At 49.5% G+C, this 70741-nt stretch overlaps 2 protein-coding genes across 9 annotated transcripts; one reads left to right on the top strand and one right to left on the bottom strand.

The window, feature by feature from the left end:
• Positions 1-29199: 29199 nt before the first annotated feature.
• CXCR5 (C-X-C motif chemokine receptor 5) lies at positions 29200-40911 on the top strand. Its single transcript, XM_019716300.3, has 2 exons — positions 29200-29377; positions 38152-40911. Exons 1-2 carry the CDS (start codon positions 29321-29323, stop codon positions 39211-39213), a joined length of 1119 nt encoding a protein of 372 aa, XP_019571859.2. The 5' UTR covers positions 29200-29320; the 3' UTR covers positions 39214-40911.
• On the bottom strand, positions 40784-69626 carry BCL9L (BCL9 like). Of its 8 annotated transcripts, XM_019716294.3 has the most exons (10): positions 68792-69626; positions 62521-62579; positions 53577-53678; positions 51934-52319; positions 51136-51255; positions 48000-48210; positions 47654-47738; positions 45259-47551; positions 44537-44818; positions 40784-44101 (listed from the first exon to the last, which is right to left on the bottom strand). In XM_019716294.3, the coding sequence occupies exons 3-10, from the start codon at positions 53600-53602 to the stop codon at positions 43008-43010; spliced, it is 4497 nt and encodes a 1498-aa protein (XP_019571853.1). In that variant the 5' UTR covers positions 53603-53678; positions 62521-62579; positions 68792-69626; the 3' UTR covers positions 40784-43007. The 8 variants fall into 8 exon arrangements, with proteins under 8 accessions (XP_019571853.1, XP_019571852.1, XP_074191450.1 ...); XM_019716293.3 differs by lacking the exon at positions 62521-62579; XM_074335349.2 differs by lacking the exons at positions 62521-62579; positions 68792-69626 and adding an exon at positions 68675-68705.
• Between the last annotated feature and the right edge of the window lie 1115 nt (positions 69627-70741).

Here is a 70741-nt window from a genome sequence, read left to right as displayed (position 1 = left end):
GGTGAAATAACTGGCAGAATCCATTTGTTGGTAGTCCCCTCATGAAGTCACCGATTTTGCGACATACCAATCCTGACACAGATTCAGAATTTCCATGCATTGCCAAAGACTCCACTCTGAGCAAGGTAAAATGAGTAGGAGATTTCATAGGCAACATGGAGGAGGGTTTTTATGATATAATTACCAACACACACATATAGACCGCCACTCAATTTTTTTTCTCCCTCTGAGAAATCTTGCTCCCAGAGAAACCAAGAGTCTTTCTTACTAAGATTTTACCCACTGGGGCTCTGCCCCATCACACCTCCTCCCTCTCTCCTTCCTTTGTTAAGTAGAAGAGTTTCCCTCTTTCTCTTGCTGTCTTCCTAAGCATCATTTCTCCCTCAGAAGGACGCACCAAGATCTCTTCTCCCAATGTCCTGCCATTCTGCTCCCAGCTGCTAAGAAAATGGATTTGTCCCTCTATATTATGCCATTAATCAGGCAGGAAGACCATTCACTTAGGGACATATGAGCAGTAAGGATGGAAAGTCATGTTTTGGCTAAAAGGTGGGGGGTTCTTGGAGTTTAAACACTACTACAGACCATTTAGAAATGGCATGATGAAAAGAGTATTATATGAAAATTAATCCATAATCCAGATGGAAATGAACTAACAAAATAAAACAAAAACAAACTCATAGATACAGCCAACAGAATTGGGGAAGGAAGGGAAAAGAAAGTAGGGGAGGGGAACTGGGTAAAGGTGTAATGGAAGGAAACTAGACTTTGCAGGGGGTGAGCACTCGACAGAGTGTACAAATATTGAATTATAATGTCGTACACCTGAAATTTATATAATGTTATTAACCAATGTTACCTCAATAAATTAAATAAATTAAAAAAAATAATAAAAAAAATAAACATAGGGCCCCTCTTGGACATTTAGCATGTTTCCCCCAAAATAAGACCTCGCCAGACAATCAGTTCTAATGAATCTTTTGGAGCAAAAATTAACATAACTGGGTATAATATAATACCGGGTCTTATATTAATTTTTGCTCCAAAAGACACATTAGAGCTGATTATCTGGCTAGGTCTTATTTTGGGGGAAACACAGTACAAATACTTAATTATAGTTTATATTATCGTTTATTTTAACTATTAATGTCAATATTATTTATTTATATCTAATTATGTATTAATATTATTATTTTATAATTCAATATGTCCGCCGTGTGTTGCAATGGACATACTAAATGCGTCCATCTGGCTGACGATCTTAACTGGGGCTTATTTTTGGAGTAGGGCTTATGTTAGGAGCATCCTGAAAAATCATGCTAGGGCTTATTTTCTGGTTTGGTCTTATTTTGGGGGAAATACAGTAGTTAGGGTGGCTAAGGACTCTCAAAATGGGAGGTGGGGTGGGGGTGGGGGGTGGGGCATTGGGATACTGCAGGGCAAAACAGGCTTGTTTTTGTGCTTGAGAATTGGATCGGAAAGTGAAAGCAGTAGGGATGCCAATTAATGTGACCCACAGACCTCGAAACATTAGTCTTTGGGTAGGATATCATCAACACTTGCTTGGGTAACTTTCTGTTGTCACTGGGAAACCTGTGGGACTTTCTCTTGCAGATGAGCCAGGCCCATACACTTGCCACCTTCACTTGTCCCATGTGGCTGTTGCTGTGCGCATCTGCACTTGGCAGCTGCACGGCTCTCCCGTGGTGCTAATTTAGTGGGAAGGTAGCAGTGCACACACTCTCACATGTGTTATTGGCTCAATTCAGTTTCACACTTGGATCATCCTCTTTTATGTTCTCTGTTTTGTTCCTTGAATAAGGCAAGTCGTTGTAAGCGAGATATTGGTAATTTACCAGTTTACACTGACTTTGTACCCTTCAAAGCTCAGCTATTCTTACTCCTTTGATTATTGGAGTTGCCAAATCCCTTTTTGTCTAGGCTACTGGTTTCATGTAGAAACTGCTCCTCTCTCTACTTGCTCACCCAGATGTGGTAGTTAAGTAAATAAATGCACATCTGAACAATGAATTATTTTGTAGCCTATGTAAAGAATGACGTAGATCTATTTATACACTGATACAGAAAACTCCATAATATATTATTAGGTTAAAAGAAAAGTAAGTCACCAAACTTACTTGTGTGTGTTTGTGTGTGTGTGTGTGTGTGTGTGTGTGTGTGTGTGTGTGTATTTATAATTGCATAGAAATAGTTCTGGAAGGATACATTCTAAACTCTTGACTCTAGTTTTTGGAGTACATATATGACGGGAAAAAATAATTTCATTTTTCACTTTGATTATTATTTTCATTTACGTGTATTACTTTTGTAATTTGAAACAAAAATTTTAAAATCCCAAAGCCTTGCTTTCCGTATATTCACTTAAACCCTAATTTGGTGATATCCCTGAAGAAAATTCCTCAATTAGACTTCTTTCTGTTCTTGACTAAACAAGGGTTGATAGAACAACTATTCTGTGTCAGGTACAAGAATAAGCACTGGAGAATTAAAGATGAGAAGCACCTGTGTCCTTTTAAAGATGTCAAAGTTTAGAGGAGGAGAGAGACCAGAAAACAAGAAATTAAAGTACAGTGTGATAGATGCCTCAGAGCTACACTTGGGTGCTTGGAGAATAAAACGATGAACATAACCAACTTAGAGGAGGACAGAGGAGGAAGGCAGGAAAGACTTCCAGGGGAGGTAATAATCATGAACAGTCTTTTATTTTCACTATTATTTTATTATTAAAAATTTCAAACATACAGAAAAGTTGAAATATCTGCAGACCCACCATCTAGATTCAATAATTGTTAACATTTTACCATATTCACTGAATAAGTAATAAAAATAAATAAATGTTAAACCATTTGAAACCTCACCCCTAAATATCTAAGCACCTAACTCCTAAGAATGACATTCTCTTACATAACCACAATGCCATTATCAAGCATAAAAATTAACACTAATTTCCTTTAATATCTGATTAAAGTTCATATAAAAATCATTTCAGTTTCTCCAAAATGTCTCTCATGGGTTGTTTTCTCCTGATCCAGGATACACTCCAGTTTCACACATTGTGCATTACTGTGGTGGTTTGTACTATGAGAACTTGGTTAAGTTTGCCAAAATCCCCTTCCCTGGATGTTTTCAGGTTAGAGTTAGTCAAAAGAGGAATGTGCATGAGATTTGGAAGGCAGAAATGAAGCAGTAAGGATTATTCTCTGAAGGTCCTTGTGGTTGAGGTGGTGACAAATGGAGACAGAAGTGTTAGTGAGCTCAAGCTTGTTTTGCTTTGCTCTGATCAGTGTCCAGAAATTCTTCCCAATTTCTGATCCTGTTGACCAACAGCAGCCCCAAGCCTACCTCCAGACACTTGGTGGTGGACTCACAGAGGTGGCAGCTCCTCGAGCTTTCCCATCACTGTCCCATGTTAGCTAGGTGTGTTTGACTTCTCACATTGGTGACTCCTTTTTCTGAGTTCTCTGCTGATACCTCAGTTCCCCAGCTCCTTCCCAAACTGTAAGATCTCGTTCCTATAGTAAACTCCTTATTTTGTAATTAATAATGGTTCTGCTTCCCTGACTGCTACACTTATTGGTACTGGCTGTGGTCTCAGGGAAATAGAATCTTAAGGATGGAACTCTGGAATTAGTGCTCTGATCTGATTAAATTTAAATGCATTAATGATTATTGACAGTGGTAAAGGGGACACTGGTATTCCATGGCATGCAGTGACAAAACAGTCACTTAAATTCTCACTTGTAGTCACCGGTGATAAATGTTTATAGAAGGCAAGCCTTTGTGTAACCAAATATTTGCTGCCATAGAACATTTTAGTAGAAAAAGGAGTACAATGAGCTTCGTTGGTTGCGTCTAAGTACACTGGAGAGTATAGAGAAAGAAAATGATGAGCTTAGGGTTTTAAATTCCCAGCTCAAGATCTGGGAAAGAGACCAAAAAATTCCTATGACTGACCTAAAAGAAACTCTTATCTCAGGGTTAAGATTGTTGATAGCCAAACCCAAAATTTGTACTTGCATGGAATTAAATTTCAACATAAGTTGAATTCATAACTTAGCAGGGTCTCAGGTTAAAAAATAAGACATTGATTGGGAAGGAGTGAAACCCTGAATCTTAGGATGGGAACGTATAGACAAATTCTAATGAAGCTGAAGATCTTAAACTCTAAACTCTGCTAACCCTCCTTTAGCAGTAAAAGCAAAGTTAATCTTCCCTTACCTGAAGAACCTGTAGTGGCCTCCCTGAAGTAGTTGCCTTGCAGGTGACTGCTTATCTTCCTAGGTACCTAACCCTACCACCTCTTTTAGATCTATTACTAGATTCAAGTAATAGCAGGCCCCAATGTGACCCATGAGGAAGTACCACACACACCAAAAGAATATTGAGAGTTTGTCAATTTATATATTGTTTCACTTTTTGTTTGGACATAGCTTCAACCTTACTGAAAGTTACAAGAATAGTACAAAATAGTACAAAAATGATTCTCTTTACCTTTCATCAAGACCCCTTAAATGTCAGTGCATATTGACAGAAACCCAGAAAATATGTATGAGAAAAGATCCAAAATTTGTTGGCTCAGGATGGAAGGAATAAAATTTTGGATTGGGCTGAATGTATTAATCTCTGCACTAAGAGATTCTGGATTTAATGTGTTTGCTCGAATTGATTGGGAATATCACTAATAGTTTGCTCTTAAACCCAAAGATGTCTTGCACTGAATGAAGCTATGTCAAAACTTCCAGTACTGAAGAGGAAGGTTTCCAGAATGCTAGAGTGGATTTATAATGCAAACCGGCTAATGATATTTCTTGGTAGGATCCAGAGGACATTCCCTTTACCAAGGTTTTAAGAAATGCATTGGTGAGAAGAACACCAGCATCCCTGAAGAACTCTGTTGTAGCTATTCTCTAAAGGCAAGACAGAATAGTGGGAAAGGCAGTCATCAGAATGGGCTCCCTTAATAAATGCAATGGGAATGGTGGGCTATCAAAGTGTCAGGAGCCAAGTGGCAGCATTTAGTAACCAAGACAAAGTTAATGTAGTGACTGTAATGGGCAGAGCCAAAAGAGGCATCAAAGTGGTTTGTCCCATATAACTTTGGCATTAGCTAACAGAGCATAGTGTCTCTAGGATAGAAATGAATAGGCAGCCTACTAAAGCCTTACTTGGTTTGTGTAGGTAGAAAAACTCTTGTTGTGGTGAACAGAAAGAAGTATGACTTCTGACAATATATAAAGAGCCCTTTGACCAACTCTTAGATTGGAGCCAGTTCATAAACCCAATCCCCTGGAATGAAGGGAAGACTGGGACCACTTGAGGAAGAAAAATGCCAAAAAGTCACACTGTTAATCTTCCTCTTACCTTTCCCCCAAATGGACCTGCATCCATTTACCAGGGTGACTATGCATTTACCAGGGTAACTATACCTAGTATGCATTACTAGGATGGGGAAATATCAGATTTGGGGGGAATTACTGAACCTTTGCTCTGAACTTATACTAATCCCTGGAGACTCAAAATAACACTATGGTCCACTGTCAGAGCAGGGCTGTGGAAGTCAGATGATCTGTGGAGTTTTGGCTTGGTTCCAATTCTCAGCAAGCCTAGTGGTTCCCAGAAACCATCCCATTATTATTTCCTCAGCTCCAGAATGCACAGGTGGACATTGCAGTTTATATAGACTCAGTAGGTATCTGAGTAGATATACTCAGCAATTGGTAGACTCCCCACATTGGTTCTCTGACCCATGGTGTAAAGGCTATCATGATAGAAAAGGCCAAGTGGAAGTTACTAGAACTGTGTCTACATACTAAAATAGTAAACCAAAAGCAGGACCACATTTCTGGAAGGATTGAAGAGATTAATGCCACCAACAAAGTCTTGAAAGATACAGTGGTGGTGATTCCTACCATATCCCTGCTCAAATCACCTATTTGTCCAAAGACTGATGGGCCATGGAGAGTGAATGACAATGGATTATCCAAACCTTAGTGACTCCATTTGCAGCTGCTCTCCCGGGCATGATTTCTTTGCTAAAGCAAATCAACATATCCCATGGCACTTGGTTTGTTACTGATCTAGCTAGTGCTTTCTACCTTTTAGAAAAGAATATCAGATGCAGCTTTCTTTTAGTTCACAGGGCCTTCAATACATCTTCACTGCTCTAGTGACTCCTATGTTGTATCAATTCTCCAGCCTTTGTCATAATCTAATCTGCAAGGCCCTTTGATTCTCTTTGCATTCCATATAAATGTAAGTTTGTGCTGCTTGTTGGTAGGATACCTTAGTTCCTCAACACATGTGACTCCCCACAGGGATGCTGCATGTCCCCAAAATATTGTGGCTGGCTTTCCCAGAGCAATCTAAGAAAGAGCAAGGTAGAGGCTGCAATGTTTTATGCATTGCTTGGTGTGTTTTTTTGTTTGTTTGTTTTTAAGGAGGTTACAGCTCACAGTTGCCCATGTGGGGATCGAACCAGCAACCTACCTTGGGGCTACCAGCACCACGCTCTAACCAACTGAGCTAACCAGCCACCCCTATAAAGCTGCAATGTTATTTATGACATAGTCTCAAAGTCATACACTATCACTTTAACATACTGACTAATATCCTACTGTCACACAGGTCAGTACTTTTGAATGTTGGTAGGAACTGTCCAAGGCCATGAATACCAGGAGGCAAGGATTATTGGGGGCCATCTTGGAGGCTGGCTACCATAGTCATGAAAATTATGAAAGCTCTTTATTCTGTCTGTTCAACTTTTTGAAATTTGAAGTTGTTTTAAAATATGAATTTATTTCTTTAAATGCTATGTACATGCAAATACTATTATTAGGATTAATATTATCCATTGAGTGGATCAAGTCTTAAACCAGAAGACAAGGACCCTGGCTTTAGTTCCTACATCTAATGCTGACTTCGAACATGTCCTTGAGCATTTATTTCTCTTTACATCTTTAGAACTTAAATTCCCTGTTAGTAAATGAAGAACAAATTCTTGCCCCTTCCTCCCACTGCACCCCCAAATATGTTTGTAAAAATGATTTTAGTTCTTTAAAATCTGAATATTTACCTTAGAGGTCAATCCTATAAAGCCCTTAATTTTACAAATATGGAGACTGGTCTCTTGAGAAGTGAAGAGGTTTACCTAGGATCACACAGCTATTGTTAGTGACAGAGACAGGATTAGAACCTCGGTCTCTTACATCTCCTGTCTGTCCTGCTACCGTGTTTCCCTGAAAATAAGACCTAGCCGCCCATCAGCTCAAATGTGTCTTTTGGAGCAAAAATTAATATAAGACCCGGTATTATATTATATTATATTAGACCCAATCCTTTATATTATATTATATTATACCCAGTATTATATTATATTATATTATATTATATTATATTATATTATATTATATTATATTATATTATATTATATTATATTATATTATACCTAGTCTTATATTATACTAAAATAAGACTGTGTCTTATATTAAGTTTTGCTCCAAAAGATGCATTAGAGCTGATTGTCCGGCTAGGTCTTATTTTCGGGGAAACATGGTATATACAGCCTCTACCTTAAAAGAAAAGTTCTAGAGAAATTCTGAAAAGACTTTCCACATTATTTATGGTAACTCATAGGTTAAGATTAGATGTCAGCCTGGAGGAATATCGCTAATGTTGTGGTTCTTAAACTTTGTGGCCTCAGGATCCCTTGTACTCTCAAGAACTTTTGTTTATATAGGTTGTATCTATTAATATTTATTGTATTAGAAATTAAAATTAATAAAAATGTTAAATGTTTTATTTATTAACTGCCTTTAAAATAATAATAATAAACCTATTGCATGTTAATATGACCTTTTATGAAAAATAACTAAACTTTCCAAAAGGAAAAAAATGGTGAGAAAAGAGTGGATTTGTTTTATATTTTTGCAAATCTCTTTAATGTCTGGCTCATAGAAGACAGCTAGATTCTCATAACTGCTTCTGCTATTTCAACATCACATGTCATATAGCCTCTGGATAACTCCATAGTTCATTTATGATAGAATGAGAGCGAAAGAGACATTTTAGCACTATTATGAAAATAGTTTTGATCTCACAAACCCTCTGAAAGGGTGTCAGGGAACTCCAGGATTCCCAGACCACACTTTGAGAACCTCTGTGGTAATATTATGCCACAAGACCCCGTTTTGTCCTATTTCACATTTTCATTAATTACTAATGAATGTTTTGTAATTTTCATTAACTACAAAGTAATTAATGCTCATCAGTTTTGCAGGTGACACAAGCTGGAAAGGGGATTTTTAGAAAAGGTGACAATAAAAAATTTACATTATTTCAGCAGACAAGAGAATCAACCAAAATTAAATGTGGAATGTCTTGCATTTACATTTTGATATATTTATTTAGTTAGTTAGTTAGTTAGTTTGTCTATTTAAAGATTTTTACTGGGGAAGGGGAACAGGACTTTATTGGGGAACAGTGTGTACTTCCAGGATTTTTTCCAAGTCAAGTTGTTGTCCTTTCAATCGTAGTTGTGGAGGGCGCAGCTCAGCTCCAGGTCAAGTTGCCCATTGTTTGTTGCAGGGGGCGCAGCCCACCATCCCTTGCGGGAGTCGAACCAGCAACCTTGTAGTTGAGAGCCCACTGGCCCACGGGAGAATCAAACCGGGACCCTTGGGCATTAGGAGCACGGAGCTCCAACTGCCTGAGCCACCGGGCCAGCCCCCTACATTTTGATATATTTTTAATCAGTTGTATATGTACCAGAAGCATAGGCTGGGGAAAACTGGCCTGACAGCAGTTTTTATGAAAAAGATCTGGCAGTTTAGGTCAACCACAAGCTAAATATGAATCCAACAGCTTTTAACAACGTTAAGAAACATTGGTATACGTTTCACCATTGAGCTGGGGCAGACAGGCAGGGCACTTGGAGGAGGCGGGAGAAGACAGAGTTGTTACGCTTTCTTTGCTCCAGCCCCCTCCAGGCTTCTCAGAAAACTCAAGGGGAGTGGATAAGAGGCATGAAGTATTTGCTCTCTGCTAACAATGTGGTTTGAAAAGTTTAAGTGAAAGAAAACTAAATCCACAAAGTTCCCTCAAATCCTAGGCTTTCGTAGCCAAAAAGATAAGGACATCCTGTATGCTAGATCTGCAGGTTTCCACCAGTGTCCATCCCTCAGTCTGCACCAGGGAGGGCAGCCCTGTCCAGGATGTAGCTCCAGGCTGCCAGTAGGGGCTGTTCTCAGATTTCTTCTGGCCCTTCCAGCATAGCTCACCCCAGTTCACTCTGGCCGGAGGGCGCTGTCCAGTGTCCGCTTTCCAGTGCCCACTTTCTTCTGGACATACTCTGATGATCTCGGCATCACCTTGCCATCTTCCTCAACATTACCCTTCTGAACTTGTCTTGGTCACCTGGAGTTCACCTCTTCCTGGACTGGCCCAAAGGGAGATAGGGACTTGGCTCCTTCCTGCCTGTTGCATCTTCATGCCCTTGTTACGGAGTTGTTCTACCCTTCCCCTACTGGGTCAAGAAACAAGTTCTTCCAAAAGTTGGCAAGGATGGCCCTGATTGACACACATTTCACAGGCAATGGTGGCTTCTCCTACTCTGCTCGTCTGATTCAGTCTGGAGACCAGCCTCCTAGTTTGGGCGCTCCATCTTAGCGGATCATTAATGACCAGGAACAATTCCACAGGAAATGAGATGGATACAAAAGGCTCTGGAATCAGATGTAGGTTCAAACCCAGCTCTGCCACTTGCTAACTGCATGACCTCTGCCTAAGTTACTTAAACTCTGTGAACCTCAGTTTCCCCATTTATAAAATGAAAATTATAATATTGGGTATTATGAAGACTGAATGGAATAATCTATGTAAAGAGCTTCTTATATAGCATTTGGCACATGATAATCATTCATTAAATATTATTGTATACATTGTATTTTATATAAGTTTTTTTTTTAAAAGGGAGACAGGTTCTGAAGAGATGCCTTTCTGCCTACAACACAGGCCACTTTCATTACTTGACTAGAGAAGTAGTGTTCCTGGGCCCTAGGACTCCCTTGCAGAAGAGGAGCTGTGCTCTGCATTTGCATAATTAGAAGTCCCCTTAAGGGGTTTCCTTAGAATGAAAATAGATTAAGGTCAGCTCCTCCCCATTCCTGTAAAGGCTTCAAAGATTTTAGTGGGAACTTGATCAAGTTTTAGTAGGAACGTGAGCTCCAAGGGTCTGTGTCCCCACACCCTATCCATAGGAGGGAGAGTTCAACCCAGGAAGTTCATGTCCATCCATTCAGCCAGGCCTACCCCTGATCTAGCCAGGCCCAGGGCAAGAGTGCAGATGGAGGCCTGTAGACCATATATCTAATATTTAAAAGTTATAAGTCAAGATAAGACATTATGAGATAAAATAGGGTTTATCCTCCTACCATGACAACCACACCTTCGGAACAATCAGGAAGACCTACCTCTAATTTAAAATTCTTGCTTGGACTCCTCAGATTTTCTCCCCAGAATTTGGAGATGCAGTGAAGGCTGGCCTGTCCCTTTTTAAATCCCACACTTCCACCTCACAGGCAAACATGTGGACACCTCAATTAATACACCCAAGTTCCACCACACTAACCTTCAGTCAACTTGCCCACCTTTTAGGCCTAGGGATACACACATGTGCAGCCCAGTCTGTCCTTGGGGTGATGGGCCCAGGGAAGAGACCCATACAGGCCATACAGAAGAGAGCTGAGGGCAGTAAGGAAAGGAATTCCAGGATCTCAGGTTGGGGGTAGGGGGCTCTTTGTGGGGAGGAGCAGAGAGATGGGAGGACCACAACAGGGTCCTCTAAAGCACAGGCCCAAAGTAGGAGCCCCTCTTGCTCTGATCTTAGGATGTATTACAGTCAACAGGTATTTACCGAGCACTTACTATGTGCTGGACACTGTGCTAAGTGAATACTGAGGATGCTGCAGTCAAAAAGTCTGACAGGGGGTGGCCAGTTAGCTCAGTTGGTTAGAGCGTGGTGCTAATAATACCAAGGTTGCCGGTTCAATCCCCACCTGGGCCACTGTGAGCTGTGCCCTCCTTAAATAAAATATAAATAAATAAATAAAAGACTGACAGGTCCCTGCCCTTAAGGAATGTACAGTCTATTGCATGGAGTTGAACAATAAAGAAAAGGGCAAATATTTATACATTTTGACAAAATGCTATGAAAGGGGAACCTACTTTAGTTTGAGTTGAGGTAACTCTAAGGCTGAGTTATGGTGGAGGAGAAGAAACCAGAGAAGCAGAGAGTGGGAAAAGTGTTGCATATAGATGGTACTGGGAGAAGGCCAGTGGAAGAAGAGTGGGGGGTAACTGAGGATGAGATCAGAGGTGGGCAGGGGCCAAGCTGGGTAGGGCTTTGAGGCCACATCCAAGAATTTGGATTGTGTGTAAAGAGTGTTAAGAAGGGAGTGATTTAATTTGCACTTTGGAAACATCACTCTTGGTGCTGTAAGGAAAAAAGACTGTGGGGTGCAGAAGTGGAAGCTGGGAGACCAGTTAGGAGGTGGTGGTGGCAGTTCAGGTGAGAGTTAATGATGGCCTGGACAAAGACTGGGGCTGGGAGAGAAGTGCACAAACGGAGGCTACATCCACAGGACTTGCTGATGGGTTAAATGTGGGTGGGTGTGAGAAAGAAAGAAGTGTCCACAATAACTAGCTTCTTCCCCTCCCATCATGGCGGTGGAATGGGTAGCGTCCTCCTGTCCTGCACAGCGGAGCGCTGGAGTGGGGCTGGAGGTGGTCTGGGTCACTATACTGTACCACCCTGCTCCACCCTCCTCTGCAATTCTCTGTGCTCTGTGTCCACAGAAGAAAGAGACAGGAAAATGATGTGACATCAGATAAAAACCCCAGGCACGATTCAGAGAAACTGGATATTCCGTTGGCTCCATAAGTACCTACGGATTATGGCAGGAAAAGTGAAGTGGGTCCCTAATATCAAGAAGCCAGTGCTATCAAATATATGCTGATGGAAAGAGAACTGACTCTGGGTGGTGAACACACAATGGGATTTATAGATGATGTCATACAGAATTGTACACCTGAAATCTATGTAATTTCACTAACAATTGTCACCCCAATAAATTTTAAAAAAAAAGCCAGTGCTGATGAATAACTTTGAAAAGAGAAGATGGGTCCAAGTGAAGAAAGCATTGGCATTTTTGCTGAGTGAGGAACTTGCCTGGCTCATCTCAGCATCCCCAGAGCCTGCTCTTCCATATGCAATTCCTAGAACAGATATTTAAAATGGTTATGTAGTCAAATCTGTTGACATTTGCCTCTGCTACTTTTTCCCCCTTTTTTTTAATCTCAAGATCTTTCTTATCTCAAGACTTCATTATTATTTAGCTATTATTTCTTTTTCTTTTTACATGAGAGATTAATTTTGGTATAAGGTAGTACTCTTCAAACTGCTGGTAGCTACTCATTAGTAAGTTGTAAGATTAATTTACTGGGTAGAGACCAGAATTTTCTTTTTTTTATAGGACAGGATAGGAATGGAATCGAATCGAATCGAATCAAATCGAATCGAATGGATCAGAGTCTATCTGGCATAATAAGGATAAATATTGTTTTATGAACTTTTGCTTTCATTATAAATTTAGATTTATGAGTGCATTTACTGCGCTGAGATGTCTCATATTTCTTCCTTGGGTTATGGCCAAAAAAAGTTTGAAAACCCATGTATAAGATAAAATCTAATTTATCGAAGATCAGCAATTTTCCCAGCATCGTTCAAAGAATAGTGTGTTTTTTTCACCACTGACTAATGAGTCCTTCTTTAGCATCTATTACATTCTAATTCGGCAGTCAACAAATATTTTTAAGCATCTACTATATGCCATACATATGCTACATCTGGGAAATGTGAATAAAAACATAGTTCCTCTCCTCACCCCTGGAGCTTATACAAATGCGGAGGTATGTTTCTGGTTGTCTGTTACATTTCATTGCTCTTTCTCTGAATTTGTGCCCAATGCCCAATTGTTATGATTGTACTTGCCATTTACTGAGCAGCTGCTAAGGCTAGGTATTGTGCTAAGTGCTTTACATATAGTATTTCATTTAATAGTAGTAACAATGCTACACAAGGTATGATCAAAATATATGGTGAATGTTTAAATTTTTAAAAATATATTACAGTAAGACACATTGCTGTTAATCCCCCTCAAAATGCTCCCCCTCACTTCGAACATACTTATCCCATCATTCTTGTCAGTCTCTGAAGCAGTTCTGGAAGTCCTCTTTTGTGTCTTTAGTTGCACTGTCATGGCTGCCTCGATGTCCTGAATTGATTCAAAATGTTTTCCTTCCATGGTCATTTTGACTTTGGGGAAGAGCCAGAAGTCGCACGGTGCCAGATCCGGTGAATAAGGTGGATGAGGACACACCATAATGTTTTTATTTGACAGAATTTGCCATGTACCAGAAGCGATGTGTGACACAGAGCACTGGCATGATGGAGGATGAAGTAAAGACACTCACAAAAGAGGACTTCCAGAACTGCTTCAGGTGGCAAGAAAAACGGGATAAGTGTGTTTGAAGCGAGGGGGAGTATTGTGAGGGGGATTAATGGCAATGTGTCTTTTACTGCAAACATTTTTTTTTTAATTTAAACATTCACTATATCTTTTGATCACACCTTGTGTGTGGTATTCTTAGTCCCACGCTACTGGATGTGGAAACTGAGGCTATGAGATGTTAGGAATCTTTCCCAAAGTGGCTATATTAGCCCACTCAGGCTGCTATAACAAAATACCACAGACTGTGTGGATTAAACAATAGAAATTTATTTTCTCACAGTTCTGGAGCCTGGAAAGCCCAAGATCAAGTTTCTGCCAGGGAGCCTGGGTAAAAATGGTGAAGAGATTAAGAAGTACAAATTGGTAGTTACAAAATAGTCACAGGGATTTAAAGTGCAGTATGGGAAATATAGTCAGTAATATTGTAATAACTATGTATAGTGCCAGTTGGGAACTAGACTTATGGATAAATTATCACTGCATAAATTATATAAATGTCTAACCACTATGCTGTACACCTGAAATTAATATAAAATAATAGTGAATGTCAACTATAATTCAAAAATAATAATAACATTAAAAAAATAAAATGACAGAATTCTAAAAAAAAAAAAGAACGTTTCCACCAGAGTTTGTTTTTTGGTGAGAGCTTTCTCCCTGGCTTATAGATGACCACTTTTTTGCTGTGTACTCATATGGCCTTTCCTCAGTGCTCACCATGGGGCAAAGCGGGGAGAGAGATTGAATGCCAAGTATGGTCACATTAAAGGTTAAGACTTCAACGTGTGAATTTTGGAAGGACACAATTTAGTCGATAACAGTGACATGTCCAGGAAGTGGTGGAACCAGATTCAAACCGAGGTCTGCTTCTTCCAGAAACTGAATTCTTAACACTATGTTTGTCTGATAGGGCAAATCCCATCTCATTATTTTTATTTTCTTTTTTTAAAAAAAGCTATTCTTGGGGCTGGCCCGGTGGCTCAGGTGGTTAGAGCTCCATGCTCCTAACTTCGAAGGCTGCCGGTTCGATTCCCACATGGGCCAGTGGGCTCTCAACCACAAGGCTGCCAGTTCAATTCCTCAAGTCCCACAAGAGGTGGTGGGCAGCGCCCCCTGCAACTAAGATTGAACATGGCACCTTGAGCTGAGCTGCCGCTGAGCTCCTGGATGGCTCAGTTGGTTGGAATGCGTCCTCTCAACCACAAGGTTGCCGGTTCGACTCCGGCACAAGGGATGGTGGGCTGTGTCCCCTGCAACTAGAAAATGGCAACGGACCTGGAGCTGAGCTGCGCCCTCCACAACTAAGACTGAAAGGACAACTTGAAGCTGAACGGCACACTCCACAACTGAGATTGAAAGAACAACTTGACTTGGAAAAAAGGCCTGGAAGTACACACTGTTCCCCAATAAAGTCCTGTTCCCCTTCCCCAATAAAATCTTTAAAAAAAAAAGCTATTCTTGTCCATTTATTCTTTCAGAGAATGTCACAAGTCACTTCGGCACATTCCATGCTGGTAAAAATTGACATCTTCGCACCACTGAGTTGCCCCATCCAGGAACATGCTATGTGAGTATGCTGTCTCTCCAGGAAGTTGCATGCTTTTCCACATATAGGTCTCACACACGTTTCTTGTCAAAGGTTTTCCGAGGTGATTTTTTTTTTTTTTTTTTTTTTTTTAGTTAGTGCTTTGTACACTTTAACGTGCATATAGTCATCTGGGGATCTTCTTAAAAAGCAGCAGCAGGCCTGGGGTGGAGCCCAGGATTCTGCATTGCTAACGAGCTCTCAGGTGACGCTGCTGTGGTGCTAGGGACCACACTTTGAACAGTAAGTTTTTAATTGTGCTAATTTGAATGGGATCATGTAGTGTAATATTTTAGAACTGGTTATTGTGATTATCTAGAAAACCTAGTGATTTTTATTTGACCAGTTTTGCATATCATTCCCTTGCTGAACCCAGCAGGTTTGCTTGTTGCTGTGGAGACCAGCTGGAACTGCCAGGGTTTGTGGAGAGGGGCCCATCATTCTGGTGCTAAAAACGGACCTGTGACATCCATGCCAGGACCAGGACCAGTTGCCTGGTAGCAGCCCACCTCCCACCCTCACCTCTTACAGTGTTCCTCTTCTGCATGATTTAGAAGCAGACCAGTGAATCATAGAGCTTGGCATAGAGTAGGTGCTTAATAAATACTTGCTGGGTGAATGATTCTAGGGCAACTCCCCCCAACAAACTCTTCTTGCAGATGAGGAAACTGAGGTCCAGAGAGAGGAAACAACTTACTAGAGCAGAGTTGTGGGCGTGGCTGGAATGAGAACTCACGTCTCCTGCCTTCTACTCAGAGTTCCACCTTGCCCTGGGCCCTGAGAGAAACATAAGAGAAGCGCAGTTAAACAAGGCCCCAGAACCACAGCATGTAAAACTGAGAGAGGACCTTCAAGGTCATCTTACCCAGGGCTTCTTAACCAGGAGTGTGTCAGAAGTAGGCCTGACCCTACCCCTGAAAAGTGATAGGTCTGATGTTGGCACTACAATTTTAATCCCCAGGAGGTTGATTCATTTACGCAGCCACCTTTGGGAACCACTGTCCTGACCCAATCCCCTTGTTTTACTGAAGAGGAAACTGAGGCTGGGAAGAGAAGCAACTTGCTGATGACCACACAGAACCATTCCACAGGACTACCTTAAGATCTGAGCTTCTAGAAGTCAGTCCAACCATGGGCTTCCTGACCAGGAGAGGGTGAAGGAGAAGGGTAGCAGGTGCTGAGATTGCCTTGGCAACTAGACTTGGCATCCCATTTCTCCAAGCATGGTGACAAGCCAAGAAAGTCTAGTGTGTAAGAAAAGCAATTATATAAGGGATGTAATTTGACAGATGCAGAAATCATTCACCCCATCTTTAAAAAAGTTGTGCAGGTCATATGGCAGAATGATTTAAAAAGCAGAGAGTTGGTGAGAGAGTTTATACTCAGCTCTGCCACCAGTATTAGCAAATTACTTAACCTAAAACTCAGTTTCCTTACCTGTAAAATGTGGGCATTAACAGAACCCACTCATATAACCTAGAGGCTGTGTATGATACTTGGAGCCACACTGGTTTGTTCAAATCCCAGTTTTGCTGCTTATTGGAGATGTGACTTTTGACAAGTTATTTAACGTCTTTATGCCTCAGTTTTACCACTTGTCAAATGATGACAATAATAGTAATTTCCTCAGAGGGTTGTGAGGATTAAATGAATGAATACATTTCCCTAACCTCTGAACTCTAGTGTGCCTTAGGCCACAGGCCTTCATCTCTTCTCTGCTTACACTCATTTACTTGGCTTTAAATACTATCTGGCTAGTTCCAAATCTACATCCTCAGCTCCTTCCTCTCCTCTGAGCTCTACTTTGAGTATCCAAGTGTCTGATAGACAACTCCTCTTGGACATCTAATAGCTATCTTAAGCCTCACATGGCCCAAACAGAACTCTTCATCTCCATCCCTAAAGCTGCTCTTTCCAAGGTCTTCTATATCTCAGTTCATGGCAACTTCATCCTTCTAGCTTCTCAGGCCAAAGTCCTTGGAGTCAGTCATCCATTAGTAAATTATGTTGTCTCTACCTTCAAAGTATACCTGGAATCTGATCACTTCTCACCACGTCCACTGTAACTACACTGGTCCACATCACCGTCATCTCCTACCTGGACTAATGAAATAGCTTCTTGATTTCCCTGATTTCAATTTTATTCCCCTATAATCTTTTCTTGAGGGCGCAGCTCACAGTGGCCCATGCGGGGATCGAACCGGCAACCCTAGTGTTATTAGCACCACGCTCTAACCAACTGAGCCAACCGACCACCCCATCCCTATAGTCTTTTCTTAGTGCAGCATCCAGAGTGAGCCTACTTAAACAAAGGTCATATCATGACACTCCTCTGCCCCAAACCCCCTAATACGTCCCATTTTAGAGTAAAAGCCAGAGTTCCTACTGGGGCCTCTGAGGCCTTATACAATCTGGTCCCACCACCTCTTTGCTGTCATCTTCTTTACACAGTGCTTTCCCCACTGTACTGCAGCCAGACTGGCCTCCATGCCTGTCACCATACTTCTGAATTTTTGTACTTCTAGCTGCTTCTAGCTGCCTGGAACAGTTATCCTCATGGCTCGCTCTCTTAACACCTATAAATCTTCCCCCCAAAGTCCCCTTCTAAATGTCAGACCTTTCCTGACAGCTCCAGCCTTCCCTATCCTCCTTCCTGCTTTGCCTTCTTTAATAGCACATATGCCCTTCTCATATACTATTTATTAATACCTAATTTACTATTTAATTTGCTTATTAATTTTGTTTATTATATGTCTTTCCCCTTTAAAAAGTAAGCTCCGTGAAAACTTGAGGACAGGGGTCTTTGTCTATTTTGTTATATCCTCAGAACCTAGAACAAAACCTGGCACATAGTAGGTTCCTAATAATAATGTTGAATAAATTTAATAAATATCTGTTAGCTCTAATTATTCTTTTAGCATTTTGGAAACAGTAAGAGTCAGAAAAAGAGCAACTTTAAGCATTGGCATTTCATGCTGAAAACCTCCAAACAATGTGTATGAGTTCATGCTAAATGAAAATCACACGTATACTATGATTACAAATTTTCAAGATGTGTATAAGAGAAAAGACGGTGCACAGATTTATATTAGCTCTTATTATGACATTATTGTTGATTTTTCCTGCTATTTTTCAATGCTATGTAATGTTGATTCTAAAAGAAAATAAGATTTGGGACGGCTGGTTAGCTCAGTTGGTCAGAGCGCGGTGCTCTTAACAAGGTTGCCGATTTGATCCCCACATGGGCCACTGTGAGCTGCGCCCTCCACAGCTAGATTGAAACAACTACTTGACTTGGAGCTGATGGGTCCTGGAAAAACACACTTAAAACAAATAAAAGTTAAAAAATATAAGATTTTAACTTCCTGAAATATGAGCAATATGACATCCTTATATAAAAATGAAGCAAACTATAAATGCTTAACCCCTATGCTGTACACTTGAAACCACTATGAAATAGTATTGAATGTCAACTCTAATTGAAAATTTTAAAAAGGGGGGAAAAGATCAATAATATTGTGATAGCGTCAGATGGTTGCTGGACTTATGGTGATCACTTAAAATCAATAATGTGGTAATAACACTATATAGAGCTAGGTGGGTACCGTTGAATAACTGTGATGTACACCTGAAACTCATATAATATTGTATGTCAGCTGTATTTTAATTAAAATCTTTAAAAAAAAAATGAAGCAAAACAATACCTTATCTTTTCTGTGGTGCCTGGACAGGTGTGGAGAGTTAGTACACTGACCTTGCTGCTGTGGTTACTCCTGAGGAGAAGGGGGAGCACATTGTCAGTATTGCTCACAGGTTGTTTGTTTGTTTGTTTGTTTGGTAGTGTTTAAATCATTTACAAAAATAATGTGTTCTTATATTGTACAATTAGATTTAAAGAAAAAAAAAAAGACAGAAAAAACACTTAAAAATCGTTAAAGGAAACGAAGTGTGGTCTGTAACTAAAGACTCCCCAAACCAACAAAACTCTTCCTGCCCACACTTCAGTTGCTTCTCTCTAAACACAGATGATGGAGCTGGAGAGTAACCTGGAGAGCTCCGCTGCCCCCTACGGATATGGCTCCAGGTGACACACCCTAAAGTCCTCAGCCAGTTTTGAGGTAGATGGGGGTAAGGAACACCCTCTCTCCTTTTCCTTGCTTCTAGCAGGGCTGTAAAAAAAACCTCATATCAGAGACCCCCAGCACAGGGAGGAAAGAGTGGATGGACCCTCTGAAAGCAGGTTCCACACAGATTTAGTCTGCCTGGCTGGAGAGAGACTATGGCCTCCCAAGGGTCCTCCGACTGCAAATTCCTCCAGCTCAGTGACCTCTGGGCAACAGCAAAGCCAGCCAGTTTCTCTCAAGGGCATCCCACACATGCCATGTCACTGTCAGCTAGCCTCAGATTACAGACAAGAGCCCTCATATGCCTTTTGTGCCACTTGTTCTGACAACGTCTCTCTGATGTGTTCCAAACTGCTCACCTCATGGGAGAAATTGGGTGTACAGAAAGTTGTTGAGGCCAATTTCCTATCCCTAAGCACCTCCCCAACGCCTCTTCTTTCTCCAATGGCCCAGCCTAAGGAGTCCTTTCTTTGCAGCTGACCAGGACTCAGTCTCCCAAACCAGTCTCCAGGACAGTGAGTTCCACAGCCATAAAGCCTGGGCAGATGTCCATTTTCTACACACTTGGCTGGTTTGTAGGGCTCAGTGTATTGTGGCTTTCTCCTCCCCACCCCAGGTCTGCCAAGGGCAAAAAGCACTAATTTGTTTCTGGGTCACCATTAAGCAAAGGGTGACTTGATTGCCCTCATGGACAAGCCAAGCCTCTCTCCTAGCTCTGCTTCCATGGCAAACTTTTAGCACCCTGACAGGGCTTTGGGGGATCAAGGGTAGATCACCCACCCAGAGGACAAGAATTCCTCTGCCTGAGGCAGAACATCAGGAACAGGGCCAGCTTACGTTCATTTGGTTTCCAGAACAGCTTGCTTAACTCTAAGTAGGACTTTAGACTCCAGAGGCTGTTGATTCAGTTTTCATGCACATGTTTATCCATCCATTCATCAAACCTCTGTGGACTGCTGCCCTGTGTGGCTGTACTGTGCTAGATTCTAATCTAGTAGGAAAGAATCATCAAGTACACAGATGTCTCCACCGCAAAGAGGAGTAAGGCAAATGCCCACCCCACCGCCATCGCCCACCTGAAAAAAGAGGCTAAAAAAAAGTACTCTCACTTGGATAACTGGTCAACAAACTTTATTGAGCACTTACTAGGTATTGGGTGTTTTCATTTATTGATCATATATTGATCCTCACAACAATCTTTTGAAGAAGGTTTTATATCATTTACACATGAGGGAAAAGACAGAGACTTGTCCAACGTCACACAGTTACTGAGTACTAAAGCTGAGGTTCAAAGTCCACAGGAAGCCACCAGGGAAAGCCAAACTCCCCTGGGTCCTATCCTTTACTTCCCACCACCCCTCCACTGGCCTCACCCTCATTCCCTCTTCATTCATTCCTTCAGTCAGTCAAAGACAATTATTGAGCATCTACTAGGTGCAAAGTTCTTGAAGACAGGGGAGAAAGGATGAATCATGAATGACTTTGTCACCGAAGACTCTCATAGCCTAGTAGGAGAGTATAGAACATAAATAACCACAATGCAGGGTGAAATGTAAGAAATATAGGTAAAGTGCTAGGTCAAGTTTACGGGAAGAAAAAATCAATTTAGGAAAATCTTTGTGGAGGACGGGGCGCTGAAATAGGCATGGAGGCTATCACAGCAGAAATTAGAGAGACGAGCTGCCAAGATTCAGGCAACACGTTAAGCAAAGGTGTGGAAGCAGGAAGGGGTAGAGGGAGCAGGAAGGTAGAAGAGTATAGGAGTTGGGGGCGGGGGGTTGTCACTGTGTGAGGGATATAAATGAGAAATGTCTAACTATTACATTGTTTTGTGCACCTGAAAATAATAAAATGTTTTAAAAAAAGAGTATAGGAGTTGGTATGCTTGGAGGATAGTGCACATGAAGGGGAGTAACAAGATGTAAGTTTGGAAAAACACAGTAGACAAGCTATAAATATTTAGTCCCTGAAAAACAAAAAACAGTACATTGGGACCAGATTACGGGGACCTAAAATGCCAAACTACAGAGTCTGGCACTTGTTTCCTTGCTAACAGGAAACCATTGATGGGCTTTCCCAATGTCCTCCTTTGCCGGGTAAGGCTAGGCGTCTGCTCCGTCTCATCTGCTCCCTGCCTCCTCTCCAACGCCGATCCCACACTGTCAGCAACCCTATCCCCCACTGCTGTGTCATCATTTACTCTCTTTCAAGTGCCTGGCCCACACCCAGCAGCCCCCATACTGCAGCCCAGAAAGCTTCCTTCCTGGGGCAGCAGGGCTAGTCATTTGGAAACCTCTCTCTGTTGAGCTCGGTGATCAAGGTGCTGATACGGCAGGTGGGCCAGCCTTACCATGTCCCCAAGCAAGGAGGTGAATGCAGTGGTGTGTTTCGTTGGGCTATCACCTCTGCCTTGGGTCTAGTTCACTTTCACTGCCAGAGGCGGTACAAATGCCTTTGACAACGCCATTGCACAACCCAACTGCAGACAGCTTCCTGCCTTTGCCTCTCAAGGTTGCTCTGGGCCACCAAGGCCAGGCCTCTCATCCACAGGTCCTCACTCTACCCTCACTTAGAGGCTCTGAGGAAGTAGACATGGGGAAGATTAACTTTTTGCCACTTTAAATCTCTAGAACAAACCAGCTATCTGTCCCCCTGGGGGGCATTTCTCTTGCTCTTTGGAGAGCAGAGCACTGCGTCCAGGGTCTGAAGATCTGGCTGGGCTTCCTTTCCAACTGGATAGACTTATGCAACTCATGAGAGTTGCTGGAACCTTGGTTTTCTAAGAACTCCTGGCTGGCGCCCTCCACAGACTTCAGATAACGCCCTCCTGAGACAAAGAATGTGAAAGGGCTTCATAAACTGTCAATTAATCTGGGACTATTACAGTTGTAGTTACTAGTTTGTGAAGATTGAGTTCATGTTATTATTCGCTCTCTTTTCTTTTCTCTTTTCTTTCTTCTCTTTTCTCCCTGTTCTTTTCTTTCATAGCACTTACAAGTTTTTATAATTGTATTAAAGTTATTATTACTAAACAAATAGTTTATGTGTTTAATGCCTCCTCCTCTCCAGAGTATAAGCTACGACAGGGCAGGAGTTATGTTTAGTTTTGTTTCTCGTTACTTTCCCAGCATCTAGTTCAGTGCCTGGAATGTAATGGAGGCTTAAGGAATAATTGACTGATAAGTTATTTGAGGACCTACCACCCATCCTCACTAGAGACATTTACTGCGCTAGTCTGTCTTGTTCACTGCTAAATCTTGGAACATAGTAGGCAATTAATAAATGTTTTTTGGCAGTTGAAATGAACAACCCTTCTTAATTCCAGCTTCGTTGTGTAGTCCTGTTGCTGAATAATCTGCCACACTTCCCAGTTGCCCTGTCTACAATCCAAATGCCCAGACAGGCTCTCTGTGCCAATCAGTACATTTTCCTTGCTTTGTCCTTCTTCCACATCTTCCTCTGCTTGAATCCAGACAAACTGCCCACCATCTTCTCCCCAAGATACGCTTGTACCACCTGCAGACCTCTGCTAGGGCTGAGGCATTCCCTATTCCTTCCCTCAAAATCCTGCCTAAACTTTCTTCCTTTCCAAGCCCCTTTAAAAAAAAGTGTGTGTGTGTGTGTGTGTGTGTGTGTGTGTGTGTGTGTGTGTGTTTTATAGCACTTCGTACCTATGGAGGATTTCTATTTGAGAAAAGGATTTTTACATGCATGATAGTATTTAAGACAAACAATAGCAAGATTGGCAGTTACAAGCATTTCATAACTGTACAGATTCAAAAACTAAAGCTTAGAGATGTTATATTTGTAACTTATATACCCAGGGATTGTGAATTATTTGTGGATTCACAAAAGTAAGAGAGAGAGAGAGAGAGAGAGAGAGAGAGAGAGAGAGAGAGAGAGAGAAGAGAAGAGAAGAGAAGAGAAGAGAAGAGAAGAGAAGAGAAGAGAAGAGAAGAGAAGAGAAGAGAAGAGAAGAGAAGAGAAGAGAAGAGAAGAGAGAAGAAGAGAGAAGGAGGAAAAGGAGAAGGAGAAGAAAGATAGAGGACTGAGAGAGGAAGGAAGGGAGGGAGAGAGGAAGGAAGGGTAGAAAGTATGAGTGTATCACACATACTGAGAATAAGTATTGGGGCCGCCAGTTGGCTTAGTGGTTAGAGCGTAGTTCTCATAACACCAAGGTTGCTGGTTTGATTCCCACATGGGCCAGTGAGCTGCGCCCCCCACAACTAGATTGAAAGCAATGACTTGACATGGAGCTGATGAGTCCTGGAAAAACACACTGTTCCCCAATATTTCCCAATTAAAAAAAAAAGAATAACTATTATTTGTGAAATTTGGTGTGTGTGTGTGTGTGTGTGTGTGTGTGCACGCACATGCCAACTAGGTTGTAATGCAAAACATATTTCTTAATTGAGCCATGGATGGTCAAAGTGATTGGGTTACATGGCATGCTGAAGTTTAACTAGCAGAGTTTAAATGCCACCAATTAGAATGGAGGCTGAGTTGGTCAGAGAGTTGCCAGAGATGGGAGCTAGCCCGAGTCTGGGGAGGCATGATCTAAATCTTAGCTACGCCAGTTTGGACCCCAGGGAAGCTGGATATTCTGGGGAAAACCAACTGTGGGTTGTGGTGCCGGTTATGTGAGGTGCTATCAGTTGTTCCAGAGAGGCATGGCAGTATTTGTGTGGAGGGGCTGAAAGAAGAGCTGGGTTGGGCTGGGAGCTCCCGTTTGGGATCCCAGCTGTGTCATGGCAAGCCATCTCCGTGTACCAATCCTGTGTAGCCTAAAGCAGTGGTTCTCGAAGTGTGGCTCCCAGGCTAGCAATGTTAGCATCACCTGGACGCTTACTCGTACTAGCAGTGCTGATCCTCATGTCCCACCCCAGACTTCTGAGGGAGGGTCTAGCAATCTGTGTTTAATAAGCCCTCCAGCTGATTCTGAGGCATAAAGTTTGAGAACCACTTTCTTCATGTTCCGTGTTTGGTGTGTTTCACAACGTCTACACAGGGTCTGGTTTAAAAGCAGCCTTATTGGAAAATGGAAGTGCTGGGCCTCTAATCCGGGCATTTTGATATAAAATCCAGCATTCTTTCCACAGGTTCCCCAGGATATTCACGCACAGCACTTACGTGTGAAGGACAGCGGGGTTTATCCTTCTTGCTCTGTGTGCCTTCTGCACTGCTGAGCTCAGTCCACACTGGGTTCATTGACACAGTACATTCATAATACTGCTTCAAAATGTTCCCAAGTTGCATGTGTATATGAGTGTGCAGTCTTGCCTACATGTGTCTGTTTTTCCTCCTCTGCCAGACAAAGTGATCCCTGGACAGAGCCTAAATCCCTTGATCGTCACATCTCCCCTCCAGCTGGGACACAGCTATACTCAGTACACAAGCATTTGATTCAAGCACTTCACTCACTCTCTGACCTTGGCCACATAGCCGATCCCCAGGCCGAGGTTCTCAGACACTCATGGCCCCTATAACCTTGAGGCGACCTTGATGAGCCTACCCAGCACCTGCAGCCCATTTCCTCCCCGCAGGACTCCTACCTGTTACCTAATGAGAGAGGAGCTATGCGTGGGTGGGCGCTGGCTTCCAGCACTGAGAACTTTTACCACCCCACTTCCTGTGTTGATTTGTATTGTGCTTCTGGGTCTCTGGTGTCTGAGTGAGCTGTTAACATTCACAACTACTTCCCACTACTGCTCAGTTTCCACATGTGTGATAATGTGATAAAAATAACACTTAAAGACTGTTCAGAGGATGAAAGGAAATCGTGTGTGTGAAGTTCATGGCACATAGGAAATACCTGATAAACAGCCCTTAAAGGGTTTAAGCAGTTTTCCTCTTAGATACCCAGGTTAAGTGCCTGTCCCTTGCAAAACTAAATCTCTGGAGAAGGTTGTGTGATCTAGTGGAGAAAGCCCCAGGTTTGGTGTCCACAGAGATGGCTCCAGACCCTGACTCTGCTGATTGCTTTCCTTGTAAACATGAGCGATGAACTGAACCTGTTTCTTCATCCCCTCAAAAATATGGCCGGGGATAATGCCAATACCTCCTGCACAAGACATTTGAGGATTAAATATAAATAAATGTGAAATTATCTTAAATATGAAGATTAGATAAAACCAAGTTTAAAAATTGTAGGCTTTGTAGATTGGTAAATAGCATGTAAATATTATTGTTATTCACTTTGGGTGCCTAGAGGAATGTCCAACACTTTCTCAGGCGGACTAGCTCACTAGGTGGGGACCTGTGCAGCTTTGTTCTGAACGGTTGTGAAAGACCCAGAGAAAGAAGAGAACTAGATCTCTGCCCAGGTCAGAAAAGGTTCCACTCTGTGGAACAACTTGATTTTTCTGTACAATGTGGGAAATGAACTTCAAGACAAGGGATTTTATCTAGTATCTGGACTAAATAGGAACTGTTAAATAAAATTACTGAGAAAAAGCTGCTTGAACCAATGCTAAGCAGCCATCCACCTAACACAAACCCACTCTTGGGAGAACCACCAGTGGTCATTTTGATGAGAAGCCTGGAAAACAATTCAGCCTCAGGGGGCTGTCTGGAGTGGGTATTGGGATCCCACATAGTAGAAATATAAGCAGGTTGCATATTGAAATAAAATTTGTGCTGCGTCACCTGGAAGCATCCTCTCCATCTGATTGTCACACCGGTGGGACCCCTGCTTTCTCATCTTTCAAGTCCAGGGATCACAGCCTAGGCATTGCCCCCTCTATCCTGGGGGCTAGTCTGGCTTTTGGGTTTGACGATCATAAAACATCTTTTCTTTTTTTTATTTTTATTTTTCATTTACAGTTGACATTCAATATTATATTAGTTTCAGGTGTACAGTATGGTGGGTACAGAGGCAATTATTCTCTGAACCTTCCAAAGCAACATTAGAATTCATGGTCAAAAGGTATTTATCCACTTAGGGCAAACTGACTTAACCATCTAAGGTCAGTGCCTGGGTCAAGTGGGTCTTGGGAACCTATAGCATGTCCCAGCATTTAGAGAGACAGGAAGGGATATCTGAATATGTCCATGGTACAAGACGCACCCAGAAGTCAAAAGACTGGGGAGCAGTTCAAGTGGCAGTCACAAGTATTTTTGCTTCGTAAAACCCAAGTCAGCCACTGAGAAGCAGTAGATGCCTCGCTGCCCCACACCATCATAGCTGAAACGACTGTCATCTCCTGCTGCTGCACTGGAGAAGTAGTCCTGAGCCTCCTGCCAAACCCCTCTTATAGAAGAGGGGTCTGCAACACAGCAACGGCAATGGACAACTGTGGGAAGAATAGGAGAGGAGAAAGCTGCAAGAGCAATTCCCACCTTGTCCAGTACACACACCAACCTCCTCCTGCTGCCCCCCAACATCATCATCATCATCAATACCATAACCACACACCCCCACATCTTGAGTATTCTTTCCACATATTTTCTCACAGTCCTCATCATCTCCCATGCCCCCTACCATGCACCTTCCCCTCCAGACACTTCAGGTCTTCACTCTATCCAAACCTTCAATGTCCAGCTCATATCCTACTTCTTCCATGATGTCTTGCCCGACCTTTGAGAATAGTAGGTCTCTAATGGCATGAGCAGGGTTCTGTTTTTGGCATTGTTCTGTCAATATTTTCCATTGGATAGACCCAAGGATGGCATGCTTATCTAAGTTGTCATCACACCACCAGATGACTGACTTAGGATTTCCAAAGTTTCCTTTTATAAGCTGAGATGATGGATTAGAACAGCCAAAATGAAGTTTGCTAGGCATGTTATGAAGGAAAGTGGGAGCCCGTGGGAAAAACCATTTTAATTGCAGTTATATAAGTATGGAGTCTTGAACAGGAAATTCTTATCTTCCTATATTTTGTCCCAGTCAGATAATATGTAGACCATTAACCAGAAATCACCCAAAGGTCAAAGAACAGGATGACAAGAGACCCAGGAGCCATGTCCTTTGAAGACTGACTTAAGACATCGGGAATGTGTGTTTTGGAGAAGAGAAGACTAATAAGGATGTGATATCTGTCTTCAGAGGGTGATTTCGGAAGAGAAGCTAGACAGCCTAGACAGAAGGCAGAGCCAGGACCTCTGGAGATGAGTTACAGGGAAACATATTTTTGACTCAGAATGAGGGATAAATTTCTAATAATTAAATCACCCTATGTGAAAACACAATCTCTTGAAAGGAATAAGTTTCTCACCCTTGGTGCTCTATGTCCAATACTGGGCCACCATCTAATAAGAATGTAGTGACAAGAATCCTGCATTTGCTGGGGGCAAGAGAGGGGGTATGAGGATAGATTGGTTTACCTTCCAAATTCCCTTCCAATTCCTATATGATTCGATATACTATATGCCTTCCTGATCAATGTCCATAGAGTAGCAAAAATATATCAGTGGATTACAGGGGCAGGGATGCTGGGAGTTTGGGGGGTGTTGAAAGAATGGAGGATGCACAGCCAGCTTGGGACACTGGAGACATTGGAGCCACTTTCTCCCTCAGGTTTCAGGACTGGAAGTGCAGAAGAGGAACTCCCACCCTTGTCCTGGAAGTCTTCCTCCTTGAAAGCAATTGCTGAAGGTAGTGAATGAAGAGAGGAAAGGAAAACCACAACAGCACAAATAGAGATGGAAAACTTCTCAAGTTGTTGAAACTCAAGAAAGATGTATCTGTTGGGGGTCACAAGCAAGGTGTATAGGAGAGAAAGGGAGAAGATGAATATGGAGGAAAAGGTGAGGGCAGGCACTAGAAAGGATAGAGTCCTAGCAAATGGTCATCTGGCTGGAAGCGGAGGATGATTACAAAGGTTGAGTGAGGTGGGGCAATGAAACAGTAGAACATGCGTGGGCACCTCTGTGTGTGTAGTCACTGTTTTTAAATCATTGTGGACCAGAAGAGAAAATGCACTCTCCTGAAAGAAAAGACACAAAGATGAGACTTAAGGGGAAACTGATCAATGTCTACAAAGGGGTTTCTTAAAGGAAGAGGTCCTCAGATAAAGCCGAGTTGAGGGAAAGGAAAGGGGTCACATGAGCCTGTAAGAGTGGCAGCCTAGTGTATAGAGAAAACACTGAATATGGAGTCAGGAAATCTGGGTTCAACTCCCCGCTCTGCCACTGGTTAGCTGTGTGCATCCTGGAGATGTTATTCTCCCTCTCTGGGCCTCAGGGCCCTCCTATGTAAAAATCTACTCTAGCTGAGTAGTCAGTCTATGATGCTAATAATTTACATGCTAACCAAGTTAATTTGTAGCTAGAACATCATTATTTTTGAATCAGAAAATGACTGCAACTGTTTATGTTATGAGGCTTGGTAATTTGGGTAATTTCATTTTTGTCTTCCAGTAATGTTCTAGTGTTGTTCCCTTTGAAAATATCTAACCTATTTCTTCTGAACTTGAGCTAAAAAGGGAAGGGGTTTTGCCGCAGCCAGGGCAAAAGGATGGTAGTAAGTAGTGTCCCAGTTTGCCTGGGACTGATGGGTTTCCCGGGAGAAGGGACCTCTGGTCCTAGGCAAAATGAATGATTGGTCACCCTACTGGAGAGAAAGATGAAGGTTTGGAGATGGCTTGGAGGAATGGTCCTGGAAGGTGTCTCCTTCTGTTCCCTTTCTATGTGGAGTTTCCCTCATTAACCCCACTGACTGCTGTGGTTTTCATTATAAGGTACTACTCCCTTATTGGAAGGCTGATGGAGGAGAAGTGGAGGACAGGCTTTAAACCAGTCACAAGCCCCCAAAGAGACAACTATAGCCAGAAAAGAAGCTGAAATGCTTGACTAGCACTGAGGCTATGGGGATTTTCCCTTTTTCTTCAAAAAAACAGAAAAGACCCAGTGGAAAAAAAAAAGTGATGAGTTGTGAGGCAGGCAGCGAGTCCTACGCAGCCCCAGGAGACAGCGCACAGCTCATTTGTTTAAATTTGCAGCTGACGGCTGCCACCTCTCTATAGGTACCAGGCGAGTCTCTAAACATCAGACAGTGAGTGACCTGGGGACACACAGCTACAGCTATGAACTACCCCTTAGCCCTGGACATGGACTTCATAAACGACAACCTGCGGGACCTGGTAAGTAGGGACATAGCGCATGATCACCCAGGATACTTGGTGATACTTGAAATGCTGAATATCTTGTGCCCAGGGCCCGAGGAAGAGGGAATAGTTGTGGAGTACCCTCCCAGTCTGGATCGGCAGAATCCAGACAGACCCATTGGCACCTGTCTTTTAAGATTTTATTTCCCATTCCATGGAGGAAACAGATAAACAGAACTGCTGCCTTAAATAGACATCCTTTAGAGGGGATTGGAAGTACGGGTTCAGGTCCTACATCCTCCCTGACTTGATATGTGACCTGAAACCAGTCACTTAGCCTCTACATTCTCTCCTTATCTCTTAGGACTGGAATAAGGGGCTACACGGGAAAGTACTTTGGAGTATTTCTTAATGTCAGGAGGCTGTCATTACTAGTCGACCCATCAATGTATATTTATTCATCTCTTGCTCTAACATATCATCGGGACACTGTACTCTGTGTTCGATGGAGAAGTTGAGGAACGGGTCTTGGCCCTCAAATTTGGCTCATGGTCTAGCCAAGAAGAAAAAAAATCACTCACCAGAAGCCAATAGACAATGATTATATGCTAAACTGAGAAAGTGTGAGACCAAGTGATCAGCATGGGAGGGGACCCCAGTAGGCCAGAGTCAGGGGGCAAGGGATCCCAAGTTGGTGAGTGAACTCTGTGTTAAACCTAAGGATGTATTAGAACATGTTGTAGACTCCCTCAAAGGCCTGGAATTTCTAAAGAAAAGGTATTCTTGGGTGGGCTTAGAAAATGGTCCCCAGCATCACTCTGCCCCCCACCCAAGTCTCTCCCATGAAGTAGAGTGGTTCAGTTGGTTCAGTTGTCACTGGGCTCCCAAAGGATGTGTGTGGGGAGCAGCTCAACAAGGGCTCCTGTTTATAGGCAGCAGAGGACTGTTTTAAGGATATTCCAGAAACTTCTTTGTGGCCTTTTCTCCCTTTCTCCTGTGGCCAATGGTTCTTCTAGAGAAAGGACCAGTCTCTGAGATGCACTCTGGGCTGGATCATGAAGGATCCAAACCCTTCCTCTTGTAGCCACCAGATCACCTGACTTTAAACTCACCCTGAGATGTTCTCCGACCCCCTCCAGCTCCCCAGGCTGGAGTCTGTACTGTAACTGCAACAACTGTGTTCCCAGACTTGCCTGGAAAAGTCTGCCTCTCACTTTCCCAGATCTTAAGGCTTGGAAGAATAAGTAGAACATGGGGAGAAGAAGGTGAGGAGAAGGGCTAATTACCCAAAGTCTGACCTCTTATATCCAATCCCCAGATAAAAGCAGAGCCATAACCATCAATCTTATCAGACCTGCTGCATAATTTGTGAGGCCCAATGCAGAATGAAAATGCAGGGTGTCTTGTTTTAAAGTTATTAAGAATTTCATGATCGCAACAGCTGAGCACTAAACCAAGCGTGGGGCTCTTCCAAGTACAGGGCCCTGTGTGACTATGCAGGTTGAACGCCCATGAAGCTGGCCATGAGTCTAATAACAGTCTGGGTAATACCCCAGATCAAACTAAAACCCCCCTTCCCTGACAAGGCAATGTGCTCCCACCTTGGCCCCCACTCCTGGCCCCTGGGCTTGCCTGTTTAGGATATTGGGTGTCTTCTTCTGCCAGCAGCTTCAAGCTGACCACGAGCCCTGACCCAGTTGGATACCATAGTAACCTACCCCAGACCTGGCTGGTCCTGGCTTCTGAGAAACCTCAAGAGTTTCCCCTAACTGCACGTCTCACTCCACTGCGTGACCTACTAGAGACAGGTGTGGCTGGGGGAAGGGAGACAGTAGGGTATGTCCCATATATCAAAGAAAACCTACAGCCCAGGGAGAGAGACCTGGTGACTTTCTTCAAGTCATATCTCAACTGAGTGGTCTTAGACCAGGCGTCCCACTGGGCCGGAACTCTCTCAGTCAGGGTCTATCCTGGAGTCCAAGAGTCCTGTGACCATCTGGGCTCTGGAGCTCTTCTTCTACCAGCTCTCAGTGCCTCGTCCCACCTTTACTTACCTCCTGTACACTCTCTACCTAAGTTTGTTGCCCCTCACAAGCACAGACCCTTTCCTTCCCCCTCCAGCCACTCACAGCAGGGCCTTGCGCAGTTTTGATGTTCTCCCTGACAGGGCCTGGGCTGGAGTGGCAGAGCAGCAGAAGCATCTTGCAAGTAGTGTTTCTCAGCATGTAGTGACTGATTTGTGGTGCATTAAAGGTCTTAGCTCCCCATTTCTCTCTGCAGTTAATCTAGCTTCTCTTCTTTTTGCTTCCTATTCCCCTCCCTGTCCTTGTACAAAGCACGAATTTGTTCACTTTCCTGGAACACTGGGTTCTATACTCTAGTGTTGGGTGAAGAACTGGGGGCTCTTGGCCATAAGTCAAAAGTTAGTCATCCTGTTTTTGCTTTCTCCTCTTGAATTCTAAAACCAATTCTAGCTGCTCAAAATGTCCACTTTCTTAAGGTATACTACAATTCCCATGAGTGAAGGATCCAAACAGAAAAACAACTAGATGACTAAGTATAAGAAACAAGGAGCCAGGTCCCTGGGGTGTGCATGCCAGGGACCCATCCTGCTGAGAATACATATGTAGGCAGACCTAGAAAAGCCTCTGTCCATAGGAACCTTGATATGAGAGCGTGGAGCCTCCTTTTGACAGAACCAGGGGCTGGGGCACCTACGGGGAGGGGCCAGTCATAAACTCCAGCCCCACACTGCATACCAGCCAAGAGAGGAAGTTGCTATAAAGGGTCCTGCTCCAGGGCCTGGTTTCCCCTGATCCCTCGCTAGTCGTGGCCTCCATAAGTTATGACTTCAGTGTGATAAGAGAATCACAGGCTACAAAGCCAATCCACATGTATCATCTTATTTCATCAAGCTGGTGTGAAAAAGAGGAACCAAAACCAGCCCAGGCACTTCTGGGCTTTATCTTGGGGGAGGGTAGGATGCCCCCCAACCAGGCCAAAAGTCCCAGAAGAACCCTGGTGGAGTAGGCACCACCTGGATGTGATTGGAGGGATCAGAGATGAGGAACATACCCAGGACCAGCCTGGGGAGGGGCCGGCATTGGGGCAAATCTGGGCTCAGGTGCACCATAGTCTCCATCAGGAACTCTTGCCTTCCTTGAGGACACAGACTGGCTGGTCCACTCTGGCACAATGGCATAAAAAGTGGCCATGGATTTGACACTGAGAATCAGAACACAAGAATGAACATTCTTTCAGAAACCATGGGACAAAATATCTCAATCAGCAGTTACCCAAATGATGGTTTCAAGAGATTGCTGTACACACCTAGGAGACATCTACCTGTCCTTCAGACTGTGTGACTCTGTCTCCACAGTGCAAATTGATTTGGAGTGCCAAGGAGTACCCCCTTAATTTTAAATGCTCAGTGCAGAGATTGGGGTAGTTTAAAGTCTCCTCCCAGAACCACATCCAAAGTAGTACCATATTTCTAATGGGTAGAGATGGAAGAGGAGCTTGGCACACTCCCTCCTGAAGGGAAGGGGCAGGGAAAAGGGGAAATTTGACAAATGGCAAACCAGAGTCTCAGATGGTCTTTTGGGAGTGTGGTCCTCCAAAGGAAGAGTGGGCTAAGGGGTACAGAATTCTACCCTCACCCTTAGCCCAGTCTCATTCCTCCAGAACCCTGCACCCCGTAAGCCACTGAAGGGCAGAATGAGAGAGATGCCCAAGCTGGTCCAACTCACAGCTCTTGAGCCTTGGCTGGGAATATCCAGACAGGGGCATAAAAGGAGCTGGAGCCCTTATGTGCTCCCTGTGGCCGGAGAGATGATCTGCATGTGTGCGCAGATGCCTCTTGCAGCCGGTACGACTCAGGTTCCGGGAGCCTTGGGCTTCAGCCTGGATGAGCCATGCACGCAGCAGCCCTGCCTCTCTCCTCAGGGATGAGTAGCAAAGTCAGGCTAGGGCATTCACTGGCTGCAGAACAGACAGGTGAAAGAAGTAACTGGCTCCCACCCAGGTGCTGAGCTACCTGAAGATCATGTTGAGAACCAGCTCAGCCCTAGGCAGGGCAGGATAGCCAGAGAACCTGAGCATCTGGGATCTGAGAGGGAGGGGAATTTGAGAGCATGGCCCACCCTCCTTTCTGGGGTAGGACTCCCTTCCCACACACTGGGGCTTAAACATTCCTCTTCCTCCCAAGGACCCCAACCCATTGTTGGACAGTTCTGCCTGTTACAAGGTTCTTTCTCCTCTGACTGAAACACCCACAACCCTAACCTCTGCCCATTTCTTCTGGTCTACCCTCCAGAACCATACACAATAAGCCCAGCCATCCCTGTTGCCTATGGGGGCTCTTGCCAATCCTTAAAGAAGACAGTTTTCCAGGACTCAAATCTTCTCTTCCCCAGACTCTACACCTCAGTACCTGGAAACGTCCTATCAGGCTGGAATTTCCAGGCCCCTCAGCAAACTGGTCACCCTTGTCCAGACCAAACAAACTGGGTTGGTGCCAGATGCCCCCCTATGGGCTCTGTTCACCTAGAGTGAGATAACAGTAGCACATCTGGTAGCCACATGACCCCGTTGACTCATCTTAAGCTTGCAGTCAAAAAACTGTCAGGTCTTTTTCTCATCAACTGTCTGTCGTCAAGCCAGATCTTCCCTAACTTGTCCCTGGACAGTTGACGCTTTAAACCTGAGTCTACCTCTCTATATTTTCCCCTATCAGTTCCAACTGGCCAGTTTGAGCTCATAATTCCAGATTGCAGAGAACTCTGCATTATCCAAAAGTGTCCTCCAGCCATGTCATCCAAGACAGGGCAGAGAGTGTAAGAGGAGAGGGTCCAGGACAGAAAACCCCTGCCCCACCTTGCTGACACATAATCCCCGTCAGCAAATGTTTGCTGAGCTTCACACTGGCCAGTGCAGGGCAGTGAGGCCGTCTTATTATTTGGAATCAAATGAGGCTTGGAGACATTAATTATACATGGAGGGGCCTGGGTCTTACAGTGGCTCCTGAGGAAAGAAAGAAGGGAAGGGCAGAGGGAGGATTGGAAGGACGGAGAACAGTAACATTTGTAATCCCACCACACCTGCACTTCCATCTCTTCCCCCCATCCTCCCTTCTCCTGGCCCCTCAAAACCAGGACAGACTGTTTTCTGCCCCATCGCAGTGCTCACAGCCATTCTCCACCTACATTCCCGGATCTGCACTCAGCTTCATCCTGGTCGTCATGTTTTCTTGCCTTCTTTGCCGCACGGGTCCTTGGCCTCTGTGTAGGCTGTGGTCTGCTGGTACCTGCCTGTACCACACATTATCATGGCCTCAACTGGGCATGTCTGTGTCTATACAGAGTACATGCTGCTGTCAGAGTGTGCGTGTGCGTGAGCACACAGCTTTCCGTTACCGTTCAGTCACACTACCCGCATTGTGTTCCCTCTGGACATGAATCTTGGAGAGCGCCCTTCTGTACCCCACTCCTTATGGTATTCAGAACTCCTGATTCTTCACCTCCCACCAGGCCACAGCCAGGCTTGCTTGGTTTGGAGAAGGGTAGGGGTGCCTGATCCACTGGGTATGGGAAGTGGCTTTAACACGTGCCACTCCCAAGCCCCCAAAATGTCTGTTTGACACCTCCTGCTGAGATGTACTGCCAACTCCCAGCACCCCTCAAAACAGCTTTCTCTCTTCTTCCCCTCTCTGCACTTTGCCAAACAAATACCTCTTGACAAGGAGGAAGAGACAGCACCCCCCCTCCTAACCCTCCTCTAAACCTGGGTTTTCAGGAGATGAGGGCTCCGGTCCTGGGGACACATCCAACTGTACTGACTTTAAATGAGAAATAAACCAATCAACCTGGATGCTTTAGAGAGTAAGGACTTGAGTGTTTCTCATTAAGGGCCTCTGGCCAGACAGGCTAAGCCCTCCTGGCACAGCCAGGTTCCCACCACTGCCAGGGTGGTGGAGCCCAGCCCCACTGACTACCCCAAGCCCTGCATCTCTCCTCCCTCTGAATTGCTTTGTTCTGCATGAAGACTGCTCATCTCACTGTTTTCCCCTTTAACTCCTGCTGAATTCCAGTATGAGTCACACGGTTATACTCAGTGACGATAATGTAAATAGCTCCCAATACAGAGAGAGAACCCAAAATAGGTGCTAAGCTATCAAGGGCATTGGGAGGGACTGAAGAAGGGTAAAAAGAGTGTCTGAGTGTCCACTGAGGCACAAAGAGAGACTTGCCTAAAGTCCTAGACTACAAGGGCCCCTGCCTGGCCTTCTCTGGGAAACTGCTCTCAGAGCAAACCAGCACACATCTGTTGCCTGTCCCTTGTGTGTTAAACACATGGCATTGAAGGAGGACGCAGAAGGCCTGCCTCCAGGAACTTGCCATCTAGTGAGGAAATAGACATCCCAACTCTGAGTGCTGTAATAAAGGCACACGTAATGCAAAAAGAGAGAATGTGATTCCAAGTAGAAGAGCTAGGAAGTATGTAGGAGGATGTTACTGAGTGGGGCCTTGAAGGAAGCATAGGAATTAGGTAAGCAATTTTAGGAAAGACTACTCTGCAAAAGGAAGAGTTTGAGCAAAGCTTTTGAGACCAGAATGTGCTGGGGTGACAGGGGTGGGCGGCCAGTAGAATGATGAGCCTGAAAGACAGGGTACCTAAAGCCATGAAGCAGAAGATGACGTTTGAAAGGTCAGAGGAATATACATTTTGTAGAGATTTAAAGGCACTTTGGGGGCATTTAGACCTCACCTGGCAAGTCCAGGGTTTTCAAAACAAAGTAGAATCATTTTCTCAAGCAAAAGCTTTTGTGTGAAATACCATGTAAGACAAGAATAGAGATGAATAGGTTTAAAGGCAAAGATGGGAGACTGGAGCCTGTGTCGCCCTCTCCTGCCCCAGCCCCAGTGAAAGAAGTCCATGGAATCATGCTGCAATATTGCTACAAAACTTAGCAATGTGGGTTAAACATCTTTCCCTAAGAAAACATGTAGATGAACCGCACTTCTTTCTGAGCACTGCCTTGTATTCTATCTTGTGAGTGCATTGAAGTTGGCTCACGCCAGGCTTCTATTGATGAGCTTTCTCACAAATGCGACTTTTTCTTATAATTGGCTTTGCTATTCAATGTGAAATTGGAAAAAAAAAAGACACATTAAGACAGAAGAAAAGGAAAACCATTGTTTGGAGGTAAATCGGGAACCAATAAAGGACTTTATGCAGGACACCAATATGATGGATTTGTGGGTTGGAAAACTCATCTGTCCTCTGCATAGGAGATGGACAAGAGTGGAGACCCACAGAGAGATGGTAGTCTCGAGCATTAGGGTAAAGAAGGGCTGGACTGAGGTGATGGCAGAGGGATGCTGGGGTGGAGGGTTGGCAGATGTCTCTACCATTGTACTAATGTGTCCCATCACCCCCTTTACACGCCCCAGGGACCAGAAGGAAAAACCAAGTTGGGGAATGGGTCTGTCTGCCACTGACAGTGAGTGTATGGACCCACAGCTGAGGGTCCTGGGTGCCAGTGCAACCACCCCTGCTTGTGTGGGACCCTCACTGTCATGGAAGGAGGGAAGCATGAGATGACCCAGAGCCATGGTCCAGAGTACCCTCTCCCATCCTTTTCCTCCCTGGGCTCATGGGTTATAGAAATGTCTTTTTGAACCCACATTAGTTGGTTATAATTGGTTTTGAGATGCTGTGGGGAGGGGTCTGGTTAGGGAGGGGTCTGGTTAGGGAGGGGTCTGGTTAGGGAGGGGTCTGGTTAGGGAGGGGTCTGGTTAGGGAGGGGTGGGAAGAACAGAGCTGGGAAGTGAGGAAGAGCAGGTGCAGGGGAACAGCTGTGAGTGAAAGGTATGAAAACATGCACCATGTCTTCCTTTGTGGTTAGCTGGGTAAACAACCTGAGTGCTGGGGGGAGGAGGGAGAGGGAGAGAAGGGCGTTTCCGGAGGCAGGGTGGGCACATCCCCTTCACTTGGAACAGGCTCCCTCCCTCCCCACTGTGTCTTCTTTCTGCCTCTCTCTTCTGTCTCTGGGCTTTCTGCTTCTGAAGCTCTTCTTGCTGTCAGCAGAGAAGGGAGAAGAGCAGCGACTGTGCTAGTGACGGGCAGGCACTGCTGCCTAGTGGTGGAAGGATTCGCTCTGGCGTGAGATCAAGTGCGTTCAAATAGACCTGATCTTTAGCGAGACACATTGGTATAAATAGGGATATTACATACCTTGAGCCTGTTGTGCGGGTGAAATGAAACAGGAGGCTATTACTACAATTTCATTTATAATGAAGACAGACAGGAATAGGGGGACAAATAAAGAGGAAGCCAACAGGACACATCAGCACCCACCCCATCAGCGGGATCCTAGGTTTTAGTATCCACTGTTCTGTTTAGAATTGGAACAGATGTCTCCTTGTCGCAACTAGAGCCGTTCCCAAACTGAGGTCCTGGGTCCAGCCCCTGAGCCAACAGCTTTCCATACCTGAGGACATATAAACACAGACTAACTTACAGGTGCACAGCTATTCAGAGTTTGTGAAGCATGTCCACACCATATATCTTCTTCTATCTTCATCACTTTCTTGTGAGGAATTAGTCCCTTTTAGATGAAAATTGAAGTTGGAAAAGGCAAAGTGATTTGGGAATTGGGATTTGGTCAGTGAGACATATAGGGAGTACAGGGACAAAATCAATTAGCCTGAGGGACAGGAAAAATCTACAAGGGAATCAGGGTCCCTCCTGGAGAAGAAAGATGAGTCCTCAGTTCTCTGACCTCCTGTCTTTTTGCCTTGCATTACAAGGAATTTGGTAACTACAGTGACAGCACAGAGACGTCCCCAGTGGAAAATCACATCTGCTCTACAGTCGAAGGCCCCCTCCTCACCTCCTTCAAGGCCGTGTTCATGCCCGTGGCCTATGGCTTCATCTTCCTCCTCGGTATGATGGGCAACATCCTGGTGCTGGTGATCCTGGAGCGGCACCGGCAGACGCGCAGCTCCACGGAGACCTTCCTGTTCCACCTGGCGGTGGCTGACCTCCTATTGGTCTTCATCCTGCCCTTTGCTGTGGCTGAGGGCTCTGTGGGCTGGGTCCTGGGCACCTTTCTCTGCAAAACTGTGATTACTCTGCACAAGATCAACTTCTACTGCAGTAGCCTACTCCTGGCCTGCATCGCTGTGGACCGCTACCTGGCCATAGTCCACGCCGTCCACGCCTACCGACACCGTCGCCTGCTCTCCATCCACATTACCTGTGCGGTCATCTGGCTGGCAGGCTTCTTCTTCGCCTTGCCAGAGGTCCTCTTCGCCAAAGTCAGCCAACCCCATCACAATGCCTCTCTGCCACGCTGCACCTTTTCCCAAGAAAACCAAGCCGAAACCAATGCCTGGTTTGCCTCCCGCTTCCTCTACCATTTTGGAGGGTTCCTGCTGCCAATGCTGGTGATGGGCTGCTGCTATGTAGGGGTGGTACACAGGCTGTGCCAGGCCCAGAGGCGCCCTCAGCGGCAGAAGGCAGTGAGGGTGGCCATCCTGGTGACAAGTGTCTTCTTTCTCTGCTGGTCACCCTACCACATCGTCATTTTCCTGGACACACTGTCGAGGCTGCAAGCCATTGGCAATAGCTGTGAGCTGAACAGCTATCTCTCTGTGGCCATCACCCTGAGTGAATTCCTGGGCCTTGCCCACTGCTGCCTCAATCCCATGCTCTACACTTTCGCTGGAGTGAAGTTCCGTAGTGACCTATCACGGATTCTGACCAAGTTGGGCTGTGCTGGACCTGCTTCCCTTTGCCAGTTCTTCCCTAGTTGGCGCAAGAACAGTCTCTCTGAGTCAGAGAATGCCACTTCCCTCACCACCTTCTAGGTCCCAGCCTTCCTTTGTTTCTGCCTTCCTTGGGGGATACACTGATGTTGGAATCCCTTCCAATAGGAGCTGGGATCCTAAGAGCTCACTGTGGCTCATGTCCTCAAATGGGACAGCAAGATGAACCAACCTCTCTCCGGGACATCCCTGCCAGCTCTTCTCCTCCCAACCTCAGGGCTAGGCTAGAGTCCAGGGAGGGGAAAGCAGCCCAAAGGAAAGCAAATGATACCTGTGCCCATCGGCATCACCTTGGGCTGATAGGACCACACTTTCTCTCATCTTAACCATCCAAAGCTCAAGAAACTATTTCTGTCCTTGCCAATATGGAAAGTCATTCCCCTCCCAGAACTCACACTCCATTATCTTATGGGCCACTGTCTTCCACAACTACCCACCTCTCCTCCCACCCCACCTCTCCTCCTACCCCACCTGCCAAAAAAGCTAGAAGCTGAACACCAGGGGATGGATGGAGATAAAGGCTGAAGAAAGGCCCGCTGGCAGCAGAGAATTGCCTTAACAGGTTTCAATCCTTAACAAACACAGAGATTCTGCCAGGCCACCACCCTGCAGCGTCTTGACCAAGCAGGAAGCTCAGACTGACCCAGTCCAGGTAGCTGCCCCTGATTCTGAACCAAATGGTGCTGGGCCAGCTCTGTGTCATGGGGCCCTGGAAGGTCTGCAGACTGAGGGTGGACTCCATGCACCCTCAGAGACCAGCCAGTGTCCTAGGGAAAAACTAAGGCTGAGCAAGAAGAGAGGAACTCAACCAGGGAAATAAAAGAGGAGGTATAAGTACAAACCAAAGCCAGCCATCTTCTCTGCCCAGAGTGGAGAGCTCCCAGGGCTGGCCAGGGGTGGCTGGATCCAGGACCCTGGTGGTTCTGGGCACTGATGGGTTAGGAGGCAGACTTGTTCTTCCCTGTCCCCTCCCCATAAGCTACACAGCCAGGGGAAACTCCTCAGGCAGCAGAGGGGTCCCAATCACAACAGAGGAAGCACTTAGCTAAGAGTCAGAACAAATATGTAGACCCCCTAAGGAGCAAGACAGAAAGAGGCCTCTGGGGACCATCTCATCCAGCCCCTGCCTGGAGGCGAAGCCCAGGGCACACTGTCTCTCTGGGCCTCAACAAGAGCTACCTGCAGCATCCCCTTAGGCTGGACAGTGTGAGAAGCAGGCCTGGGCAGGGAAGTCCCCAGGCCTCAGGAAGCGGAGCCCTGCCCTAGAGAGGATACTACTCGGATGGAACCAGGGGAAGCTGCTCCACGCTAGCTCCCCACCCGCCCACCAGCCAGCCTGCCCTGGGGGGAGGTTCTCCCTCCCTCTGCCCAGACTGTGGTCTGGCTGGAGTGGAACAGCAGGGACCCCTGCACTTGTTGAGGGCAAGTCTGGGTTGCCCACTGCCACGCAAGCCAATCAGCCAATCTCCCTATGAGGCTCCCATGAGGGAAGTCAGAGCTGTTGACCCAGGGCGCTGTCTTCACAGAACCTTGGGGTCCCCCTTTTTTCTCCTAGCGTCCAACAAGAAGCTGGGCAGTGGAGGAGCCAGAGACAGAAGCAAAAGGCAAAAGGTTGGATTTTTAATTTTCTTTTTAATAAAAAGGCACCTATAAAACAGGTCAATACAGTACAGGCAGCACAGAGACCCCCGGAACAAGCCTAAAAATTGTTTCAAAATAAAAACCAAGAGGATGTCTTCACATATTGTATTTATATATTTATATATGTATATTTATATAATGGTACAAAATGGCTGGGATATGGCCATGGATGGAGGGAAGTAGGCTGGCCTGTGTGGTTCACCTTGAAAAGCTAATCTGATGGGGCAAGTAGAAGAGGAGAATGGGGAGAGCACTGGGCCCTTTGCAGTCTGACCCCTCTCCCCTCCAGGCAGGAATCAGTTTGGGGAGTCTTGGGTCAAGGATGGGGGCTCACGGGCCCAGGGCCCAGGTTGAGGCAGGGCTGGCAAAGCGCCTGGCTGAAGCGTAGGTGGCCCCTCGACACAGAGGCCTGGGCTCTGGCCCCTGGGAAGTGCTGGGGAAGGCAGGAGCCTGTAGCCAGCCCGAGGAAGCGCTTGACCTGGCTGACGGTGGACTGAGGACAGCACCAGACTGGGAGAAGTGAGGGCAAATTCCTTTTGTGTCACAGCTGCCAATGCGAAACTAGGCCTTACAGGTCAGGAAGGCTGGAGATGAGGGCCATGGCAGAAGACACCTTGTCTAGAAATGGCCCCTGGCCCTGGGGACACGGTAGAAATAGGCCTCAGCCAGGGAACTGCCTTGCCACCTCACAAGGCAGGAAAGGAAGTGAGAAAAGGAGAAGTGTTTTACTCCTGGGGCCAAGAGGGGCAAAACACCCAGTCATGTATGGCTTCAGCTCTGACCAGAGGTGGGTGGGGAGGTCTTTGGGACCGAGGGGAAGGCAGTGACTGTGCCTGGGTGGGCACAGAGCCCCAAGCCCTGGGCAGAGGGGTCTTGCCGCTGAATGGGCAAAAGAGAAAAAGCAGAATGCTCCCCTACTCCCTGTCCAACACTTTTTCTCTAATCCATCCTCAGGGAACAGAGGCTGGAGGAAGGCAGGCTGGGCCAAACCCTTTTCTTTCCTCCTTTGGGGACAGAAGTAGGTGACAGCCTCTGAAGAGTCAGGGAGGGCCCTGGCATTTACCTGGCCCAGGGCTACTGCAGCTGGCACAATACTATCTGGGCAACCACGCCCCTCCTCCAAGGCTCCACTCAAGGCCACACAGTCTCCACCTTTCTCTTTTCCTTCATCCCAGGCTGGGAACCAAGGACTTCAAGTTCTGGCTAAGATGTAGCAGCAGAGGACACCAGACATCCATAACCTGGAAGCCAGGAGCCCATGTCACTGTGTGGGGCAAACATGGATGCACGAACACAGGTTCTCCTGGATGACTCAGCAGCAGTCAGGCTGCCACCCTGGGGTGGGTCTCAGCCTGCCAGGGCTCACCAGGTGGAATCCTAGGTGGTCTGACCTCAGTTTAGGTGGGCGTAACTATGTCATTTCACCATTTGGGGAGAGGACAGGAATGGTATCCTTTATGGACACAGAGACACTACAAACAGTGGATAGGTGTGTCAGACTGCACGTCCCTGGGTCCAGGGGAATGGAAGGGGCAATGATTTGAAGGGGGGAAGGGTTTCTTTTATCCTTTTTGTTGTTGTGTGACTTCTATCAAAACACAGAAATACAGCACACACACAAACGGGCACAAAAGTGCAGCGCTCTATTTACAGCTACGGCTGGCTCCTGCCCACCTGGCCAGCTGCCTGCAGGGAGAGGTGGGAAAGGGGACCAGCCACATCAGCAGGGAGAGGAAAAGAGGCAGGAAGACCGAACTGGGTGGGAGCAGAGAAACCAAGAGGAAGAGAGTGAAGCTGGAGCAACGAAGATAGCAGCAGAAAGAGATAGAGAGGGGACACTTCACCTCTCCTCTCCCCCCCAGGGATTTGATAAAGGACTCCTACAGCATAGCTGAACAAGGGTGGGTAGAGACAGAGAGAAAACAGGCTCCACAGAACTTGAGAGAAGTGGGGAAGGGGAAGCCCTGGTGGCCAAAATGGAACAAACCCCAATCCGATGTCCCCCACCCCACTCTGCCACTCCCCACTGCCAGCATATCTGGTTTGCACAAATGCCACTCCTCACATGAGCCCCCTCCCATCCCCTCCACCAGACCCTTTGACCCAGGCCATCCCAACACTGGAGGGGAAGAAACTTTTTTCAGGTTATCATATTTGCAATATTGCCCCAGCTCCAGCCCCCTCAACAGGGAGTGCTAGAAGGGCAGGTTGGCCATGCTGCCCGGTGCAGGGAGGTAGCCCATCTGGCTGTCCAGAGATACACTGCGCTGCCGCAGGGGGTGGGACACCATGAGGTTCTGCTGGGGTGGAGGGCCCATGAGGGGACCCTGCGGAGAAAGCATGTGGGGGGGCTGGCTGTAGACCTCACCCCCCACACCCCGTTGCTTCATCAGCATGAAATTCTGCTGGGTCATGAGGCCTTGTGGAGGGGACATGACCCCCTGATGCAGGCCGTGGGGCACCATGCCCTGCTGTGGGGGCACACCTGTCCTGCCCAGCAAGGACATCTGTCCGGGGTGGCACATGGACATGTTGAGCCCCCGCTGGATGCCCTGCTGGCCTGGAAGGTTGGAGGGCCGTGAGGGGGTCTGTTCCGCCATCATGTTCTGCAGGTTCATGAGATGCAGATTGGGGGGCTGGGCTTTGGGGGGCTGGTTCTCACTCTTGGGGAAGTACTGGAGGGTGCTGCTTGGCTTCTCAGAGGGGATGATCCTTGACAAGTCGAACTCAGGGATCCCCGTCGGGGTGGGCCGGATCACCTCACTCAGCTCAGGGTCGTTCAGCACTGATGCCACCCCCGGAAGCACACCTGGTGGGTATGCGTCGCCCATACGCCCAGCCATGCCTTTGCCCATCAGGTGCTGCTGTGGGGGCATGGGGCCGGGCGGCTGGCTGGGTAGGTCCTCTGGGGGCAGGGGCATGCCTGAAGGGTAGTGCGGCTGCAGGCCAGGCCCCCCACCCCCGCCCCCACTGGGGGCCATGGCACCATGGGGCTGCTGCAGCCGAGGGGGGAAGGGCATCATCTGGGATGAGCTAGGCACAGCGCCACAGGGGGCATTCAGGGAGTCTGGGCCCCCTGGAGCCATCATCATGGAGTTTTGAGGGGGTCCTCCTGTCCCCTGAGCATTAGGGTGTAGTGGAATGTTGGAACCCAGAGGGGTGGGGGAGGGCAACATGGTAGGTGGAGGCTCATGGGACAGGGGCTGTTGGCCTGGCAGGTTCATGCCCATGGGGCTCTGGGAAGCAGCTGAGTTCAGGTGCATCTGGTTGGGCTGGTTATTGCTGATCCCTATAGGGAAAGAGAAAAGGGGGTGAGGAACTATGTGCACCCAGCTGGGGGAGAGTGCTGAACTCAGTCCTCCCCCACACCCCAGTCAGACTGGTGCCAGGGGTGAGGACTTTCAACATTGGCCTGCCCTGGCTGGGCGGGAAGGGACTTGAGGCATTTAGGTTAAAAGCCAAGAGACCCAGGTTCTGGCCCAGTTTGCCATGGACTCACCATTGGATGCTGTAAAGACCACTCAAGTGCTCTGGGCTTGGTTTCACTAAATGACTACTCGAGTGGGAACTGTGTCCCAGGACATCACACCCCCACTCCCAGGGCCCTCTGAAAGCACATAAAAGCCAGCGTGACCACAGGGGCCATTGCTGGCCATGCCCACTCTCCCCACCCCCAGTGCCGACATCAGCTCTTCTCCCTGTGGCCCCCTTCCTGTTCCCGCACCTGGCCCGGAGCCCTGCGGAGGTGGTGGCGGGGGTAGCAGGGGCCGGTCGGGCAGCAGCTCGTCATCTGAGGTGGCGATGGTCTTGATGGCATTGTGGTAGAGCGGGGTGGAGCTGGGCATGGCATACTTAGACATCTGGGACATCATCAATGACAGAGGGTTCTGGGAAGGCGTGGGGTCTGGGGAGGAAGTGAATGGCAGGCTGGGGTTCATGAGGCCGCTGGGAGGGTTGGCGGGAGGCGCTGAGGAGCTGCTCCGGGGACCGCTAGGCGGGAGGGCACCTACAGAAGCGGGGAGATAGAAAGACCAGGGGGTGACTGGGGAGGGGAAATGAATCTGGCTGTTCACATTGGGGGTTCAGGAGAGGTCAGCTCCCAAATCTCCACCTGCCTCCTCCAGGCACACCTACCTCTATTCAGATGTCTCACTGAACACAGACCTGCCCCCTGCCCCCCATTATCACTACAGTTCATTTTTCTTCAGTTTCTGCAGCCTCAGGGCCCTGGGCAGTGGGGAAGATCCCTCAAAATGCCTGGGAGAGTAACATGTGCTCCTGTGAAAGCCCATACACAGCTGCTAACATCTGCCCCCAAGCAGAGCCATCCACCTCTAGGCCCCAGTAGATGCCTTAAATCACGCCCCTGCCCCAGCATGAACACACCACCTGAGAGACTCCCAGTTTCAGAGTCCAGTGCCCACTTGCCTGGCCCAGCTGACTCACCTTGCTCCATGTTGCCCAAGGTAGTAGAAGAATTCATGTTGAGAGGCGGCTGCTTGTTCTGGGGGACCCCAGGGCTGGGCATGGCTGTCTTGGGAGAGGCAACCCAGCCTGGAGAAGGCACCGCCATGGAGGGAGACTTGAGCCTGCTGGGAGAGCCAGTGGGCGAACGGACACTGAGAGAGGAGCTGAGGACCTGGGGTGACTTGAGAGGTCCTGATGGGTTGGCCGAAGGTAAGGGCACCATCTGTGAGGGAGTCTGGGGTGACTTCAGGTTGGCGGTGGGCGATGTGACCAGGGGTGAATGCACTTGGCTAAGGGTGGGCGACTTCAGGTGCCCCATGCCAGGTGAGGCCATCTGATTAATACTGATGGTGAGGTCCGAAGGCCGTCTGCCCAGCCCCCGATTTGGGGCTGAATGCACAGACCCGGGAGGATTGGATGCAGCGGGCAGAGGCATGTGACTGAGTCGAGTGGTGCCCACATTGCCTAAGGGCATTGAGCTCTGGTCAGGGCTGAACATGTCTTGGGTATTGCCCATGTCCTGGGGCAGGGCTTGGTAGGCTCCCTGGCCCCCCGAGAATCCCTGCTGGCCCTGGTTGGGAAACTGCGAAGGCATCAGCATCTTCTGCGGGCCGCCCATCATGCCACTGCTGTTCTGAGCCCGCACTCGGGCCATGTCCTCAGGACTGAGGCCCTGTGGCCCCATCATATCCCCAGGGCTCCGCATCTTCTGTGACATCAGCATCTGCTGCTGTGGGGTCATCTGCACATTCAGGTTCATGTTCATGTTCATGTTCACATTCATGTTCATGTTGAGGTTGCCTGGCCCCATGGGTGGGTCCACCTCCCTCAGCCCAGACTGCCCCATGGTGGGGCTCAGAAGGCCCCGGCCTCCGCCAAACTCCATGCCCATGGGAGTGCCTGCCAGGCCCTCGCCACCAGCCATCTGTCCGGGGAACATGGCTGGATCCATCTGCCGGTGCGCCTGCATCATCCGCTCCATCTCCACACCCTGCCCCATGCCACTGCCACCAGCCATGCCCAGGGGGCGCTGCATGCCCAGAGACCGCTTTTCCAGCAGCTGGTGCCGCAGCAGTTCCTCGCGAACCCGAGGGGTCATGAATCTTTCAGCTTCACTCTGCCCACCTGGGTAGGGCACAGCGTTCTGGGCAAAATTGCTGGGTCCCCCTATGGGGGGCAAGTCTTCGGTCCAGCCCATACCCGGCCTCACAGGCCTCTGCATGGCATTCACGGGCACCTCCATGGGCAGGCCTTGCATGCCCCCAAACCCAGGCACCCGTTGCATCTGGTTGCCTGGGAAACGGGGGCCGGGGAAAGGTGGTCCACCCCGGAGCTGCATGGGATCTTGGACATCCATGGGCCCCCGCAGCTGTGCACCCATTCCAGGTGGCCACTGATCCCCTGGCTTGCTGTGGTAGGGAGGTGGGGGCCCCCTCACCATCATGCCCCCCATGCCCATCATGTCCTGCAGAGGGCGGCCCCCATGCAGCCCAATCTGCTCCTCTTTCCGTCGTTTCTCCTCGTAGTACTCTTCCTGCAGCTTGCGCCAGGCCACCTGCTCAGGCGTCAGGCTATCCTGGCCCAGCCTCTGCATCATCATGTTCATCTGCTGCCCCATGTCCCCACCCGGGGGGTGCCCAGGCACTTCATGCTCCAGCGGGGGGCCCCCTAGGCTCTGTGTCTGCGAAATCATGGACTGTAAGGGCTCCTCATACTTCTTCAGCCCACTGGGAGGGGCCGTGGGTGGCTGCTGGGGGGCAGAAGGGGCTTGTGCTGGTGGTCCCCCCTCACCTGCTCCTCCCGGGGGTCCCTTGAGGAAGGGCTCAGTCTCCCCGCTGCGGAGCAACAGCCGCTCAATGTCTCGAAGTGTCTGGAGGGAACGCTCCCGATGCTCCAGCTGCTCCTTGGACAGGCCCTCTGAGCCCAACAGGCTCCGCTGCCCATTTCCTGTGGGGGCGGCCTCCCCTAGTAGGGCAGGGCCAGGGGCACTGCTGGGGTCTCCTCCAGGAGGCAGTGGGTTGTTGTTGGTAGCAGCTGTAGGGGTGTTAGGGTGGGTACCCCCAGTCCCACCACCCGTGCTGGCAGCTCCCACTGAGTTGGGTGTCAGGTCCTGACTGGTGTCCTCAGGAGGCCCCTCAGAAGGCAGAGCAGGAGGGACACTGCCAGGGGCTGGGGGTGGCGGTGGCGGCAGTGAAGGTGGCTGGGCCTGTGGGGTGCCTGCTGATGGTGTGCTCAGGGGTAGTGGTTCTGGGGTAGGCGGCACTTTGGGGGCCTGCAAGAGGATAAAGGCAGAGCATGAGATAGGTAAGGGGACGCCACCAGCCAATCTGGCTGTTCAGGGATATGCCACGCCAGGGCCAGGTACCACACTCACCTGGTCAAGCTTGGCCCGGGGCACATTCTGCTGGTGGTAGGCGAGGATGGAGTCGGCCCGACCCTGCAGCACCGCCTCTGCAGCCCTGAAGAGGGGTCAAGCACAAATAGCTCAGAGAGGTAGGCAGGAGTGAGCCCTTCCCCTCACCCTTACAAACAGGCTCCCATGTGCCTGGCATTCTGAGGGATAATTATAAATGTGATTCCATCTAACCACCACCTCCCTAGGAGGAAGGTGTCATACCCTCCACTTTACCAACCCAGGACCCCTGTAGGCACTCACTCAGGCCTCCAGGCTAAGGGGTGCTGGGTATATGGAGAGGATTGGTCTGCCCTGAAGCACTTACGTGTTGGCCAGGTGGGTGGTGAAGACATACACGAACTGTGAGGGAGTCTTTCCAGGAACACCCCCGCCCCCGCCCCCGGGGGCATCAGGCCGAAGGCCTGGCTGGGGTCCATGCGGAGGGCCTGGTGTACTGCTCTCACTGAGGGGGAGTTGGGCGGCTTGGCCAGGACCCAGCTGTGGGGCCGCCATGGCTGGATCTGCTACATTACAATCTGCACGAGAGAAGAGAAGGAAAGAGGGTAAGCAGCCCAGATTTAGAAGGAAGAACCAGCTGGCACCCTCATTGCCCCATACCAGAGATGTCCAGAGACAGAGGCTCACTGTTTTACAGCTGGTGCCCACAGGTCATTTGTTGCCACACTCTGGTGTTTTCACTAGAATGGGTCCCATACTTAACTTACCCTAGCCTAGTCTTTAACCAGGATGGAAATTGTGGGGACCATGTGGAGCAGAGAGAGAGGAAAAGTGTGACGCTTACAAACAGGCTCCCATGTGCCTGGGATTCTGATGGATAATTATGGATGTGATTCCATCTAACCACCACATCCCTAGGAAGAAGCTGTCATACTCTTTACTTTACCAGTGAGGAAACAGCCTCAGAGGGATGAAGTTACTCTCCCAGGGTGAGTAAAGACAGTCAGTGTAAAGCCTGCTCTTAGCCCAGTTCTGGCCTCTCATGCTACCGTCTGCATACGTGTGCACACACACTGACAGGTGAGAGGAGAAAGCAAAGAGGTTGCACACATTGATGATTCAAACAATGGATGGTTTTTCATGCTAGCCCCACCACTAACTGTGTGATCTTATGAGCAAGACACTTCATTCCACTAAGCCTCAGTTTCTTCATCTATAAAATGGAAACACTAACTCCCACCCTGCACAGGGGGCAGGTCAAAGAACTTCTATATTTTTATAGGAGTTTAGAACCAAATCACAAACTGAAAAATCATTGGGAAAACAGAGAAAAGGCTGACATCATAGGTGCACTCCCAGGGTGGACTAGCCACCAAGAGAAGCTTTGTTCCACAATCACAAACTTGACTCTAAGTCCCAGCCTAGAAAAGATCTACAATTGGTCATTAATGAGTCTAGGTGAGTGAGTGGACCCATTCCCATGCCAGGAAAAACAAGTTGAAGTGCCCAGCCTGCACACGGGAAATTACAGCACTCTCAGTTTGTACAAGGCCAACTTCATGAAGTTGCCTCCCTTGAAGCAGGGCACCAGCCACTTTCCCACAGGCCCAGTGTTAAGTTCCTCTCCTTGGATAAACCTTCTCTAACAGTCCTACCTCATAGGAGCCCTGGTCTGGACCCTGTCTCTCCAACTTTATACAGAATAACAGAGCCAAAAGTTTGTGGAGGGTAGGACTTGAGAACCAAGTTCAATGTGTGAAGGCTATCCTGGGGAAGAGGGAGGGGTGTACTCAGAATACTGAACTAGGACTCGGGGATACAAGTTATGGGGAGGGAGGCAGGATTTATTTCAATAAGGAACTTTCTAGTACATTAATAACAATAATAAAAGCTAACACTGTTCTAAGTATGTTATATGTATTCCTCATTTATTCCTCATACTAACGCTGAGGGAAATATTTTTACATATGAAGAAACTGAGGCCCTTTTCCCAATTTACACAAATAATTCATGGAAACATGGAATATAAACCAAGGTGGTATGCTTGAAGGGTCTGTGCTATTAACCTCTACATTACATTGCCTGCCTATTAAGAACTCTTCAAGAATCTAATGGCAGGACAGCCAGTTCGCTCAGTGGTTAGAGCACAGTGCTCATAACACCAGGGTCGCCAGTTCGATTCCCACATGGGCCAGTGAGCTGCATCCTCCAAGACTAGACTGAAAACAACTTGATTTGGAGCTGAGCTGTGCCCTCCCCCGCCCCCAACAATTAGATTGAAAACAACGACTTGACATGGAGCTGATGGGTCCTGGAAAAACATACTGTTCCCCAATATTCCTCAATAAAAATGAAAAAAAAAAAAAAAGAATCTAACGGCAGTACAACTAAAGTAGTAACAGTGGTTGCCTTGGTATTGGGCATAGAATGTTACCAATATCTCCTTTGTATTTCCATGTGTCTTCCAATGTTTCTACAATGGTGCAGTCTAATATCAAAAAACTGAATGGGGTGGGGTGGGGTGGGGTCGGTCCTTAGAGATAGTGACTACTCCCATCTGTCAGTGATGGGTTCAGCCAGGGGCTCACGAACCGCCAGTCAGTCCCTTGGGGGGAACCTAGGGCCAGATGACCTTTAAAATCGCAGCCAGCTGCAGTAGCTTCAGTATTTGATCCCATGTACTCCATACACATGGTCTGCTTATTTTATGAAGATTTTTTAAGTCTGTTTCCTCCTCTGCAATAGGCATCATAATAACACCTACCTCACAGCGCTGTTGTAAGGCCTAAATACCACAAAGTAGCAAAGTGGCCAGCATGTTTTTTTTTCTTCCTTCTAAGTCCTCGCCTTCAACAAGTGAACAATTTGACATTCTCTGGCTAGCTTCTTATGCATTAAACTATTTCTCCCCACCAATCAGCTGTAAACTTTGAGGGAAAGCACCAAATAAATTTGTATGGGTATTTCCAAGGCAGGGGGCCCCATCAGGCCCAAATAAATTCTGAACAATAAAAGAATGAGGAGTGGGCATCCACTCACACCCACACTTCGTACTGGTGAAGCACTCTAGGTACTTGCCAGGATTCAATTAGAGGTTAGGGAAGGACACCAGAGACACAGCCAGTGTCAGCTCACACCCAGGCTTAGCATCACAGAGCCAGCCCACCTGTCCTGCTCCCAGTGATGCCCTCTCTCCACTGACCAGTAGGTGGCAGCATAGGCCGGGAATTCATGGAAGGAGGTAAAGGTGGCAAAGCCAAGAGAGGCCACCCAAGGTTCACTCACCGCTAGGAAGAGGGGGCCACTGAGCACCTGGGAGGCAGGGGCAGAGCTGTCACAGTGCAGAGTGGGACAGAGTCCGCGAGGTGGGATAGGAGAGAAGGAGCCTGGGCTCCTGACCCTTGCTCTTTGCTCAGGTTGTCTTCTAAAGCCCTAGGTGAAGAGAGGGAGGCTCCCTCAGGGCAGCCATGGACCACAGCACCCTGGCATTGATAAGCACTCACTGTGGGCGGCCCCAATGGGCTTGTCCTCCTCCTCGCTGTCTGGTCCTGAGCACCATTCATCCCCGCTGTATGGCTGCTTCCGCTCCAGCACACACCGTCGCTTACTCCGGGGTGCCACCTCTGCCCAGGCAGGACAGAGGAAGGCAGGGGTCAGAGTGAGTGTCCAGAGTACCTGTCCTCCCACATCCAGGCCCATTCTCCCAGATGCCCCACCCCAGAGGGTACTGCCCAGGATATGGTGGGCACTTAGCCAGCCCTTGGCCCCCACCACAACACCATTTGGTTCTGATTTCTCTACCGCCCTGCTGTCTCCCCTCCCCCAACCAGCACCAAGCACAGCATAATCCCCAACCACAACTGGTTCTAATTAGGAATGGGGGGGGGCTGCTGCTACTCTTCCAGGCCAGTGCCTGCTCAGCAGCTCCCACCAGCCCAGATACCAGGAGGTTCCTGAGATGTGTGGGTCTGCTCCTCACCCAGAGCACCTCCCTCTTCCCCTCTGGGGGCTCTGGTGGGAAAGCAGAAGAATAAGACTGACCAGAAACCCCATCACTGTGTGTGGCCCCTCCATGGGTGGCACCTAAGGATGATAAATCTCCACCCTGGCCAACACCAATCCTGAGAGAACAACCAGGTTGGTGGGTATAACAGGGGTAAGAGAAAGGTGCCCCTGCGTAAATGCAGGAGAGGAGCAGGGGATGAGGATTAGGCAAGGGAGACAGAAAGATGGTCTCCCAGCAAGTTTGGGCGTTGGACTGTGGAATATGGTGGGATCTTGGGGATCAGGAAATGGGGTACCTTTGGCCTCTGAATCCAAGGATGGGGTCCCAGACTCTCGCTGCTCTCCGGAGTCAACAGACACGCTCCGCTCCCTCTTCACTTTGCCTTTGAGTGAGCTGAAAGGGGGCACCCCTGCCTGGGTGTTCTTCAGATTTGAGTTGCTAGGTGAGATCTGGTTGGCCTTGGCCCCATGGTTCCCCGCCCCCACGCCCTTCGAGCCCAGGTTGCAGGTGGGTCCTTGGTTCACATTCTGGTGCTGGGATTGGGCCCCACCATTCCCTGTCTTGCCATGATTGGTCACCTTATTTTCTGGGTGCATTGGCTTGGCTGGGGCAGGGGGGCAGTGGCCACGGGGGGACAGTGGAGGGCTCCCTGGAGCTTCTCTCCTCCTGGGGTGGGGTAACCTGGGAGGTGGGAGAGACATAAAAAGTTAATCTTGCTAGGGACTTTTAACATGCCTTGATTTTAAGTTGCCCCATCCTGCCTCACCTAATGGTAGGGGAAGTAGGGGCTGAGCATCTTAAGACCACCAGCTATTCCCTACCTCCTTCCATGGCTTCTCAGACAAGGGCAGATACCCTTCACGTTGGCGAGTGAAGATGGGCAAACCCCTCCACCCCCAGCCCCCACAATTCAAATGAAAACCAGGGCCTTTCATTGGCAGAATCCACCCACAGCCCCAGCCCCAGCATCCATCAAGCTGCAAGCCTCCATGGCAATGCCCCGACTTCCACTAGCACCTGACCAACACCTAAGCATCCTCTCTTCTAGGATTTGCTGTCTTCAGATGCCAAGGTCTCAAACCTCAACTTCCATGTGTCCCACACCAGCAAGGAAGGGACACTGGACCTGAGGGTCACTGCTCATGCCCCAATCCCATTCCCCTGGGGACCTGGAGAAAAGCACACCAGAGTGGTACCCACTGGTCCAGACAGCTCCCCAGAGCAGGAGGGGGAAAGCCTGAAGAGGGTTGGCAGGCAGGCCTGGCGGGCAGGCACAAGCAGGAGGAAAGGGGGAGGGGAGTGGTGTGTGGAACAGACTGGAGTGCAGCTCGAAGACAAGGATTTCTGCAGCCTAAGCTGCGGTCCCTTTAAGATCCAGCCCGCTCCCCACACCCCCTCCCCTCCCCGGAGACCTATTAATAGCCGCTGGAAAGATCACATCGCAGGAGAGGATATTTATCCCCCCTCATTCCATACCAGCTCAGATTTATTTCAGCTCTGCTGTCCTGCTGCTGCCGCCTGGCCCTGTCTGCAGGCTTCTCCTGGGAAAGGGGAGGAAGGAAGGCACAGCCCCTTCCCTCTAGCTCCCACCCCCAGCTAGACTAAGGCCAGAGGGCACCACTGGACCCTACAGTGGAGTAGGGGGTAAGGGTTCTGCTCAAACCTTTTTTAAGAGGAAAGGGCTAGAAGGGACTAGAACAGCAGGCTTCGCTGATTGACATTCCCCTCTGTCCCCAGGGCCCTGGCACTAAGGCTTTGGGCTCCTGCCTCTGGGCAGGCCTTCCCATTCTGACCCCCCTTGGGCCCACTGGTGACCTGGAAGCCAGGTGCCCAGGGAGGCTCACTCTCCAAGCCAGTACAGCTCAGCCCCATCACCACTGGGCCCTTCCCTTCCCCGCACTCCACACACACATCCCACCCTCCACAACACCCACACACCTTGTCTTGTTAGCCAGGATCCTCATGGCTCCCACACACAGTGGGGCTACGGCCCCTGTGCGTGCCCAGGGCCCAGCCAGGTACTCGGTACTGGAGCACGGACTGCAGCAACAAGCCCCAAAGAGAAAACTTGTGACTTGGGGAGGGGGTGTAAGAAGGGGAGGGGAGAAGGGAGGACCCAAGAGCCCTGGGACTATGGAACTGGATAGGGTAGGGTGGGGACGGAAAGAATGGACTACTAGGTGGGGTCTCAATTCTAGAGGCCGGTCCTATCCCAGTCCTCCTGCACTTTACCCTCAGGGAGCTTGCAGTCTCTAGCAAGCCCCCATCCCCACCCCCGGGCCGCAAAGGCAGAATGCACTAAAAGGATAGGTTGCAAAGGTGCCCATGTGGGGTGGCCATGAGGTCTGTCCTGGCTCCCTAGGGGACTCCCGCTCCCAGGCACGCCCCTCACCCCGGGTGGGGAACCCCTCACACCCAACACCACCACCCCACGCGCTACACCCCGCCCCGGACACCCCCAGCGTGTTGGGAGCCGGGGATGGGAGCCCTGCTCCGCCCCCAGCTCGAGGCCTAGCCCGTGCCCATCCCAGCAGGCCCGGACCGGCAGCGAGAGGCCTGGCGGGGCCCCGGGGCTGCAGCTGGGCTCTTCTGGAGACCAGTAACGCTGGCTCAGATTCCTCCCCGACCGCAAGAATGCAGGAGCCTCCCCTCCCCGCCCCCTCCCCAGCACCCCACCCCGCCCCCCTCGGCTGAGCCAGAGCAGAGAGGCAGAGCAAGCGAGCCAGCGAGCCAGCAGGCGAGAGAGCGGGAGGCGGACAGGACTGCAGCTCCCCTCCGGGCCCCGCACGCGCCGCACGGACAAACACACTGTCCAAGGCCGCTAAGGCTGGGCGCCCCACGACGGGGCCCGGGTTCGGCTTAGCGCGCGGTGCTGCCAGGCAGGGTCTCCGAGAGCCACCAGTACCCGAACTCTGACTCACACACACTCACAGCTCACACGTGGACCGGGAAACAAAGACACGCACGGAGCCCAGGAAGCTACAGGCGCGCCCACGCCGAGCCAGCGGAGGTGTGCTGGAGGGCGCGGGAGGCGCCGGCCCAAGCCAGGAGCCACGGAAACAGCCTGCGGCCCGCAGACACCCAGGCTGCCGGAGCGCAGCGAGTGAGTGCGCGTGCCGACTCATTGAACAGATGAAAAGACTGAGGCCCGGCCACAAGAGAGCCATAGAAAGTTGAGCCTAGTAGTCAGAGAAACACACACAAAGCCATAGCTACAGCACCAACAAACAAGGCTTAGAGAAATACAGAAGCCTCACCCTACCGCCCCCTGCCCTGCCCCCACCTCCCCCAGGCGATCCCGGTAAGGGATGGGGGGAGGGGAGGAGTCTTGAGACTGGAGCTTTGTCCAGGTGACAGGCCCAGACAGACACAGGGGCACACTCCCCCGCAGCTTCCTGCCTGGCTGCTGGAGGCTGGGCTGGGACCTCAGGGTGAAGGGGCCCCACCTGTGACCCTGTAAGTCTAACCCTAACTTAACCCCAGGGCACATTGGCCTCCCTAATTCCAGCACGGTCTCTGGAGGGAGGTGCCTCAGGGGAAGGTTTCAAAGTCCAGGGCCTGGCTGGGAAGCAGCCTGCTGCTAGCCCCCATCTACTGCATCACCACAGGGGCTTTAGAGATGGCAGGGAAGGGCTGGAGGTGGCACTGGGCTAAGGGGCAGGCCTATGGCTGACATAGGTCTCAGGCTCCCACCTTCACTTCACTAATCGTCAAAGCTACCTAGCACCTACCAGGAGATAGGTAGTTTTATTATCTCCATTTCACTATGAGGAAACAGGTCTGGAAAAAGGAAGAGACATGTCCCTGAGTCACATGACCAGTACCGGGCAGCACCACGACCCTTTCCTGCGGTGTTTCCCCTACACTGCAGTGTCCTCCGCCTCTGAGTCACGACTGCTCATCTGAGCCTGTACCAGATAGGTGGGCTTCCCACATGCCAAGCACTGGGATCAGCCCCCTGTGGGGTGCAGGAGCAGGGCAAGGGCCACTACTACCTCCTGTATTTACAGCTTCAAATATTGGGACCTGTAATAATTTGGGAAGGGGCTGTTTAGAAAACTAGTCCTCTTCAAAGTCCCGTCAGGCAAGACTCCACCCCAGAAGAATCCCGGAGTTGCCCTCCACTAGGGCTCCACCCCTTGCTCCCACCCAACCATTGGGCGTGCTGAGTCAAGCACGGATGAGTCAGGACTTTCCCATCTCACACCTCCCCCCTTTTACTCCTCAGGAGTCTGCCCAGCTCCCAGGGACCCCCTCCTCCTTACAAACTGTCCCAGAAAAGGCCTGGGAGGCCTCAGGGGATGGAAGGCAGGAGGGCTGGTCCTGGTGGGTGCAGTTTTTAAATAAACAATGAGTGAAGTGGGCTTCCCAGCACCAGTCCAGGCGCCCTTGAGATGGGTGAAAGGAAAAGGATGGGGCTCTGGGAACACTCTACTGTGGCTGCCTCTTAGGGGGTAGGGTGGGGAGTGGAGCCATGATCACAAATATGCAGCAGGTGCAAGTCACCTGAGTGAAAGGCCAAGAGCATACTCATGAGAATGGAACCCAGGAGGCTGTTGAGACAAAGAGCAGATCTTTTGCCCTTCCTGTGCAACTTGGGCGGGCGGGGGAGCAGGGCCTGACCCTGGCTGGGGCAGGATACCAGGAAAGCTTCCATGGATGCCCAGGGCCTCCAGCTCCTTGCTCAACACAACTGCCACAAGTACAGGGAACATTCACACACCTGTGGCAACCTGACTGTTTCCAGCTCCCCACCCCACCCTCTTGGGAGCCTCTGGTTCTCCAGCAGGCCCACAAGAGTCAGTGAGAAAACTGTTTAGAGGGTCCATGCTCCCACATGGAGTGGGCAAACACCTCTAGAGAGGAAATGGGCTGCTAAGACACCCTGTGATGGTTGAAAGGACAGGGCCCTGCAGGGAGCAACAGGATGGGATACTTGGCCTTTGGCTTAAGGAGATGCAGCTCCTAAGACAACAAGGTCCGGAGTCCCCTTTTTTCTGAGTGTCGGGACTCCTTGGTCCCTAGAAACTCCTCTACCACCCAGGTCATTTCCTTTTCCTGAGGTAGTGACTCAGGCCGGTGAGGAGGTCAAGGATTCATAGCCCAGCAGGAAATCTGCTCAAGGACCAAGGTATTGCTCTGGGACCCTCTATGTGGGGACTTCCAGGCTCAAGGGGCCTTCCCCTTGCCCTGGTTCCTAGCAGCTCTCCCCACTTCCCCCCACCTCCTGCCAAAGGAGACCATGCAAATCAACCATTTTTGTCTGGGAGTTTCCAGCCCAACCCCACCTGCAGCCCCAGGGTAATGTCAGGCAACCCCCAGCCCTGCAGGGACATGGAAACTCCTGGCCCCAGACGTTTCTAGTCTGGGGTCTTTGAACAGGATGTTTTGGCAGGGGATTCTACCCATTCTGGTGCCCACTGTGCCTCTGGAGGTTACGGGGACAAGTGGCATTGCCTAGATAAGCCTGAAGTCACCTCACTTGGCTCCTTCAGCCATGCCAGTGTGGCCTTGGGAAGTAGTCATGCCCTGGCAATGAGGTGCCCCCAAAGTCAGTCTGCTGCCCAATCCCTGGCTGCTCCCTCCCACAGGGGTGGGGGGGGAAGGGGAGTGGGGTGGGGGGGCACAAGGAAACAAGACAGGGCAGGAAGCCCAGGCAGGCGGCTGGCACTCTGGGCCAGGCACAAACAGCCAGTACAGGAAACCACAGCCCACCCCCGCCCACCCCACCCGCCCAAAGCTCTGGGAGAGAGGAGTGCCAAAAGCCTGGTACCCCAACAGGAGCAAAGGCCAGGAGTTAGCCCAGGGCAAGGGAGGAGCAAGAAGCACTCCAGTCCTCTCTCTGCCCCAGACCTTACCTGGGGAGGGGGAGAGGAAGCCAGACTGGCAGGGATGGTGCTGCCTCTTTAAATCCACCGAAATCCTGAGTTAGGCCCAACCCAGCTCTGGTTTCACAGGAAGGAAAGGAGCTCAGGAGCCAGCAGGGCAGGCGGTGGTGGCTGGAATTAGCCCCACCAGCCCAAATATATCTAGTCTCCGCCTGCCATCCCATTGGCACTTCCTGCCCCCTGGCACCTGCATCACAGTGGGAGTGAGAAAGGGTCTAGGTGCTACTCCCTACCCTGTGGGAGACCCCAATCTCTAGAGATGCCCTGCAGCTGGGTAAACATGGGTAGAAGGTGACTTCCCAAGCCCGGATTCCCAGAAGGGAGGAATGGGCACAGTAGCAACCTGTGGACCTTTACCTGGCCTCTGTCTTTCAACGGGTTAATCTGGCCCCTCTTTGGGGGATGGGGGTTAAGGGTGGCCTAGGAACCTCCTTTAAACTGCCAGGCGGGCTGGGAACAATGGGGCCATTGTGGGAGTGGAGTGCGGGCAGACTGCTGGCACAGCCCAGCCAGAGTGCACCACGGGCGGGACCTCACCCAATGCTGCCTGCTGGCTGCTCTGCTCTCTCCCCTAGGTACTGCCAGCAGCAGAGAAACCCTCCCAGCCCCCTCACCTCGCCTGCCTAGCCCAAACTCTTGGCACCAGCAGCACCTGGAGGGCCCTCAGCTCTGCCCACGTTGACATTCAGACTGCCATGACCCTACAGGAAGCAGGGGCATGTGGGCCAGGACGGGGTGGGGGTGGGGGCTGATGAGACAGGATGTATGCCTGTGATCCTCCTGCAGGGAAGACAGGAAGGCCAAATGGGGTTTCTGGTGTCAGTCCTGGCACCCTCAGGCAAGAAGGGTTTAGGGGATTGTGAGAGCAATGACAGGCTGGGTCCCCTGCCCCCCAGCCTCCTTTCTCACACTCATTCCATAAACTTGTTCCCTGAGGCGGTCTGGTGCCCCTGTCCCAGCAGTCCCGCCCTCTGGGTTGGAACACTGGCAGACAGTGTGAGTGATGCAGTAGAATGAGAACTAGGTTTGCAGTCAGGCAGACAGGGTGCCAATCACATCCCACCCCTTCTGAGCTACAGGATCTTGTGTACCCTTTCAGCCTTCTGATCCTCAGTTTTCTCTTCTGCAAAATGAGAATAAATTTATAGAGGGAAATACTATTAATGAAATTATCTAACGGAATGCCTATGACATATTCAGTCCTCAACAAACCACCTCTGGACATGATGTCCCCTTCTTTATGCCCTGAATGGCAGGCACCCATATACATAGTATTTGGTATAGGTGGGCATTGTCCAGATATTTGCCCTGGGGGAGTCCAAGGGAACGGGACCCATGGTCATCATATTCATGGTACTAAGTACAAAGATTTGGCTCTTCCTCTGCCTTCCTCACAGAGGCCAGCTCCCTTTGCTAGCACTCCCCTGAGCATCTCTGGGTTTAATGACAAACACTCACACCCAGAGCATGAACCCGGAGAGCTTTGTCCACTCTCTTAGCCTCAGGTCTGTGTCTCAAAATCCAAAGAGGCAAGCAAAGGGGGATTTCCCTTGAACAGTGGCCTGTATCCCCTCCGCCAGGCAACCCTCTCCCTGCCTGACCCTTTGGCAGTCTCCCTGCAGGGTTTGAGCTAGAAGGAAGCTGGAGCCTACTTTCTTCCCACGGACGTCTTTAAAGAGTGGAGGGTCTAAGAGGGAAAGAAGATAAACTGGGACACACAGTTCTGGAAATTAGGGGTCCAAGTCGAAGACCTGTTCTTTTCTCAACTAGAGAGGGATGTCCTTCTCAAAGTGGCTCCACAGCCCCAAAAGGGTTAAAAAGGCCCTAAAAATAACATGCTCCCAGCAGGACCCGCTGATTGGAACCCTCCAGCCATCTGTTCCCATTTTCTCCTGTTCACATTGGAACATCTGAAACCAGCCCAGAGCCCCAGCCCGATCCCAAAAATAGCCCCAGCCTGCCCAAGGAATAGGTCCCAGGGGCCGGGCGCAAGCAGTGAGGCCAGCCCAGCAGTGAGGCATGGTCCAAGCCAACTCTGAGCCCTCAACCCCAGGCCCATGGAAGGGAGGTATCCCCTCTGGTCCCAGGAGGTAGTGAGTAGAGCCAGGGGCTCCAGCCCACTCCTCTTGGTACCAGGCCAGAGAAGGTACCCGCTAGCCAAGCCCAGGCCTCAGACCCAGGAGCCCGGGTATCCCAGGCACACTGCCACATTTTAATCAATTTTCTCCAGGAATTTGGACACTCACATCTCAGAAGATTTAAACCACCTGTCTATAAAGCTTCCCCCCATTGTGGGCATCCCATCCCTGCTGCCCAGTCCCAAGCTCCTCACCCAGAAGTCCCTAAGCCTCAGCGCCTCCACCATCACATTCCCATTCTAGGGCCTTTAAGAGACCTGCTCACTGAGCATCATCAGTACTCTTCTATGTCCCCAGGGCACACAGGGCTGAAGCAGACTTTTTTCAGACTGCCCACACTCACCCATCAGCCCAGGAAAGGATTCTAGGGGTATCCTCTGGATACCATAGATGCTGATATAATCCCACCCCTCGTCTGGGCTTCAGGACGCCTCCTCCCTGCCCATCTGTGTGCAGCAAGTGCTAGGCATGCCCATTTGGGCTTCTATACATATCACAGGCCAAGGCACTGCCCTACCACACTCAGGGAAAATGCCCAGGTGGGGTACAGGGAATCCAGGGGACCCTGGGCCCTGAGGCAGGCCTAACAGCTGCCATCCATGTCACAGCTCCACACTGCCATTTTTTTCCTCCCCAAGGAAGGTCCCTGACCTCTTAGCCAGGGGAGGAGGCAGCCATTTAAGTCATTTAAGGACAGAATGTCTTGTTCAGCCTGGTGAACAGAACAGAGCAGCAAGAGAAGGGATGGTGGGAGGGGAGCTGAAGCTGATCTGAGTTGACAGCTTGGGGGAGGGAGGGCTCAGCTCTGAGGAGTGCTGGGACATAGGGAGGAAGACATGTCCTAAGTCCCCCAGGCCCCTCTCTAGGCCCATGGCTATTTGGCAAACTTGCAATCAAGATGTCAGCCAGCACCAACACTGGGGAAACTGAGGCAGCAAGAAGGTGGGTCTGGAAAGGTATTAGAATCTAGGAGTCTGAAGTGCTGGCAAGGTTATCTCTTCCTAACCCTCCACACTCCTCCCACCCCCCTCAATTCTTCCCCTGCTAAAGCCCCTGGGAGGGTCAAGAGTTCCTGTGAAGAGCTATGACTAATATCGTGTTTCCCCAAAAATAAGACCTAGCCAGATCACCAACTCTAATGCGGTATTATATTATATTATATTATACCCAGTATTATATTATATATATTATATTATATTATACCCGGTATTATATTATATATATTATATTATATTATGTTATATTATATTATATTATGTTATGTTATATTATATTATATTATATTATATTATATTATATTATATTATATTATACCAGGTCTTATAGTAAAATAAGACCGGGTCTTATTAATTTTTGCTCCAAAAGATGCATTAGAGCTGATTGTCCGGCTAGGTCTTATTTTCAGGAAAACACAGTAATAATGAGGTGATCTCTAGCATTATTGAGCATTTACTCTGAAACATCAAGCTCTCCTGAATGCTTCACATGCATTATCTAATTTAATCCTCAGAACAACTCTATGTGGAAGTACTTCTATTATTCCTACTTTACAGATAAGGCAAGGGGAAGTTAAGTAACTTGCTTAAGGTACACAGTCCAGAGTTAGAAGAGTCAGGATTTGAACCCAGACACTCCAGCAATTGGGTTCTAAACCATTTCACAATACAGATTCACCCTGGTATCAGCCCTCTGTGCTATGATGAAAGAATGGGTGTCTCACTCACTCATTCCACAGACACACTCCCTCCACGCACCGTGAATACCAGGTCCTAGCTAGAGGCCACGGTTCCTGCCCAGGTAAGAGATGAAAGAGAGGGCACCAGTCCATACCGCCTCAATGCAGGTGCCCAGCCTGGCTGGGGCTCTAAGAGCAAAGTTCTGGGACTGCCCCCAGCCCTGCCTACCCGTAATCCATTAGATCCTCACCCATCCTGGTCCCCGAGAATCAGGGGAGAAAGCTAGGCAAGTTACCATGACAACAGCACAGAGTCCCGACTCAGGGAGGACCAGAGGCAGGAAAGGAGTCTGCTGCCCATCCCACTCACAGGTGGAAGTCAAAGGTCAAGTGGGGTGGAATCCAAGCCCTGCCCCACCACCTGCTCTGCCACACCTGTCATTGCTCCCCACTTTTTTCATTGCCTGAGTTGGAAGCAGTACCACTTCCTCCCAGTCCCTGAGGGGTAGTGGCCTCTGGCAGCAAGGGTTAGGGGATTAGAAGCTCCTCCCTCCTGAGAACACTCCAGAAGTCCCTCCCCCTGGTCTGCAGCTTTCTCCAGCTTTTCCTAGTCAGACCAGGAGGCTACAGGCCTGTTTGTTGTGAATTCAGGGAGTTGTTGCTAAGTAAGGGAGGAGGGGAGAGAGGGAGGAAAAGAGGGGGGTGGAATGTGTATCTCTCTAGGGAGAGAACGTGTATCTCTCTAGGGTCCAGGGCAGAAACCACATTATGGTGGCTGGTAGCCACCCTGGTTTTGACTCAGCCAGCTGAAGCCAAAGCCAGGAACAAGGAGGAGCAAGGACTTGGGATGACCAGGAAATCATACCTTGTCCTCCAGGGGTGACTGGGCAGGAGCTCCCCACCTCCCACCCCAGGAAAAGGATCCAGCTAACAAGATGGCTGGGACTTTTGCTGGAGTGGCTGCTTTAACCCTTCCTGCCCCGGCTTCACCCCACTCTCTACCAGGTGCCAGGTTGCAAGGCTGTTGGCCCCCACTCCTCTGGGGGGAGGAGAATTGAAGGAGAAGTGCGGGCAGAAAGCCAGGAGGAGGGAGCCCAAGAAAAAAAGCGAAGCAGGAGGCCATGGCAGACACAGATCAACAAGGAGGCTGCGGGGACACACACTAGCAGATGACCTCTCACCTCAGGGATAGTGTGTGTCTGGGCTCAGGCTCAAGGGTGTGGTCTGGGATGGGGGCTCCCTGTGGAGAGAGGATCATAGCTAGAAGCCCCAGGCCAGCAATCTATGCTCCTGCTCCTCCCATAACCCTAGTCCCACCCCCAACACGCACACCAAATAAACATGTACACACATACACTCTGCCTGCAACTCCAGGAAGTCTCTGAGCTGCTGGGACACCCCGCCCCCTCCAGGACTTCTGTGGATTGGCTAGGAGCCAGGCCAGACCAGCTGCCACACCACACCTCTCCCCCTCCCCATCCTGGAAGCAGGAAAGGAGCAGGCACTGGAAGATGCCTCACAGGGAGAGGGATGGGGCAGACAGAGGACTCCCTGGCCTGAGGACCTGGGGCGAGGTATGGATGGGGAGGCCTGAGGACCCTAGCTTCCAGCACCAATCACCCCCAGGGTTATCCTATGTCAGGGAAAAGAATTGTGTGGATCCCATGTCCCTGTGTAGTCTCCTTGGCTACAATCCTTGTCCCCTGAAGAAGCAGCAAAGGGGACCAGAACTGGTTCGGAGGGCCTGGGGTAAGAGAATCAGGCGTAGTTCAGTAGGAGGGGGCTGGGTGAAGCTCCCACAGGCAGGCAGGAGGGAGGCTGGTGGCTGGGCTCAGTTTGTACTGGGGGTCAAAGGGGAGTTCTTTTCCAAAGAATTCTGGGAGAGACGCCAACTAGAGCAAGCTGCTAACCACCCCTCCCTCTCTCTCTCACAGCCCTGGGGGGGGGGGGGGGCCTGCCAACCAGACTTAACCCTCTCCAGCCTGTGTTGCTCAGAGGTCCAGGATGGGGGAGTTGGGGAGAGGACCTTGGCTGGGCTCAACCTCTAGTTCTAGGGGTCAATCACAGGACATCTGCCAGAGTAAGGCTGGTTCCACATTGCCCCATCTGGTACTGCCCTGCCCTACCCCTCAGTGACTTTTCTAGGCTCATCTCCTGAAGGTGTCTGCAGTGACGTGTGTGTACGTGTCTCAGAGACAGAGATTGAGAAACAAACTGAAAATTCCTTGCCAAGGCCCTCCCCATGCTGGGTCACTGAGCACTGTACCAACCTGTGCCTCTACCCCACCCTTCCTCCCACTTCATCCTAAGACCAGAGGCCATGGGGAAGGCAGCGGTAAAAGCGACAGCTTATACTTTTGCCTACCTCATGCTGCTATCTCCACAGGCCCATGACTTTTACAAACAGCCCCTGCCCCAGCCTTCCTTCCTCACTGATTTGCCACAAGTGCTTCTAGAGGAAAGCATTCAATTATAGCTTGAGATCCCAGGATGGCAAATTGAGTCATAGTGAGGTATCAGGGGGGTCCCATTGCCCACATCCCATGCAGACATAACTCTGTCATCACCACCCTTGCTTGGGGTGGGGTGGGGGGGACATCTGGCAACCTCCCCTCCTGGAGAACACTGTCTAACTGCAGAAGGAAGGAATGAGATTAAACATCAAAAAGGACTTCCCAGGATCAAGGCTATAATGGCAGCTGGCCCCACCCCAAATGCTTCACATTTCTGGGGTGGCACATCACCCCCTTAGGATTTGACCCCTCTGTTTTCTGCTCAGGCTGAAAATATGAGTGTCTAATTCTTGTTTTACTGTCTGCCCCTTGCTAGAAAAGTCAAACATCTGAAACTTAAATTAGCCACCAAGCTTCCAATTCCAATGTGGCTGGCTGTTTCTTCTACCCAGTGAAGCAAGTAACCCCAGGGGTGGAAGGTTAACTTTCCCCAGACCTTTCCTTTAGGGCACGGGGCTTCCCTATGACAGACACCACTGTATCATCAGGACAAGAAGAGGGTGGTGTTGGGATCCCTCAAGGTGCTGGGTGTCCGGGAGAGGCAGAGGAAGAGAGCCCAGCCCTGGGGACACTTTTTCCCAAAGTCTCTCCACTCTACCACTTTTGCTCCAAGGACCACAGAACTGCCAGAAGGCTTGGCCCCACTCCAGAAAGGTCCCTATCAAAGGACAGAGGACGCCATGTCCCAGGGAGCTTCAAAAAGATGTGTGACTACACACCCCAGACATGTTCCCAGGGAAGAGAGAGGCCGGAACAGAAGCAGAGCACAAGCATGTGTGTGTACATACATTCATCAAAGAGACACAACCCCAGGCACACATACTCCTCAGATACTCCCAGACACGTGCAAGTAAGAGATAAACAGAATCAACTCCCAAAGACACACATCCAAGATACCTCCTAAAAATTATCCCAAACTCCCCAAGAATGGCTCCTTCAGGCCTTAGAAGCTTTCATACTCATAGAAAAGGCCTAGGAGAGCTCAGGAAACAAAAGTCAATACACAGAATTACTGATAAACAATACACGTACACTGGGATACACACACACACACACACACACACACACACACGCACAGTAGTAAGCACGTGGCCATGTGCTCACACACACCCAGGCGATGCACAGTGTGAAGTCTGGTTAGAGGACTAAGTTATGGGCTAGTGAGGAGCAAGGCAGTCAGAGGGGGTGGAGAAATACTCAGGGATTTCAAAACAATCCTGGTTTCGAAATGCTGGATTCAGGGCCATTCCCAGTAGAGGCTGGTGGGTAGAGAATGAGGGGGTGGGGGAAGACAAGCCAGCACAGAGCTACCAGCCCATTGGAGGAGGGGTTTAGACAGAGGGAGTCCCACCCCTGGGGAAAGGGAGACTAGAAGAGACACCAAAGTTAGAAGAGACACCAAAGTTAGGAAGTGTAGGCACCCAGGGCCAAGCCGGGAGGGCCTGGGGTAGAAAGGAGGCAAAGGAAAGCTCTCTGCTTTTGCCACTGACTGGCAAAGCAGGCAGGGGAGGCCACCCCCTACCCCCAGTCATAGGCCATGGTGACTACCTTCTCCCCTAGAGAGTGGCACCCTGGCTCCCCTCACCCACCGGCTAGCAGGGCCCCAAGGTGGGCCTAAAACTAGGGGGGGAGAGTTGATGGGGAGGGGGTGAGCAAGGGCCTGCAGGGGTCAGGGATTTTCTAGGGTGAGGGAGAGCTACCTGAGAACCCAGAACTTCCCTCCTCTCCATGAGGGGGGGCCTTGGAAAAACTGAGGCGATGCAAAATACCCCCACACCCAGGAAGTTACCCCTCTACTCCCAGAGCAGCAGAATGCCCTGACTGCCCCTCCCCCAACGTCCCGGGAAAGTCTGCAGTGGCAGTTCTCTCCCAGGGAGGGGAGTTCAGGCCAGGCTGGGGGTGGGGCTCTGGAGGCCTGGCCCTGGCACCCGGCAGAGGAAATTCCAGGCTGTAACTCCACGCTGCTGCCTTCAGGGCCTCCCATCCAAGTGACATGCAGCACCTCAGGAGCTCTAGTGCTATGGCCTTCTTTCCCTGGCCTCCACAACTCCTAGCTACTTGGCTACTTGGTCGTCCAGCTGGCTCCAGCCCCAACTCTGGTAGTTAGAGGACAGGACCTGGGGAAGCTCAGCACCCCCAGGATGAGCCTCTACCAGCCCCCTCCTGGCCCCTTGGCCAGGCAGAGCCTCCTTTCCTCAGATCCCTGGGGTACAGCCACAATGTGGCTATGGGTGGGCAGCTGGTGGGGCTGGCAGGCAGGGGCACAGATGCCAAGCTAGAGCAGCCAGGTGCTCAACAGGTCGAGCCAGTCCCTGGAACAGCCAGCCCCACCCAGGGAGAGCGGGCCTGGCAAAGGCTCCCTGCCCGCGGCACCCAGCCTGTACCCGCTTGGCTCCCATGGCTGCCCACTTTCCCACGCTGCCACCCCTCTCTGCCCCTTCCCCCTATGTCAGCACCTGGGCAGTGCCCAGGGCTCCTGGCAGAAGGGATGCCATTTCCCTGTCACCTTTGGGTGCCCAGGTTCTTGTGGTACCTCATTATGAGCAACCAAGAAGCCTCAGGCAGAGTAAACATGGCATCAGGGTAATAAGAACCCCAAAGTGCCCCCCACCTCTTTCAGGCCTCTTCCAGTCCTGGGGGACTTGGGACACTCAGATGCCCTACCTCCCCACAGCCCACAGCCACTGGGACAAAATTTCAGCCTGTGGTGCCAGAGGCAGTGTGGGGGTACCCCCCAGCTCCTGTCTTAGACTCCCTGGAGGAAGGGCTGCAGAACTGAACTGGGTGACTGCTGGCCCCCTACACTCCTGCTAGAGCTGCTGCTGCCTGCAACCCTGGGCCTTTCGTTCTACCCCACTCGTGGGCTCCATGGAGCCCCATCCCAGCGACCTCCCCCACAGGCAGGCAGCCCCCCTTTTCAGGCATCTCCTTTAATCTAAAGCACGTGCTGAGACATTCCAGCCCTTGCTGAATCGACATTGCCACCCACTAGGCCTCTGCCCAGAAGGCTACCCCTGCCTGTTCATGGAAATTGAGTCCCTAGCCCAGGGCTCCTACTTAACCCAAGTACCCAGAAGATGGGAGGCAGGAACTACCCAAACAATCATGGGTGCTCAACACAGATTCAATAAGCAAGGTCACTAGGGCCCACATTACCACTGTTGTGCTAGTCCCAGATTTCTGTGGACAACGGATCCTTCTCCAGGACTCTATAATCTCTTCCCACCTTGACTCTCAACCCCAGGATTAGAGCCTCCATATGGACCTCCAGAATCCATCTCTTGCCATGGGCCCCCTGCTACTCAAAGCACAAGAGTTACGCTGGATCAGTTACCCCTCAACAGCACTTTTTACAACATTAACCCCTACCCCACCCCAATTAGGAGCAGCACAGGTAAGCAGAAAACTTCTGAAGGGAGGTGGTCAGAAGGCTGGCCTTCAAGCCTGGTTCTTCTCCAAGGCCAAGGACTCTGATCACCTGGGGGAGGCAGCAACTTCCTTCCTGGCACCAGATTCTGCCAACCACTCATCTTCCTTGCCATCCTCACTCTGTCCTGAGGCTTCTATCAGCAGGCACCTCAGAGCTGACACCAGAAAGATAGGGCCTAAACATGCTCTTCCCCTAGAGCCATGAAATCACAGTCCTGACCCAGAGAAGGCAGACAAGCCTGTGCTGGGGGGCAACAGAGGAGCCAGGCAGCCCTGGCACAGAAGTGGCTGCTCCCTGGAAAGGCTGAGGAGAAGGGAGAATAAGGGGAGTGGAATGAAAGCCCATCCACCCTGGAGGTCTCATTTGGAGAGCTGCCTAGAGGCATCAGTAGGGTTACAGCAGGTAGTGGGAAGACAGCTTTCCTAGGTAAGACAGAAAAACAAGGCCAAAGATCAAGGGGGCCTCCAAGCCCCTATCCCAGGGCTCAATCATATGCCCAGCTCACCTCTCCCAGAGCAACACTTTTCTTCCCTGCAGCAAAGGCTCCTCCACCCCAGACACACACACACACACACACACACACACACACACACACACACACACACCCCCAAGCAGCAGACACACAGAAAGAAGAGGGTACAGGGGGTGTCAGAAAACCCGGAAGGAAGGAAGCTGGACAGACAGACAGAAGCTGATCCTGGCTTTACTGTTCCATAGAGACACTCTCCAGATTCCCAGACTGTGAGGGACACTCTCCTTCTCAGCCCCCAGGAGGGAGAAGAGGAGAGTAGACCTCAGTCTCTGCTGAAACCAAATTCCGCAGCCCTGAGATAGAATATACCCCAGCCAAGCAAGAAGCCCTAAGCCTCACTTCTCTTCCCCTATAACCTTCCCACAGGGCTCCTTAGAACCAAGGCAGGGGCCACCTTTCCTTAGCAGTGCAGGTACACCTCTAAGGAACTGTGTGACTGCCCCCACCCCCCAGCCAAACCCACACCACTAAGAATCCTTGGCAGGGGAGACTCTTCCAGTTACAGCCCCTGCTGCTCCTAGGCAGTGCTTGGGGGCAGAGGGAGACCCAGCAATCCCCAATCCCAATGCACCTCCTCTAGAGTCTCCCATCAGCCAGGGGAGGGGAGCTGGGGTGCTGAGACCCAACGGGTTGGTGAGCCTGGGAGGGGGACTACATCTCCCAGAAGCCCCCAGGGCAGGGTTGCTGCTCCAGCTGGCCCAAGGCCGGCCTTGTTCTCTGCGCTAGGGTGGCAGGGTCCTCCGTCTGCCCCTAAGCCCTCCCCACTGTGCTCTGGGGCTGCTAATCTGTTTGGGGGCCCAAAAGTAACCTCCACTAACCCTGGGAGCGCCCCCACCCCTTAAACAGCTCGGGGTACGTACCAGAGGGCAAGAGACAATCAGACTATGTTTCCCCTCCCCAATTCGAACTGGATCTCCCTCCTCGCGCCTCTGCTGGCTTGGCATGACTTTCGCCTCTAGCCCCAGCTCACCCCTCACCTCGCGGGGGTCGGGGGTCCTCAAGCCAGGCCGGAGGTGGACGCCATGACCAGGTCAGGGTCGGTGGGTGGATTAGGGTCCTCCTGCTCGCCAGTTGGTGGTACGGAGTGGGGCGGGCAGGCGGTGATCTTTTGATCCTGGACGCCTTGATCTCAATCAGCCCGGCCCGGGAGAGAGTATCCGGGGATCGCTGGGCGCCTAGGTTCCTGCCTCCCAAACGCGGAGCATGGTCGTGGACGCCGGGCAGCGGCGGAAGAGCGCTCACACCCTCCCGGCCCCGGGCTCGGGGCTGGGGTCTCAGCCCCGAACCTCAAGGCTCTAGCTCCTGCTCCTCCTCCCTTCCTTCCTTCCTTCCTTGCTTCGCCTCCTCCTTTCACTTTCCCCGAGGCCCGCAGGGACGGCGGGCGCGGGGAGGGGAGGGGGCTGTCTGGGCGCTTATTGTTGGTCGGACGCGGAGGGTCCGGGTCGCAGCCCCCGGGTGGCGCGGCGCCGAGGGACCCAGGCGTGCGGGCGTCGGGCCGGCTGGCTCTGGGCGGCGGCGGTGGTGAAGCAGCCCCGAGTCCGGGGCATGTCCGGCCACTGGCTCCGCCGTACGCCACCGCCTCCCCGGGCTCCCCTGCGCTGCCGGAGCCTTGTTCGCCTCTCCACTCGGCTCCTCTCCCCAGCCTGAAAAAGCATCGGGGCTCTCTGGCAGCCTCCTTCTGCCTTCATACCAGAGCCCGGAGAGGCCCCTGTCAAAATAAGAGCTCCCCCATCTCTCTCTCCTCCTCGCCCAACCCGGCTCCCCCAGCCTCCCAGCGGTCTGACTCGGTAAGGCGCCCGGCGGGCTAGCGGGGAGGCGGGTTGGCCCAGAGGTAGGGACAGGGCTCCTACCCTTCTCTCCTCCCCATTCCCAACTGGGGAGGAAACGCGCCAACAACTTCCAAGGCTAGGGTGTGGTTTGACAACCTACCCTACCCTCCTATCTACACTGATTGGAAGGAGCGGCTTCCCTCGGCTCCCTCAACCCCCAACACACACACACACACACCTGGGTCCCCTCTTCATTGTACCCACCCACATTCATTTTGCACTGAGCATCTCCTTTATTGATCTCTCTTTCCTAGTAGACCATGAAGTTCTTGAGGACATAGAGTGATTTTTTTCATCTCAATTCTCAGCACAAAGTGAATGCTAAGAAAATGTTTGTGGAAGTGAAATCTTTGTCTTCTCCAAAGAACTCTCACACACAAGACCCTACATGGGAGTAGATGCAATGAAAAAGAAATTTGTAAAGCACTTTTTAAAACATTTCACATGTTATTTCAATGTTTACCACAAACCCGTGAGAAAGATGCTATGGCCCCATTACACTAATAAGGAAACTGGGATTTACACTAGCTAAGGAGTTATTCAGGGTTACACAACCAAAAAGTGGTGAGCTCAGGACTAGAATTTGATTCTCCTTATCCTGAGGCACTTTCCCTGTATCCCACTGTCCCCATCCACCCAGAATTAATACCAACAAGTAATAAGTATTGACTGTCTCAGAAGGGAAGAGGATTGGCAAGCCTGTTTGCTCCTGCTATTATTTGATTCCTCTGCTCGCTTCCCATCCCTCCTCACAGATGGTCCCCAGAGAGCTCTAGCCCCCATCTACCTCCATCTACTCTACGTCCTTCTCTTATGACCACCTATTACATCTATGCATCCAACTGGGTACCTACTTATATATTTTCTCTTGATTTTCATACATATATATGTATACATATACACACATATATGTGTGTGTGTGTATATATATATATATATATATATATGAGAATATATACATATATATATAATCTCCAAAAGATCCTTGTGGGCCCAGACCATGCCCTTCTATTCCCCACAGCACTCAAGTGCTGGGGTCATAGTAGGGCTTCAATAAATATTCATTTGATGGGCAGATGATGACAGCAGCTGGGCACT

Source organism: Rhinolophus sinicus, chromosome 14 (assembly GCF_057876585.1).
Source record: "Rhinolophus sinicus isolate RSI-liver-muscle chromosome 14, RSI-T2T, whole genome shotgun sequence".
Classification (NCBI taxonomy): domain Eukaryota; kingdom Metazoa; phylum Chordata; class Mammalia; order Chiroptera; family Rhinolophidae; genus Rhinolophus; species Rhinolophus sinicus.
Note: the sequence above shows the minus strand (reverse complement) of the source record. Positions and strands in the feature narration are given on the sequence as shown.

Excerpts from the sequence above, each read along its gene's own strand:
- CXCR5 (XM_019716300.3), top strand. The coding sequence starts at position 29,321 with ATGAACTACCCCTTAGCCCTGGACATGGACTTCATAAACGACAACCTG. Across the intron at positions 29,378-38,151 it reads ACGACAACCTGCGGGACCTG|GAATTTGGTAACTACAGTGA; the intron begins GTAAGTAGGGAC and ends TTGCATTACAAG.
- BCL9L (XM_088791423.1), bottom strand. The coding sequence starts at position 54,805 with ATGGCTCTCTTGTGGCCGGGCCTCAGTCTTTTCATCTGTTCAATGAGT. Across the intron at positions 53,679-54,569 it reads TCCCGGTCCACGTGTGAGCT|TCCGTGCTCCAGTACCGAGT; the intron begins GTGAGTGTGTGT and ends TTGTTGCTGCAG. Across the intron at positions 52,320-53,576 it reads ATCCTGGCTAACAAGACAAG|GTTACCCCACCCCAGGAGGA; the intron begins GTGTGTGGGTGT and ends CCCACCTCCCAG.